Source organism: Gorilla gorilla, chromosome 5 (genome assembly GCF_029281585.2).
Source record: "Gorilla gorilla gorilla isolate KB3781 chromosome 5, NHGRI_mGorGor1-v2.1_pri, whole genome shotgun sequence".
NCBI lineage: Eukaryota > Metazoa > Chordata > Mammalia > Primates > Hominidae > Gorilla > Gorilla gorilla.
In genome coordinates, this window is record NC_073229.2 from 126,864,095 (window position 1) to 126,936,183 (window position 72,089).

Genomic DNA, 72,089 nt, shown 5'->3' on the forward strand with positions numbered 1-72,089 from the left:
GCATGTATTCGAGATATACTAAAATCATTTGCCTTTGAAATTAAAATTTAGCTGGGCATGCTGTGTGTTCGTTTTTGTTTTCTAAATCTGGCAATCTTAATTGCATTTTATTGACAACTGCAGAAATATTGTTGGTAGGGAGCCTTTTGCCTACACTTGGAAGGACAAAGCAACTTCTTATTTCCTTTATCACTAAAGTGTCCTGGAGTTAAATTGAGAAAGCAATAAGAAATAAGGGTTGTCTCACCATATAAGACTTAATTAAACTATGTAATACATGTATTATAGTACATTTAATTAAAACAAAATAATATCTGTGAAGTATTTTAATATGGAAAGGGAGCCCATTAAGTATGTTTTGGAATAACTATTAAATTATTAACACAAAATCTGGTATGTCTTGTATTTGTCACTTGCAATTTAGATTTCTTTTTATTAAACATAATCCTATGTAAATAATACAATAAATGTTTGCAAATAAAAAGATTATTCAGTGATCCTTTGAATCTTTCCCATTTGCCTCCTGGAGGCAAAAATAATTAAAATGCATAATGATAGACAAACATGAAGATGAAATGATTTTAAAGAATATAGTCACCTATTTTAAATTTGTTACTGAATTTCTGTATCACAAAAGTAATAACTAGTAAGGCAATGCATATGTATGTAGCTAGATATAGTCAATCTACAATGTATATATACTTCAATATATATTGTCTATGTTAATAATATGCAATTTTATGTATCAATTTATAAGATAAGCTAATAAAAAATAAATGAAACCAAACAATAAGAAGGTAGGCAGGCGCCTTCTAGTTTTGGAACTTTCCACAGATGTCAAGAGAACATCCTTTCTTCTGTTTAAGAGAGGAAGAGAAAATGACTACAGAGAAACTTGCAAAATAGTAAACTTCAAATACTAAAAAAAGCCATAGGTGGATTATTTAAATACTATTAAAAATATGCTTATTTCTCTTACTCAAACATTGTAGATTGTTTAACATGGACTCATGTTATCTGTTATCATCAAGAGAAATATACTCAGAAATAAATCTGCTGATTTTGTAAATCAAACACAGAGATAATTAAAGATTGATCATAAGATATATTTGTCTTTGTTACAGTTCTGTTTTCTTGTAGCATGGAAACAAAAATGAATAGAACTTTCCTTATATCCAGGTTTTGTTTGTTCATTCATACTTTTATTATAAAATCTACTTATTTATTTGTTATTTTAATTTAAATGAATATAACAAGTTGGATTATTTTCTACCCATTAAATGCTTAATTATTATAAATATATCTATATTATATACATAAAATGTTTATAATTTCTAGAATTTGTCCTTGGGAAACTACAGTAATATATAAAAGCTAAAAAAGAAAAGACAAAATTGTAATTTATGCCTCCATGTAGATTAAATAAAGTTTTATCTCTAAATGTAAATATTATTTAGTGTTACTTAAAAATACATGTATGTTACCTTTAATAGCTTTTTTCGTTAACAGAAATCACATAGACATCTATACATACAACGTATTAATTTTGTTACCTCATTTTTTCTTTATTTTAATGGCTTGTGTTTATGTGTGTGTGTGTGTGTGTGTGTGTGTGTATTTGGTGTCTGTGTATGCACATGTATGCATGTGTCATATTTTTTTTCCATACAAACTTCAGGAAATGCTTATTACAACGTCAAAGTCTTCCTGTCATCTAATAGAGTAGTCTGGACTTTGCCCATCTCAGATCTCCTGGTTTTGTATACTTCGACAATCTGATGAGTATATGATGAAGATATTTCTGAATGTCTTGCTTACTTTTGCTCCAGTATAATTTCTGGGAATGAAATATATATTGCTAAACTCTTTAACATTGTAGATATAGAAAATGCTATTAGGCATATTATAACTTTGAGTAAATTCATTGTATTTACTATAAAATCTGGTCTACTTTGTCTAATTTGTTTATTTATTTTACTGAAACCTGTATAAGATGTAGTATCTAGTATTATTATAAAAATATCAATATAGTTCTCTCCTATGATTTGCCTCCTCCAAAGCCAAGCACATACTGCATTAATATTCAAGTCTGGTATAAGTCTTAGTGAATCTCTCAATCCACATCATTATTTTGTTCATATCCACACTCTTGATATGGACTTGATAGATAAGGCTAAGAAATACAAAAGAATAGATTTGTTTATGTAGAGATTATTTTAAGCTTGCTGGAAGCAGGAGAAAAATCCCAGACGAGGAAATGAGAAGCAGACAGGCAATCTGTGTGCCTCTCATCTTCCAGCAGTTCCTAGAGGTTACGTATAAGAAGATTAGAAAGTAAAACTGAATTGCAATTTTAAAGCTTTCTAATGAAAACAAATTTACTGTGTTTGATTGCTTATATTTGTCATCGGTTTTTGAAAACAGCATACTATGGAATGATGATTCAATACAATGGAATTATTTACTATATAAATTTTTTGGGACTGTTTAGTTACTGAGCCATGGCTAACATTGTCATCATAGTTTTAAATTAGTGTGTTAGTGTTTATACTGAACTTCAAAAAAAAAAAGCAGAAAAGAAAGAAGTAGTCATTGGTTCTAATAAGTGGAGAATATTGTTATCTACTTATTTTTATGAATATTTGATGTGCAAATTTAAAATATGCATTGTCTAACATTATATATGCTTACACGTCAATCTTTTTTTGTTTACCTATATTACAGGCTGAACAATAATGGTTTCCAAAATATTGCTGATTTCCATTTTAATGATAGTACAAATAAATATGTGGATAGTCAATAAATGTATAACGAGGGAAGAAAGAACCAATGATGTCTATTATTCTTAAGTGCAGTGGAACTCTATTTAATTTATTGTAATTAATTATATTTTCAATTTAGTAAATCTGGGAATCCCCTATCCTGTATGGTATCAGCATAAAGGTTGCCAGTGAATAATTCACATGAAATTTGGGAGGTAGAAGTAAAACAGTGGTCATAAATCTCTGTTGTGATCAGAAGTACTGATGACAGATACAATGGTGGCTTTTAGCTTCTCCTCTCACTCTTCTGCTACATGTCCAGCCCACCTTCCTGACGATGGGTCACCTCTACTGCACAAGTGCATCTCTCGGCCTACCAACAGACACTAGGCAGTGGTCACTATACAGAGACAACAGTTTCCCATAAACCACTCCACAAGCTTCCCCTATGTAGTCTGACTTTGACAGCTGGATATACGTGGCTTCCAGCATGTGTCTGCCTTTTCACCCCTGTAGATGCTTCGGAAAGATTAGTTGATGACTTCTTTGATTCCCCAACTCTGCCCCCAAAGACTTCCAGGTCTCTATGTCCCAAGCTCTGCCTACATTGTCATAAGGCCATTTCTATAATAAATACTTTTCCTTATAACATCAGATAGTTTGTGCTTCTCTAACTGAAAAGATAATTTATTAATCAGCCTTTAGTGGCTTACATTCTGTTGTAGTGTTAAGACTGACACAATTAGTAATTTAAGACAGAACATGATTGAGAATAAAGTTCAATTATACTTTACTTTAAAAAATATTTGGAGGAGCCAGTGAGCTTCTAAGTAGTCATAGAAGGCTGAAAAAGAGAGAGTGCTATTTTAGTTGGGTATTTCATGATGGAGGGTGGAGGAATAGAGTGCAAAGATAACGTTATAGGAAGAGAAAACATGATGAAAACTATAAAATATTGAATATCCATAAAAAGGCAAAGAGAGAGAGAGATGATTAAACTTTTTGCTATATTTAGGAAGAATATGAAATGAGTTTAAGTAGGAACAATAGACAAGTTTAAGGAGGGCTCTGAAGCTAGAAAATTTGCTGAAGGGGAAGGTTTTTTTTTTTTTTGATAAATTCTTATATGTGGAGAAGAGCCATGGTGTTATTTAAGTATAGCTGTAAATTGTCAATTTCCAACTGCTGCAGGGACATACTTATTTCTGAATATTTGGATCATCTCTGTGAATACTCCTCTGCTTCTGTTAGATGAATCCACTCCATAAGCCTGCTCACCCAAGTTCCTGTTGCAGCAAATAAGAGATACAATATTTACACCTCAGGGCACAACTCCCTTTTAAAAAGATTTTGCTGCTGGCTTCTAAAAGGTCTGCTCTACCTGATCCCTTCTTGCTCTCAAATTTCACTTCATCATTCTCTCCACCTTAATCTTCATTCACTCTTCCTGATCTCAGTTGTTTATAATATTTTACACAAATTTTACAATTTATAGATTGTGCCTGTCTTGTAGTTTGACCAGGTATGAGGTATACTGGGAAATACATACATACATACATAGATGATAGATATACATAGGTAGATACAGATACACATTTATATTTAGTTGTCAAAACCTCTTTTACATTATTCTTATCAGAATAGACAATTGACTGGCATGGTGACTCACGCCTGTAAACTCAACACTTTGGGAGGTTGAGGTGGGAGAATTGCTTGATTTGAGCCCAGGAGTTTGAAACCAACGTGGGCAACATAGTGAGAGCCCATCTCTACAAAAAACAAACAAACAAACAAAAATTAGCCAGACATGGTGACACATTCCTATAGTCCCAGCTACTCAGGAGGCCGAGGTGGAAGGATTCCCTGAGCCCAGGATGTTGAGGCTTCAGTGAGCCCTGATCACACCACTGCATTCTAGACTGGGTAACAGAGCAAGACATTGCCAGAAGAAAAAAAAAACTACAACAAAATAACACAGATAATTACGGATATATTTAGCCACATTCAATTGGAAGTAACACATAATTTTTAATCACTTTATGTCTTAAAAGTTTAGCTTCCTAAAACCCACATATATTATTCAAATTTCACTGCTTCAGTGTTACATGGTACAGGCCAATATTAGATATTGACCACCTCTGGATGCATTATTGTGTCCTTCAGTGTGTCTTTTGAGTAGTTATAATGATTAGTGAAACTTCGAGTTTTATTTTTCTTTTAGAATCAGATAGATTAAGCCTATACCTTCGGTATTTCTCTCAGGACACTTAGCCAATACATTATCTTGCGATACACTATTAGAGCAGCTTTCTATCTCATCTGTATCTGTAACCACTAGTAATAGCTATTTGTGATATTTTCCAATCTTTCAGGAATACTTTCCTTTCCCACTTCCCATTCCCCACTAACAACAGAGTATACTATAAATCCACATTATGTAATCTAATATGTACTGGATATTTTTTAATAGAATACCAGTATATGTTAACATTCTTCCATCAATATTTAATTTAAAGACCAACCACTTCCTTTTATGTATTACAACCATTAATTTAGTTTTACCTGTTTCTAAAATTGCCACTACATTTTCTCTTCCCGAATTTGATTGAGGACATATTATTTTTATAATACTTTATTTTGGCAATTAATTATAATTATTATTCTCATTTTGATGCTCACATTTTCCCAATTTGGTCAGTAAAATATCTTTAAAATGGTTTAAATTTTATTTTGACACTACCTGGATAGTTTGAAAGTACCTTGTTTTCTAGCAATACTGAGAATTATTATGTTAATCAGGATTTGTCCGGTCCAGAGGTATGATTATGATATCAATTACTGACAAAGAACCTTTTGCTTATTAAAGTATTACAGAATTGGAAACCAAATATGGTTATAACATTAAAGTGTTCTACATGTATAGTGATGGTAGCAATGATCATAGCATCTGTGGACCCTTAGGAGACAGGACTAGAAAAGCTGAACCACATACAAATCATAAATATATATTTATACTTCTAATTTATCTTAGCATTATTTATTCTTGTTTCTTTTAGTATAAAATTTAATATGCATTTAAAAATATTTTACATGTTAATCACCTAATTGAAATATAATATTTCCTAGATGCTACAAATGTATTAATCTTTATAATATTAAAAATTCATGTATTAAAACATTTTATTGAACAGACAGTATTATTAAATACAAAGAATTGTAATAATTACAGATCATTTGTTCTTTTTTAGATATCCAAAAAAAGTGTAATATGGTGCATCAGATTTTCCAAGCATATCTAGTTATTCCCTGAGAATATATAAGCCATTATTAGAAGAGCTCAAAAGGTATCATAAATCTTCATTTGTAAATGTTCTCATTCTGCTGCAAAATTTTTTTGCATTAACTATTAAAAACCTAAAAAATGAATGTTTCAATACTTTGTTTTCCCGTAAATACACATGCAAATATATTGTTATATATTTGTGTATATATATATGTATATATGTAGGTATTCTATCTGTATGTATGTGTACATGTATTATATTAATGTTAATTACATGTCCATATAAAATATAATTTTCAATTAATATATTTTTATGTAAAATATACTAATATCTTCTGTTTTTTTATTCCAGCAGTAAAGTGAGCTTGTATTATTTATGTATAAGAAAGCTTTTAGTGGTTCTACTTCCACCAAAAGGAAACCTGGTGGAATTTGGGTGGAAAGCAGTGGCCCGTGTGCCAGGGCTGGTAGTAGGTCTGCCCCACTAGCCAGTTGCAGCCTGGCCCTGCTCTCCTGTACTATCCTGTAGGGTTTGGAAGCTACACAGAGGCACTGAGACATGAGAGAAGGGGGGTTTCTGAAGGCAGATACCTTCATAATACCTTTATCTCCTTTGACTTTGCCCTAGAGTTTCAGATTTTTATTTTATTCTTTTCTAAAAAGGAGGGTTTTATTTAGCAACGTTATCTGAAAAATTAAACCTTTATTAAGTAATTCTCTACATCTAATAAATATTCTTCAGTAACAGGATTTTTTGGGGTAAAACATCTAGATAATCATATTATGTTTTCCATTAACAAAAACACACATTTTAGCAATTTTATCTGTTTAGCAATAATTTCCAACATCATGTAACAAAAACAAAACAGCAAACAAAACACAAAGTTTCTTAGCTTTGTATTTTTTACTATATTAGTTTTCCTTAGTTAAAGACATTCTTAACACCTCATGTTTATTTGTGTATATGTATGTATGTATAATTATATAAAATATAAGTTTTTCCATATGTCTCTTATGAGTTAAATAAACTATTGTCAATTTTCTAATTACTTAAAGGACAAGTTTGTTACTGTTCTACCAATATTCTTCACTAATGCTCTGAACTTCTTTCACAAAAATATATATTATCTGAAAATAGAATTTCCATACATTTACAAAGCCATGTGCTTTAGGCTTCTTTTTACATCATCAGCTTACATTGCTATAAATATAAAAACATACTTTGATAAGTAGTAACTGGAACTGAAGTCATTATACCATTGAGCTATTCTAGAATATGGTCATATCTCTAGTCTTGTAATACACTTAGCTACTTTTAAAAGGTAAGGACATTCACTATTTACTTGGGGACAAGCGTTATTGCAGCTGCCAGCATCAGACCTGTGCTTGATATTGGTACTTCATGTTCCTCATTAGGTTTCATGTAGCATGGTTTTAATTAATAGTGCCTCAAGTGGTCCAATATTATACATTTATTTGACATGTTCTAGCACCTTGTGGTGTATTATATTGTTTTGTAACATTTAAATGGTATATAACATTGCAATGATCCTAAGCTCAATTCTTTTGTGTCTATTTTATCTTAAGTCATCCTTAACTCCAAGAGGATTCTTTCAGAAGACTAGAATTATTAAAACTTTGCCATATTGGAAGCCTACCTTTCATAATTCAGTTTTATGTTTCATTGATTATATTAAAATTTCAATAATATAAAATATTTTATAGCATAAGTGAGTCTATTTTATCTAGATGTAATGAGGTCTAATTAGTTAAAAACTTTTTAGCATTTAATTATAATTTAATCTCACATTTATTATTTAGACAGTCTAGGCAATTTCTAGTATCTTTATATTAAATTACCAGACTGTACAAAATAAGAAAACTTAAATTGATTTTTCCAAACCCAGTAATAAGGCAAATAACATATTTATTCCTTTAAGTTGAATTCTACTTCTGTGTCATAATCCGTGATAGTTGCTAAGGACAAAATTTTATCAAATCATGGAATTTTCTTCATAGAATATGCAAGATTTGGGGGAAGACAGACATCAAACAGAATATCACACAAATTAACATATGGATTTACAAGTGGATTGATTGCTATGAAAGTGAATTATATAATTGTATTAAAGATTTCATCTTGATAGTTATTAATATAAAGTAAGCAAAGACCAGAAAACTTCCTGAGGACTTAAGAGAAGTTACATGACCGTATCTCTCTGAAACAGCTTAGAGTAAGTAAATATGAGCTTATTTTAAGATTACAAGAAATGATTCAAGTACCATGACATAATTTCCAGCAATACAAATATGACATCTTATGATTTTTAATCATAGGGGATAAATCCAGCATTTGCTACATTTATGTAGACACCAAACCATTATTGAGAATTCCCAGTGTTGCAGGCAGCATGGAAATACTAGGAATACCAGCAAAACATGTTGGCTCTGTACATCCATGATCTTACCACCTATACGACAGGCTGATATATATTGAATGAATGTAAGGCTATATGATAGGAACAGGACAGCAGTGAAAGAAAAGCATCACCATCTTACTCAGGAGAGAACATCTAGTTTAATTTTCCTGATTTGTTTATTTTCTGGAACAATAAGAGAAAATATTTTCTGCTGAGCCTCTTAGCAGGAATGAGGGTGAACCTTAAAATAATACCTGGAAGTGTATGTCAGGAAGGAGAAACAGCACTAACAAGGTATGCATGTATGAGAGTGTGTGACAGAGTTAGGGAATTAGAATGACTTGATGTATTGAGCTCAGGACACCTGGGGATAGGAGGGAGCTGGAGCCTGGTTAAACAGAGTATCTTTCTTTAAGTAATATTGCAAGGTGGTTGACAGTGTGATCCCTGGATTTAGAAATAAAGCAAGTCTCAGCACTTCTTATGACATTGTAACCTCAGGAAAATTACTTAAATTATCAAACAATAGTTATCTTTCTGTAAATTGGGATAATCATAACAATTTATTTATATGACTGTTGGAAAATTAAATGAGGTAATAGATTCAATACGTTTAGCACAGCACCTGGCAGTACCCGTGCTGTGACTAGGGGTTGTTATTAATATTATTGTTTTCATACACTATGCATTCTGTTTACCTTAGGGCCTAATTTGAGAAAATAAGAAATTATTAACTTTTGCATTTACTATTTTGAACTGGGTTCACACATTCAAACTGATTTTAAAAGTTCTCAATCCCTAATTAAACACAAATTACAGCCCCAAATAATAAAAAGTTTTCTGAATTAAGTTCCTTTTAAATAGAATATATGAAACCTATACTTTAACAAAACCACTGGTTTAAAGTGAAGCAAATTTACAAACTTTTTAATCTGTATATAATTCGTATTTTTTGAATATTTGACAGGCCTATGTGAAACATAAAAAAAATAGAGCCACATACCAGGTTGCCTATATTTTTGACTTTTTTCCCTCTCTTTTTGACATCAACTTCTCAGCAAGATGGTTACAGTAGCTGTGCTGCCTGTATAAACTCAATGCAGTGCAACAATCTCCATACACAAATTCATATTCATAGGCAGAAATTCAAAGGTAACTACTGTGTCACAGCATGGTAAACATTCTTTTACAACACATTGATACACATCAATCTCTTTATAATAGCCAACAATAACCACTAAAACCAGCATGCACTCATTCTCCGAAATTCTCTTTGGACACAAAAGGGCCTTGGTTTCCACTAAATTGTACCTCCTCAACAGATTCTAATACTGTATGTTATGCATCAACACACTTAATGTCTTTTTTGATTTTTGAATCAGGTAACGAAAGTCTAATTTACTAATGATTCCTGAATGCTTTTTTTATTTATGGTTTGGGGCTATTTGCATGGCAGTCATTTAGCAAATTAATGTAGATGAAAAGCAATAATTTTACAGATGTTTGCTGCAATCATGCTGTCATCCCATATTTAAAATGCTAATCTATTGACATCTATTCATTAGAGATGAGCTCCACTTACTTTCTAACATTAGAGTTTTATAACCTGGGGTGTTTTTAAGTAGGCTGAGAGTCAGAATTTTAACCATCCCACTCAGAATGTATTTTTAAAGGGTGAAAGCATTTTATTCTTTATTACTTTAAGACTATTCTTCCTCATGCTGATATTACCCAATCTTTGATTGAATCTTTGCATTAATATAAACAACAGTACTGACTAGGTGCTTATATTAATTTTGTATTTTAAGTAGCAGAAGTCTAGCTATCTTGCTTCAGAAAAAAAGCGGCCCCCATTGCCTGGCAAAATCCTCAGAGGTTTCAATACTCTAATCAAGTGAAAGGCAGATATGTAGAAGGACACAAAAAAGGACTAGGACTAAGACTGAACGGCACCGGGATTCTCTGTCCCTGGTTGGAACTACTCGGTGTAAATCAGCTCTATTCTCCCTGCAGCTTTGTTGTTGCTGGTGCTGTTATTTTCAAGGGACTCATGCTCTTAGGAAGTGACTTGTCAGCCTATGCTAAAGCAAATGCAAACTCCTGAACTAATCAACTGGAACAAGAGGTCGGGATAACATAAAAACACTGCAGCTCACTCTGGAGCCCAGAAAACGGGATGAGGGTGGGGGTGGCCACTCATTTCCCAGAAAGGCTGTGCTGCCAGAAAATCCACAGAACTCAATAAATGTGAGGATTAAATGTATAGAGATGATCTTCGTTTTTTTATGATGTTTGAGATATAAATATCTCGGAATGATGCAGTCTTTTTATTTTCAAAATTAATTTTCTGGTTTTAAAATGATCACATTATTAAAATGTATCATCTCTGTATTTTCCCTCAAGCCTCATCATATGCAAGTACGTAGGTATTTATACATATGATTTGTACATACATGTATACATATATACATATACACAATTTAGAATATATGTATAAAATATACAACAAAATTAAATATGTATAAATTTAACTGTACAAAGATAATAAGTATATTCAGACCAGCACTCTTTCAGTGCCTTGAAAAAGTTACTTAAACATATGTATTTGATTTAAATTCAGTAATCATTTATATTATATTTCATTAATTGGTTGTGTCTCTGTGTTCTAGTCTAGCCATAGCAAGTTTGGCTAATCAGAGACTGGGTAAATCATTATGAGAGAATATGTTGAAGGTGATGAACATAGCAGTTAGATAAATTGGTGTGAATATAACTTTAATTTTTAAGTTAGGCAAAATAAAAATCCCTACAGTAATCTTTTACCATTTGAACTTCATCTTATAACCAACATTTGTTTATTCATTTCTTTTCATACAGGTATTATGGACAAAATCCTATACTAACACAAAATAATTAAAATTGATTTCTACACTTTCTGTTTTTTTCTTAACTAAATTTCCTGAAGTTGTTTATACATGTTACCATATCTCAACCCTGAAGACTTCAATAATTCTAAAACTTTGAAGTTAAAACCCAGCGCCCATTAGCTTGATTTTATTTACCTTATTCAAACTTGTTTCTTATCTATGCTTTCAATCGTATAAACCATTATTCCTGAAATCACAATTTCAGGCCAAAGAGAACTGTTTTTCTCCAAATACACCATGCACATAACTGATTTTATAGAAAGCAATATTATGCCTAGTGGTTAAAATTCAGGCTCTTGTGTTAGACGGTACAGGGTTCAGGTCAGCTTGGGCACGTATTAACCGTGAGAGTTTTGACAATTCATTTGACCCCTTTATGCCCCATTTACCCTTATCTGTAACAAAAATGGAAATAATAAAAGCACTTACTTAATGAGGTTAAAAGGATTAGAGGGGACAATCAGGCAAAATCCTGAGCACACTGCCGGCCCCTCCTTGTCTGCTTCTCCTCCTTCCCCTCTTTCTCCTTCTTTTACTATTTAGCTCACTATTACACACCTGTTGACCTCTGCTGGGGAAAACTATACAATGAGTTAGCACCTCTCCAAATTAATCATAAGAAATCTTGCTTTGGTGCTCAACACTCCACTCCTTTTCTTGCTTATTTTTGGCGCACTCACTGCACCTCTTCTGCAGTTGCAACTGCACACTTTCTCCTGCATACTTTCTCCTTTACTCCTCAAAATATCTGCATCCCTTCAGACTCCTAGTGAATGCCTTTTTTTGATGAACAACCTGAGAAAATAGAATCTTCTGTGTATCTGATGACCAAATGTAGACAATCAAGCAAACAAACAAAAGCCATATCTACATATATACTCTTTATTTGTTTAAATGGAGAAAATTTCCCTCTCCTTGCCAATCCCTCACCTGTTGTCAGTATCCCACTCCACCATCCAAATGTTCACCAGAATCATAAGATGCTGAATGCCCCATTTTTTTTTTTTTTTGCCTGTTCTTACAAACTCTCTTGATGTACTGTCTTCTTATCAGCAAACAAGCTTCCTCCACTTTCTCTTTCTTAACAAGAATTAAAAAACAGAAAAGCCTCATAAACAAATCTTATAGTATTCTAAGCCCCCTACCCTAGGGAGATCACTTTAATTTTTCCTTATAGGACAATACTCAAAACATTTTTCAACACTTTCTGAATATGTTGATACTTTTTCAGTTTCTCCTACTCAAACCATTCTGATCTGGTTTCTGCCTACACTGTTCTACTACAATGCCTCTAGGTTGATTAATAATCACTTATTTTATTTTACACTGTGTAGATAGCTTTTGTCCTCATCTTAAATGCCAACAGTAATTAATGAAGATGGGCATTTCCTTCCTGAAATAGCTGATTTCTATGATACCGCACTATCCAAAGTTCAAATATATTTAATCTCTTCTTTGATGTCTTGTCTGTTTACAAGATAAAAGTACCTGAGACAGAATCATACACATGTTTGTGTTGAATCTTCCTCCCCTTTTTAATAACCAATATTGCATATGAATTATTGTGTATAATTTTAGAGTTTTAAGTTGTGTTATATGCATTGCTGACAAAAATTAGTGGCAGAGATAAAAACAGAATGAGTCAAAATTTAAACCAACCGATCTGCTTACATGAGAAAATCCCATGTACTAATTAATACAAATTACAAAACTATAAAGTATGAAATGCAATGTGTTTACATTTAATTGCATTTTAAATTGATACTGCATTTTAAATTGATACAACTTTTGTCACCATAGCTAAAGGCATTTATGAATAATAATGAGCTCATCAGTGTGATTCTCTTTCAATCCTTAATGAATAGGAATGAGTTACTTTATTTTAACTGATTTGCTCTTTGTTTCAATTAATCATAAAAACACATGAAAGATAATGCCCCTTTATTATGTCTGAGTTCTTTCGTTTTCTTTTTCCTGATTTCAAAATAATTAGAATATGACTATGAGTAAAGCAAACAGGTAAATGTGAGCTAGAAAATTAACTTAAAAAATATAGAATTTGAAAATGACAGCTCTTTTATATCTAAAAATAAAATATTAAATGACACTCAATTTTTAAAAGTATTAATTATTGTCGTAATTCTCCAGTAGTTGAGGCAACCAGAATTGATAACCAAAACAAATTGGAATAACTCTATCATGATAAATAGGTACAAACTTATATGAATACTAATTACTAGCTTATAAAACATGTTCTCCAACTACTACCCCATTTAATTCTTACAATGGTCTGAAAATAAAACAGTTATAATTACATAGTTCATTTTGCAATGAAGGAAATTGACCTAGTTTAAATAATTGAGTGAGGATTTTAAGTCTACATATTCTGACTCTGAAATCCTTTTGCATTTTATTCTCAGGAATTCAATAAAGTCAGTATTTAAAAGTGTGTACTCTGGAGTCAGAATGCTTTTTAAAATTCTAGCTCTAGCCTTCTCTATTTGTTATTTGAGGCAAGTTTCTTTACCTACAAAAGGAGGATTAAACACAGTGCTGAGGTTAGGGAATTTTGTAAGACTTGAGTTAAAAATGTGAAGAAACTTGATTCCTACCTACCACATAATAAGTGGTTACTACATGTTACTTATAAATAGGTCTTTCTCCCTCCTCATCATTTTCTTCACTATTACATATCTGATACATAATATTTAAGGGTAAGTGCAGAAGAAATAAAAGGTTAAAGGCTAAAAATGTTTAGAAATATATAAATAAATTCAAAATATTTTAAGGACACATAATTAATAGAAAGGTTGAAAGGTGATCATATTCATTAAAAAGTTATTTATTTATTTGTAAAAATTAGCCCTGACTTCATATTGTAAAGAGATTTTCGAAGGTAGAATTAAATGTTTCATAGTTGGAGTTGATATAAGTCACTATCTTTTTTTTTAATATTGTGCTTTAATAATAAAGAACAAAAAATCCCATACCAGGGAGGAGCCAAGATGGCCGAATAGGAACAGCTCCGGTCTACAGCTCCCAGCGTGAGCGACGCAGAAGACGGGTGATTTCTGCATTTCCATCTGAGGTACCGGGTTCATCTCACTAGGGAGTGCCAGACAGTGGGCGCAGGTCAGTGGGTGCGCGCACCGTGCGCGAGCCGAAGCAGGGCGAGGCATTGCCTCACTTGGGAAGTGCAAGGGGTCAGGGAGTTCCCTTTCTGAGTCAAAGAAAGGGGTGACGGACAGCACCTGGAAAATCGGGTCACTCCCACCCAAATACTGCGCTTTTCCAACCGGCTTAAAAAACCACTCACCACAAGATTATATCCCTCACCTGGCTTGGAGGGTCCTACGCCCACGGAGTCTCGCTGATTGCTAGCACAGCAGTCTGAGATCAAACTGCAAGGCAGCAGCCAGGCTGGGGGAGGGGCGCCCGCCATTGCCCAGGCTTGATTACGTAAACAAAGCAGCCTGGAAGCTCGAACTGGGTGGAGCCCACCACAGCTCAAGGAGGCCTGCCTGCCTCTGTAGGCTCCACCTCTGGGGGCAGGGCACAGACAAACAAAAAGACAGCAGTAACCTCTGCAGACTTAAATGTCCCTGTCTGACAGCTTTGAAGAGAGCAGTGGTTCTCCCAGCATGCAGCTGGAGATCTGAGAACGGGCAGACTGCCTCCTCAAGTTGGTCCCTGACCCCTGACCCCCGAGCAGCCTAACTGGGAGGCACCTCCCAGCAGGGGCACACTGACACCTCACACTGCAGAGTACTCCAACAGACCTGCAGCTGAGGGTCCTCTCTGTTAGAAGGAAAACTAACAAACAGAAAGGACATCCACACCAAAAACCCATCTGTACATCACCATCATCAAAGACCAAAAGTAGATAAAACCACAAAGATGGGGAAAAAACAGAACAGAAAAACTGGAAACTCTAAAAAGTAGAGCGCCTCTCCTCCTCCAAAGGAACGCAGCTCCTCACCAGCAACGGAACAAAGCTGGATGGAGAATGACTTTGATGAGCTGAGAGAAGAAGGCTTCAGACTATCAAATTACTCTGTGCTACGGGAGGACATTCAAACCAAAGGCAAAGAAGTTGAAAACTTTGAAAAAAATTTAGAAGAATGTATAACTAGAATAACCAATACAGAGAAGTGCTTAAAGGAGCTGATGGAGCTGAAAACCAAGGCTCGAGAACTACGTGAAGAATGCAGAAGCCTCAGGAGCCGATGCGATCAACTGGAAGAAGGGGTATCAGCGATGGAAGATGAAATGAATGAAATGAAGCGAGAAGGGAAGTTTAGAGAAAAAAGAATAAAAAGAAATGAGCAAAGCCTCCAAGAAATATGGGACTATGTGAAAAAACCAAATCTACGTCTGATTGGTGTACCTGAAAGTGATGGGGAGAATGGAACCAAGTTGGAAAACACTCTGCAGGATATTATCCAGGAGAACTTCCCCAATCTAGCAAGGCAGGCCAACGTTCAGATTCAGGAAATACAGAGAACACCACAAAGATACTCCTCAAGAAGAGCAACTCCAAGACACATAATTGTCAGATTCACCAAAGTTGAAATGAAGGAAAAAATGTTAAGGGCAGCTAGAGAGAAAGGTCGGGTTACCCTCAAAGGGAAGCCCACCAGACTAACAGCGGATCTCTCGGCAGAAACCCTACAAGCCAGAAGAGAGTGGGGGCCAATATTCAACATTCTTAAAGAAAAGAATTTTCAACCCAGAATTTCATATCCAGCCAAACTAAGCTTCATAAGTGAAGGAGAAATAAAATATTTTACAGACAAGCAAATGCTGAGAGATTTTGTCACCACCAGGCCTGCCTTACAAGAGCTCCTGAAGGAAGCACTAAACATGGAAAGGTAAAATCGGTACTAGCCGCTTCAAAATCATGCCAAAATGTAAAGACCATCGAGACTAGGAAGAAACTGCATGAACTAACGAGCAAAATAACCAGCTAACATCATAATGACAGGATCAAATTCACACATAACAATATTAACTTTAAATGTAAATGGACTAAATGCTCCAATTAAAAGACACAGACTGGCAAATTGGATAAAGAGTCAAGACCCATCAGTGTGCTGTATTCTGGAAACCCATCTCACGTGCAGAGACACACATAGGCTCAAAATAAAAGGATGGAGGAAGATATACCAAGCAAATGGAAAACAAAAAAAGGCAGGGGTTGCAATCCTAGTCTCTGATAAAACAAACTTTAAACCAACAAAGATCAAAAGAGACAAAGAAGGCCATTACATAATGGTAAAGGGACCAATTCAACAAGAAGAGCTAACTATCCTAAATATATATGCATCCAATACAGGAGCACCAAGATTCATAAAGCAAGTCCTGAGTGACCTACAAAGAGACTTAGACTCCCACACATTAATAATGGGAGACTTTAACACCCCACTGTCAACATTAGACAGATCAACGAGACAGAAAGTCAACAAGGATACCCAGGAATTGAACTCAGCTCTGCACCAAGCAGACCTAATAGACATCTACAGAACTCTCCACCCCAAATCAACAGAATATACATTTTTTTGAGCACCACACCACACCTATTCCAAAATTGACCACATACTGGGAAGTAAAGCTCTCCTCAGCAAATGTAAAAGAACAGAAATTATAACAAACTATCTCTCAGACCACAGTGCAATCAAACTAGAACTCAGGATTAAGAATCTCACTCAAAACCACTCAACTACATGGAAACTGAACAACCTGCTCCTGAATGACTACTGGGTACATAACAAAATGAAGACAGAAATAAAGATGTTCTTTGAAACCAATGAGAACAAAGACACAACATACCAGAATCTCTGGGACACATTCAAAGCAGTGTGTAGAGGGAAATTTATAGCACTAAATGCCCACAAGAGAAAGCAGGAAAGATCCAAAATTGACACCCTAACATCACAATTAAAAGAACTAGAAAAGCAAGAGCAAACACATTCAAAAGCTAGCAGAAGGCAAGAAATAACTAAAATCAGAGCAGAACTGAAGGAAATAGAGACACAAAAAACCCTTCAAAAAATCAATGAATCCAGGAGCTGGTTTTTTGAAAGGATCAACAAAATTGATAGACCGCTCACAAGACTAATAAAGAAAAAAAGAGAGAAGAATCAAATAGACGCAATAAAAAATGATAAAGGGGATATTACCACCGATCCCACAGAAATACAAACTACCATCAGGGAATACTACAAACACCTCTACACAAATAAACTAGAAAATCTAGAAGAAATGGATAAATTCCTGGACACATACACTCTCCCAAGACTAAACCAGGAAGAACTTGAATCTCTGAATAGACCAATAGCAGGAGCTGAAATTGTGGCAATAATCAATATCTTACCAATCAAAAAGAGTCCAGGACCAGATGGATTCACAGCCGAATTCTACCAGAGGTACAAGGAGGAACTGGTACCATTCCTTCTGAAACTATTCCAATCAATAGAAAAAGAGGGAATCCTCCCTAACTCATTTTATCAGGCCAGCATCATTCTGATACCAAAGCCAGGCAGAGACACAACAAAAAAAGAGAATTTTAGACCAATATCCTTGATGAACATTGATGCAAAAATCCTCAATAAAATACTGGCAAAACGAATCCAGCAGCACATCAAAAAGCTAATCCACCATGATCAAGTGGGCTTCATCCCTGGGATGCAAGGCTGGTTCAATATATGCAAATCAATAAATGTAATCCAGCATATAAACAGAGCCAAAGACAAAAACCACATGATTATCTCAATAGATGCAGAAAAAGCCTTTGACAAAATTCAACAACCCTTCATGCTAAAAACTCTCAATAAATTAGGTATTGATGGGATGTATTTCAAAATAATAACAGCTACCTATGACAACCCACAGACAATATCATACTGAATGGGCAAAAACTGGAAGCATTCCCTTTGAAAACTGGCACAAGACAGGGATGCCCTCTCTCACCACTCCTATTCAACATAGTGTTGGAAGTTCTGGCCAGGGCAATTAGGCAGGAGAAGGAAATAAAGGGTATTCAATTAGGAAAAGAGGAAGTCAAATTGTCCCTGTTTGCAGACGACATGATTGTATATCTAGAAAACCCCATTGTCTCAGCCCAAAATCTCCTTAAGCTGATAAGCAACTTCAGCAAAGTCTCAGGATACAAAATCAATGTACAAAAATCACAAGCATTCTTATACACGAACAACAGACAAACAGAGAGCCAAATCATGAGTGAACTCCCATTCACAATTGCTTCAAAGAGAATAAAATACCTAGGAATCCAACTTACAAGGGATGTGAAGGACCTCTTCAAGGAGAACTACAAACCACTGCTCAAGGAAATAAAAGAGGATACAAACAAATGGAAGAACATTCCATGCTCATGGGTAGGAAGAATCAATATCGTGAAAATGGCCACACTGCCCAAGGTAATTTACAGATTCAATGCCATCCCCATCAAGCTAGCAATGACTTTCTTCACAGAATTGGAAAAAACTACTTCAAACTTCATATGGAACCAGAAAAGAGCCCGCATCGCCAAGTCAATCCTAAGCCAAAAGAACAAAGCTGGAGGCATCACACTACCTGACTTCAAACTATACTACAAGGCTACAGTAACCAAAACAGCATGGTACTGGTACCAAAACAGAGATATAGATCAATGGAACAGAACAGAGCCCTCAGAAATAATGCCACATATCTACAACTATCTGATCTTTGACAAACCTGAGAAAAACAAGCAATGGGGAAAGGATTCCCTATTTAATAAATGGTGCTGGGAAAACTGGCTAGCCATATGTAGAAAGCTAAAACTGGATCCCTTCCTTACACCTTATACAAAAATTAATTCAAGATGGATTAAAGACTTAAACGTTAGACCTAAAACCATAAAAACCCTAGAACAAAACCTAGGCATTACCAATCAGGACATAAGTATGGGCAAGGACTTCATTTCTAAAACACCAAAAGCAATGGCAACAAAAGCCAAAATTGACAAATGGGATCTAATTAAACTACAGAGCTTCTGCACAGCAAAAGAAACTACCATCAGAGTGAGCAGGCAACCTACAAAATGGGAGAAAACTTTTGCAACCTACTCATCTGACAAAGGGCTAATATCCAGAATCTACAATGAACCCAAACAAATTTACAAGAAAAAAACAAACAAGCCCATCAAAAAGTGGGCAAAGGAAATGAACAGACACTTCTCAAAAGAAGACATTTATGCAGCCAAAAAACACATGATAAAATGCTCATCATCACTGGCCATCAGAGAAATGCAAATCAAAACCACATTGAGATACCATCTCACACCAGTTAGAATGGCAATCATTAAAAAGTCAGGAAACAACAGGTGCTGGAGAGGATGTGGAGAAATAGGAACACTTTTACACTGTTGGTGGGACTGTAAACTAGTTCAACCATTGTGGAAGTCAGTGTGGCGATTCCTCAAGGATCTAGAACTGGAAATACCATTTGACCCAGCCATCCCATTACTGGGTATATACCCAAAGGACTATAAATCATGCTGCTATAAAGACACATGCACACGTATGTTTATTGCGGCATTATTCACAATAGCAAAGACTTGGAACCAACCCAAATGTCCAACAATGATAGACTGGATTAAGAAAATGTGGCACATATACACCAGGGAATACTATGCAGCCATAAAAAATGATGAGTTCATGTCCTTTGTAGGGACATGGATGAAACTGGAAATCATCATTCTCAGTAAACTATCGCAAGAACAAAAAACCAAACACCGCATATTCTCACTCATAGGTGAGAACTAAACAATGAGATCACAGGGACACAGGAAGGGGAATATCACACTCTGGGGACTGTTGTGGGGTGGGGGGAGTGGGGAGGGATAGCATTGGGAGATATACCTAATGCTAGATGACGAGTTAGTGGATGCAGCGCACCAGCATGGCACATGTATACATATGTAACTAACCTGCACAATGTGCACATGTACCCTAAAACTTAAAGTATAATAAAAAAAAAATAAAATAAAAACTAAATAAAATAAATAAATAAAAATAAATAAAATAAAATAAAATAAAATAAAATGAAAATACCAAATTGCATTTTAAAATGCATTTGACCTCCAAAGATTATTTGATTTAAATAAATATGTTCATTAATGCTGGCATTAAAAAAAAAAATCCCATACCACTAAAGTATTTTAAAACAACCTATTAAAAAATCGTAAAATCAAATTTTGTTGCTATGTTTTAAATTTTAATTATTCATTTGTTATTAAGATTATATTGCATTTAATCATTCAGAGAAGACTATTTCAATGTATACTCAATTATTTATATTTAATACATATTAAATATAAAGAATTTGGTGCTGTTCTGATGGCTTCCATTACATACTATAACATTTCATTATTAAATATTATATATATATGTTAGTAATCATAACCTTTTTTTAATTAAAGTTCTAGGGTACATGTGCACAATGTGCACGTTTGTTACATAGGTATACATGTGCCATGTTAGTCTGCTGCACCCATCAACTCGTCATTTACATTAGGTATTTCTCCTAATGCTATCCCTCCCCCAGCCCCCACCCCAAAACAGGCCCTGGTGTGTGATGTTCCCAGCCCTGTGTTCATGTGTTCTCATTGTTCAACTCCCACCTATGAGTGAGAACATGTGGTGTTTGTTTTCTGTCCTTGTGATAGTTTCCTTAGAATGCTGGTTTCCAGCTTCATTCATGTCCCTGCAAAGGACATGAACTCATTCTTTTTTATGTCTGCATAGTATTTTACAGTGTATATGTGCCACATTTTCTTAATCCATGTATCATTCATGGACATTTGTGTTGTTTCCAAATCTTTGCTATTGTGAACAGTTCTCCAATAAACATACATGTGCATGTGTCTTTATAGTAGCATGATTTATAATCCTTTGGGTATATACCCAGTAATGGGATTGCTGGGTCAAATGGTATTTCTAGTTCTAGATCCTTGAGGAATCGCCACACTGTCTTCCACAATGGTTGAACTAGTTTACAGTCCGACCAACAGTGTAAAAGCATTCCTATTTCTCCACATCCTCTCCAGCATCTGTTGTTTCCTGACTTTTTAATGATCGGCATTCTAACTGGTGTGAGATGGTATCTGATTGTGATTTTGATTTGTGTTTCTCTGATGACCAGTGATGATCATTTTTTCATATGTCTGTTGGCTACAAAAATGTCTTCTTTGAGAAGTGTCTGTTCGTATCCTTTGCCCACTTTTTGATGGTTTTTTTTTTCCTTGTAAATTTGTTTAAGTTCTTTGTAGATTCTGGATATTAGCCCTTTATAAGATGGGTAGATTGGAAAATTTTTCTCCTATTCTGTAGGTTGCCTGTTCACTCTGATGGTAGTTTCTTTTGCTATGCAGAAGCTCTTTAGTTTAATTAGATCCTATTTGTCTATTTTGGCTTTTGTTGCCATTGCTTTTGGTGTTTTAGTCATGAAGTCTTTGCCCATGCCTATGTCCTGAATGGTATTGCCTAGGTTTTCTTCTAGGATTTTTATGGTGTTAGGTCTTACATTTAAGTCTTTAATCTATCTTGAGTTAATGTCTGTATATGGTGTAAGGAAGGGATCCAGTTTCATCTTTCTACGTATGGCTAGCCAGTTTTCCCAGCACCATTTATTAAATAGGAATCCTTTCCCCATTGCTTGTTTTGTCAGGTTTGTCAAAGATCGGATGGTTGCAGATATGTGGTATTATTTCTGAGGCCTCTGTTCTGTTCCGTTGTTCTATGTAACTGTTTTGGTGCCAGTACCATGCTATTTTGATTACTGTAGCCTTGTAGTATAGTTTGAAGTCAGGTAGTGTGATGCCTCCAGCTTTGTTCTTTTTGCTTAGGATTGTCTTGGCTATGTGGGCTTTTTTTTGGTTCCATATGAACTTTAAGGTATTTTTTTCCATTTCTGTGAAGAAAGTCCTTGGCAGCTTGATGAGGATGGCATTGAATCTATAAATTATCTTGGGCAGTATGGCCATTTTCATGGTATTGATTCTTTCTATCCATGAGTGAGGATTGTTCTTCCATTTGTTTGAGCCCTCTTTTATTTTGTTGAGCAGTGGTTTGTAGTTCTCCTTGAAGAGGTCCTTCACCTCCCTTGTAAACTGGATTCCTAGGTATCTTATTCTCTTTGTAGTAACTGTGAATGGGAGTTCACTCATGATTTGTCTCTCTGTTTGTCTATTATTTGTGTATAGGAATGCTTGTGATTTTTGCACATTGATTTTGCATTCTGAGACTTTGCTGAAGTTGCTTATCAGCTTAAGGAGATTTTGGGCTGAGACATTGGGATTTTCTAAATATACAGTCATGTCATCCTCAAACAGAGACAATTTGCCTTCTTCTTTTCCTAATTGAATACCCTTTATTTCTTTCTCTTGCCTGATTGCCCTAGCCACAACTTCCAATCGTAACTTATTATTTTCCTAGATTCCAGAATAACTCAAACTAAATAAATGAGAAATATATTTCAAGAAAACTATTTTGTTTATGAAACTGAGAATAGTAATGACTTGAATTAGAGACTCAAATATGATCAGACTATTCACTCTACCTCTCGTTTATGCTCCTTTCTGTGCATCTATTTCTCTCCTTTTTCTTTCTCTGAACAGCAGAATTCTCCAATTTTCATGATATTTGCAGATAAAATGTAGCTTCTCTTAGAATCCAAAGTTTAAGCCTCACAGCTTCATCCACCAGCAATAGAGAGCTTGTCTTCTGTATACCAAATTCAAAAGTTTCAGGGAAATAACTCATTAGCTCATCTTGGGTTTTATGCCCAATTCTGAATGAATCAATTTATCCAGGAAATAGATGTATTGTGGGAACATGATAGTTTCCATTGGACTGCTTGCAATAAAAAGCAATATTATACAATCCAATGTTTTGTAATATTTTAATTTTAAATCCTCAGATATCCACCTGACTTACTGATAACCATTAATGACTAAATTAGTTCTAAATTAACATTATTTTTTAATTTTTAAATAATTTCTTGCTTCAATATAAAAACTTTGATAAGCTTCAAAAAAGGATGATTTGCCATTAGTTTTCCTTTTCTTCTGTTTATAAGAGGAAAAAGGAACTAAAAACCATATGAATGACATAATTTTATTTAATTAACATAAAGAAATGAGAACAATTGTTTTATATATCTTAATAAATTGGATTGAAAAAATATTCCCTTCCATGAGCACAAATAGCTTCTACAGTGGGAGAAAAGATATAGAAATTGAGTAAAGCTACATATGCTGGTACCCTGTATTAAATGTCTGATATACAATGGCAATAAAAGTCTCACATTGTGTTACTGAAAAAGGAAAGGTAATTTTGGAGAGTAGATATTCTATACTTTTAAGCCCACTGATAGCCATCTATGAATACCACAGATAGCAATCTATGAATTTGCCTGGGTTTTAAAGCCAGCTTTTGGTCAATTCATGAACATTTGGGAAGAAGTTGTGGAGCTGGAGGTTGGTCATAGAAATTATCTGGAGATAACCAGTGACATTAGTAATTGTATTTTAAGGAACTAGAAAAAATAAATGAGTGAAAGACATCTTGATCTTTAAAGATTCTCAACTTCTAAAGTCCCAATACTCTAATAATGCTTAATTGAGCAGTGTCTTGGTCCGTGAGCAAGTGGAGAATAATATACTTTGGAATAGATAGATTATGTATCAATGCATGTCATTATTTTTATTCATCTGTAGATATTAAATTGTGATTAGGCACAAATGAATTATACATTAGAAGAATTAGTATGCAAACATTGATTTTGTGCTTAGGGACATTCTATACACTGAGCATGTTAGAAAACTTTATGCTACGTGGACTATTTTATAAAAGAAATTACCCTCAGGAATTGACTAAAAATCTGGTTATGATTATAAGCCATTATATGTCAATACAATGTAAAATAAAAGTAACATGCTATAATTTTCAAATTATGGCCTAAAGATGGCCAAATATAGCATACATTTCAAAAATCAATATGGTGTATATTTCAATCAACTGGCTTCAATATTAAGTAATATAGTTATCCAAGGAAGGACAATCACAATATGCAGATTAGTTTAAAGAGGGTGAATTGAATAGCGAAGGTTTGATATGACAGAGAGCTGAAGAAGCCTTGGGACCTAGCTGGAGAGAATAGTTTAAAGATGGAGCATCAAAATCATTTTTTTACAAACCAATTTCTCTACTGTTAATAACATTCCTACTTAATAAAAACATATTTATTATGCATGATAGGGACTTGTTTCTCTATTTCACTTATTTAAATTGTAAATTTTATCCACTATTTTTACAGTTTTGTAAAACAGGATGATTTCCCACTGAAACTAGAAAATTATTCCTCAGCTCTCAATCCCCTCAAAAGCCTGATAATTAATTCATCTAAATATGAAGAATTTTTAAGTAGTCACAAAAATATCTGAGGTCTAACCTTTGATATAATTGATGACACAAATTGATATAATTGATAATGCAAATTGCATTATCAAAAATATTCTTGTAATATAAGTAAAAGAAAACAACAGCTCTCTGCCAATAACTTTTTTGTATTATTAATAACTGTGTTTGCCATCAGCAGATGATAATAAAAATACACTTTGGAACTGATAAATTTACTATACTCTGTCTCATACTGTGTGTTATGTAGAATTAATATGATCTAGTCACCTAAAAATCACTAAAGTACAATGTATTAAGTACTAGAAAAAAGGTAAAAATAACAAAATGTATTTTATCAGGAGGATTATGACAGAGATTCCAGTAACTGGAAGCAGCATGAACATAGATAGGGAACTATGAGAAATTAAAGCATTTTCAGGAAGGAAAGATTATTCAGGATAACAGATAGAATATGTATAAATTCAGGTGACCAGAAATACACCTAAATTAGGGGGAAAGAAACTGTGTGTGAACATGTTTGTACAACACAATTGTCTAAGAAGTTTGTAATTACTTTGCCAGGCAACAGACAAATGTTGAAAAGTTTTATCAAAAATATTATTTTTGACTTGTTGCTGTACAGAATACATAGTTAGAGTACATAGAGTATACTGATGTCAATTTTAGGTTGAATTTGAAGAAGGTGAGAATCCAGATATGCTAACTGGTTAAAAGGATTAATTTTATAGTTTAGACAAGAGGTGATGAACCTTAGAGGGAAGGGAAGGTTTAGGTTTACTAAGGGAAGTGTATAGAGCGGTTAAGAATGTTTACTTCTAGCTTTCAGTGTTAGAAAGTTGTGTTGTATATTTTTAAAATTAATACAAGTTTATTAAACAAATTTTGAGAAAGAGATATTTAATAGTACATTATGCATGTTGAAATCTGTTTTAGGCATGTAGAAAAAAGTTTTGGCAGGATATCCTGCAGCAATACATCAGAAATGTATTTCTGCAGACCAAGCAGATATCAGGTCTAAAGATGTAGAGTTAGTATTCATTAGCGTATTGGTAAGAGCTCAAAAATGAAGCATGGATATGAATAAAAAATGAATTTATGAAAATCTTGAAGTGAAGAAGGATGAATATATAACCTTTGAGCAAGAGCATTTAAGTAGAAAATGGAGAAAAATACCAAAAAGATAGAAGATAATAAAAGAAGAGATGAAGAAAAATGGTTATTCAACATTTTGATCTATTTTGCCATAATCTTCCCTGACTCTGAGCAGTAAAGTTTTCTTCATCTTCATTTTATTCAGGGAGCTAGGATATTTTTTATGTTTCTGCTTATGTCTAGTATTCTGTGTTAAATGTGGAGCATATGTTTTAATAAGTCCAATTCTGATGAACAAGCTAGAAATTAATTAGTGCAAAAACGATCCAAAGTATTAGATTTCCATTTAAATTTCTTGTTGAATGGTTTCAACATATGTGTTCTATCTGAATCTGGATTCTATTTGTTGTTTTGGCTCTTGGCATTGTATTGCTTTTTCACAATTTGTTGTTGAATTAGTCATCATGTATAGACTGCTAGAGACAGGTATTACGCATGCCTGGAAATGAGTAAATCTTTTCTGCCACTAGGCCCGTATTGGCTGATAACAGTCTCTTCTGAAGTTGCAGTGACTTTGGCTTTGCTGTTGGCTGTGTTCCGTTTAGTACACCACAGGTTTCAGATTCCTGTTGTCAAATCTTGTGTTAGGGGTGGAGGCTGGTTGACCAGAGGATTTTTCTCAATTTCTGCTCCAACATATGATGATGGTCTCCCTCTGTTTACTTATTTGTGTAGCTCTTTAACACTTCATAGAGTATTTACACATTAATTATTGTTCCCTGCTTGTTAGCCTGGTGTGGGTAGGAGTGCAGGAAAGGGCCGTTGTTCTGGATAAGCCTCAGTCAGGCAGGCACTGTATGCTGGGTCTTGGAGGTGAGTAGTTTTCCTTGTTACTGTTCTACCACAGCTATAGTTCTGGGTTCAGCACATATTCCTGGCTTTTTAATTTTATGTTCATTTCCCACAGCTGCATTTATTGTTCATTACTGCCATAGGGTGAAAGCATATGCAGGTCTATATTTCTCCTTCACATTTTGTGATAAATCTACCATAGGCACACAATCCTAAAGTCAAAATCAGTAATTATTTTCATAGCTAGTCAATTAAAGTAAAATAAAATATTTGGAAAATTTTTCTATAGGAGTTATTTTAATTATCTGAAGTACAATAAATATGTAGATAAATACATAGATAACTTGGAATTATGTAGGTTCATCAGTTTATATGTATATGTTACATGTGTAAATAATGGAAACAACATTTTTTTTTAGTTCATTGCTTCCACATGCAAATCCAGGTTTTCCATCTTCCTTTAATGACCATGAGTAGCATTTCTGAGACTCTCAGGAGTCACCTGTGCTTACAAACAAGTCTGCTTCCATCTACCCCTCTATATTCTCCAGGGCATATTCCTAGTACAAGATTCTATTGAAAACGTGCAGACTTATCTCAAGTTGTGTGATCTCTTCAGTGTCTGGATACTGCTTTTCTGGCGCCCTCAGAGAAGAAAGCTGTTTCCCTGCTGAGGGAGAGTTGAGAGTTACCTAACATGCAAAACCTTGGAAGTGCTAAGCCCCACTGATTTCCATTCAGTTTCTACTTCAACTGGGCCATGCTATAATCTAAACCAAAACAGAAAAAAAAAAAAAAAAACTCAAATACGTGCCTCACACTTAGACCAAAAAAGCGCCATTGTTTATACCTTATCTGCCAAATATGCCCTACAGATTTTCTAGGATAAAACAGAGCTATTTTCTTAGGCTTAACTAGTCTGAGCTCATTAATTAAGGGGCTAGATTTAGTTAGGCATCGCATTTCATGCTGTTCTATTTTTATTTCTCTCATATTCTTGCTTTCATGTCTTTCTTCACAAAACTTAACGTGTTTTCATAAAACCTAAAAGTTCCTGGTCCTGAGCCTTCTAGATCTTAGGAGAGATTCAAATAAGACTCTACTGCATGTGAAAAAACTAGCCCTAGTAATTAATTTTATTACAAGACAGGTAAGAAAATATTAAGTAATGAGTATTTGCTTAGAAAATTTGTTTACCTAAATAATGTGTCATTCTTTGTTCAGAATTCCTATCTTCACAAGAAATAATTACTAAGGGATTTTACTATGATATTGTATCAATTTCGAAGTGTACATTTTCTACAATATAACAAGTCTCAATCAATAGGTATCATAAATTGATGGTCCACTATAATTTATTCCAATGCGTTTTTTCCTTAGTGATGTATAAAACAATAGTCCATCTTACAATCAGTGGCAATTTAGATTTGAAAAATTATAAAATTGCTTCATCAAGTGGTTTTTATGACTGTCAAGTACAGTTGTTATGAAGAAAATATAGGAAAACAAAAATAGACTTTGATATGTGATGAAAAATCTGTTATTATCATTAGAAACACAAAGATTATTTTAAAACTCTTAAATATTGCTAAGTCTTGGGAACAAAGATGTTAAAAGCATAACGGTTATACAAGAATTACAGCAGGCAAGATTTAAATATACTTTCGCCTAGATCAGTACATTAATAAGTTACTTTGGATAAGGGAAAAATACAAATGTTTTCTAGAACAAAAGATATTAATGATGTAGTTTTCTTTTTCTTTATTACCTTTGATGCTACCATGTTATAACTATGATTTTTTATGACACATTACAGAGGCTAGGAAAGTCAGCAGGTTATTGCAAATATTACAGAAACAGGAATCTTTATCAATTATCCTACAATTCTTCTGTAACTATAAAAATAATGTATTTAACAATTAAATATTTTTTTAGGCTGGGTACGGTGGCTCACGTCTGTAATCCCAGCACTTTGGGAGGCTGAGATGGGTGGATCACGAGTTCAAGACCAGCCTGGCCAAGATGGCGAAACCCTGTCTCTACTAAAAATACAAAAATTAGCGGGGCGTGGTGGTGGATGCCTGTAATCCCAGCTACTCAGGAGGCTGAGGCAAAGAATTGCTTAAACCTGGGAAGCAGAGGTTGCAGTGAGCCGAGATTGCGCCACTGCACTCCATCCTGGGAGACAGAGCAAGACTCCATCTCAAAGAAAATAATAATAATAATAATAATTTTTATTGGATGTCTACTATGTGCAATCTTAATTTGTGTCAGCAGCAACAGATGGTGAAAAGGATAATATAAATTTAATTATTGAATTGTACTATATGAAGAAAAACTATTCAAGGTACAGGAAAAGATAGTGATGGAAGTGTGCCATTTTAGATAGTATGATTAGAAAATATTTCACTGAAGAAACGTCTTTGGAGTATAGAATTATTGAGTAGAGTGAGTTAGATATGTAGATATATGAAAGAAGAGCATTCTAGAAAGAAGAAATAATATGTGTAAAGTCCTGTGGTGGTATAAGTTATAGGATCAGCAAAGAGTTTTGTGTGATTAGAGAGTTGTGAGCCAGGAAGAAATTAACCAGAGGTCAGTTGATGTGGAGCATATGTATGTCAAATTAAATACCTTGGATTATATCTTACTTGTAATAAAAATTAATGGAGGTTTTGTGCAAGCAAAGTGGACATATATATATATATACACACACACACACACACACACATATATATATACTTAAATTCATCTAAGCTGCTATATGGACTATTTACTGTAGGGGTTCAAGGGTGCAAACAACAGGGTCATTTAGAAAGCCACTAGGGTAGACCAGAAGGCATATAATCATGGATTGTGCTAGAATGATTAAGATATTGGTGACAATGATTAAATTTGAGATGTTTGTGCTATATTGGGTAGAATAACTTGCAGATGTATTAGGTTTAGGGTGTGAGAATAAAAAAATGGGCTAAGTCTAAGAATATGTCCTAAACAACTGTGAAAATGGCATTGTTGCTTACTGAGTTGGAAAACTTGAGGGAGGAGTAGCACTGATGTAGGTAAGAAGGAACGAAATTGGGGTTTTACATATTGTAAAGGTTAACATTAGATGCCAACTTGACTGGACGGAGGGATGCCTTAAAGGCTGGTAAAGTATTGTTTCTGGGTGTGCCTGTAAGGGTGTTGCCAGAGGAGACTGACATCTGAGTCAATGATTAGGGAAAGAAAGACCCACCCTCAATGTGGGTGGGCACCATCCAATCTGCTGCCAGCATGGATAGAAGGAAGCAGTTGGGAGAAGGGGGATAAGGAGCTTGGTGAGTCCTCTTGATCTCTCTCTTCCTGTTTTGGACACTTGCTTCCCCTCCTCCTGACCTTGGACATCAAACTCCAGGTTCTTCAGCCTTTGGACTCTGGGACATTAACCAGCAGCCTCCCAGGGGCTCTGAGGCCTTAGGACTCAGACTGAGGGCTACACTGTCGGCTTCTCTGGTTTCGAGGCTTTCAGACTTGGACTGAGCCATGCTACTGGCTTCTCTCTTTCACAAGCTTGCAGATGGCCTATTGCGGGCCTTTGCATTGTAATCATGTGAGCCAGCTCTCTCTAATAAACTCCCTTTTACATATACATATATCCTGTTGGTTCTGTCCCTCTGGAGAACCCTGACTAATACACATATTAAGTTTGAGTCATCTAATAAATATTCAAGTGGCAATGTCGAGGAGATAGTTGGATAACTAAAACTAGATCTCAAAGCCAAAGTTGAGGTTAGAAATTAAATTTGGGAATAGTAAATACACAGATGCTATTTAAAGTCATTGGGCTAGATGATATCATTCAGAAATTATTCAGATGCCTACTACAGCTCCAGTAGTGAAGTTTGAGCAGCATGGAAAAGGACTAGAAAGCTAATCTGAGAAGGAGCTCTTAGACCAGATCCAAAAAAGCCAGTGTAGAATAGATAATTGGTGATAATGATGACTCAGATTTGTTTTATTGTTGATTTCACTTCAATTTATTTCTACACCAATGAACAATAGGACAGAGGAAATACAAAATAAGATGTAAATAAATGGATGCAGAAGCTCACCAATGTCTCTAAAATTTTTTGTAATGGAACAAGTGTATTCCAACAGGCAGGACACACTCTCCAGGAAATGAGAAACTTCCCGGGATGAAGGAGTAAGGGAGCCAGGAATGCTGCATTTTATAACATTAGAAAGGGGGCAGAGTCATGTTAGTGCTCAAGGATGTAACTAATTACAAGAAAGGGAGTTACTCAGAGCTGTACATTTATCAATTTTTATATTTCTGCCTTTTTTTTTTTTCTGAGACGGTGTCTCACTGTCTTGCTCTCTCGCCATCTTGCTCTCTAGCCCAGGCTGGAGTGCAATGGCAAGGTCTCTGCTCACTGGAACCTCCACCTCCTTGAATTCAAGCAATTCTCTTGCCTAAGCCTCCCGAGTAGCTGGACTACAGGTGCGTGCCACCACGCCAGGCTAATTTTCGTATTTACTTTTAGTAGAGAGGCAGTTTCACCATGTTGGCCAGGCTGGTCTCAAACTCCTGACCTAAAGTGATCCGCCCCCCTCTGGCTCCCAAACTGTTGGGATTACAAGCGTGAGCCACGGCGCGCAGACCTCTGTCACTTTTTAGCACTAAGCTATTGGATTTTTTTTGTCAAGGCATGCCATTAGAGGCTGCCACAAAAAAATAAAAGATAAAATTCAAAAATAAATGTTGTCCCAGAAGCCTAGTAAGAATAATGCATTTATTTTTTAAACGTTAAGGTTCAATTTCTCAAGGAAAATGAGGTCATACAACTAACATCTGAGTTGGCAAAATGGAGAGAAAAACCGAGGATCTTCTGAACTCACAATACTTTTATCACTTAATGGAAAACTCTTCAATATTAAGACGCTAACATTAAGCCCAAATCACGCATGTTGCATGAATGCAAAAGTGTTTTCACACATACACACACACACACAAACACAATTTTAAACTCTGGTATAATGTTAATTCACTTCCAAAAAAAACAAACAAACAAACAAAAAAAAATCCCTGGTAGAAAATGTCACAGATAAAGTAATTTAGATACAGTTAAAATGTCCACAATTACTGAAAATATGTAATTATGTATTTAAATGATCATTTTGAGGTAAATTTTAGCCATTCATTGTGAAACATAAAATTAATAATCAATCATAAAGAATGATTTTAAAGAAAAGGTAAGATTATTGAGAACAAAGTTGTAAGTCTAAATAACTTTCACTTGGAGGATGAGAAACACATTTTAAGTGTTAAGGTATAAATAGTAAATAGAATATTATATAATTAGTTTGAACTAATATAAAAATAACATAAATTTCTCTGTAAAACTGGTCCTAACAATAGATTGATCAACCTATAACTGAGCCATTAATTATGATACATTTCTGGTATAATAAAACAGCCATTTTAATTGCCCATTTCTAACCTGCTTTAACAAGTCAAACAAATATTTTAAACAATCTTAAGTAACATGATGAAACTGAACTCAACAAAAGTTAATTACAAAAATAATGTGGTAAAATTAATGTGATAAAATTGTGCCTGCATTACACTAGAAAATGTTCAAAGGAGATATATAGTTTTCTGGTAACAAAGCATTGTGGCCTTTTCAAATTCCAGTGGGCTTTGAAGACATACAAATGAAGTCTTATAAGAGCCAAATATGTTATAAATATCTAAGATGTCCTTTAAATTATAGTAAGCAGTTACACAGAATCTCTTACGCTTGTGTACAAATTTGATCTCAAATTTGTAAGATCTCTTAAAAACGCCAAAAAAAAAAATTGGGTAGGCATTTTTTTTTGTTTTTTCCCTGATGTGTCTTAATTGCTAGACCAGTTCCTGGCACTTAATAGTAGTGCTTGACAAATGAATGTGGAATAAGAAAATCAATGTCACCAACAACCAATAAATACAACTAAATTTGAATTTTATACACTCTAATAATGCTTAATGATTTATTTGAGTATCTTTTAAATACTTTGTTGGTTTGACTGTTTAAAGCATTAGGTTAATTGATAATAAATGTATTTCAAGGAATATTGATCCAAAAGCTTAAATATGCTCATTTTATTGCCTCAAAGTTTTTGAAGGTTTATTACTTGATAAAGAAGGTCCAACAATCAAATAAACTGTCCCAAAAATGAAGTAATGAAACCTTGGAAAAAACAAACTTTAGTAAAACACTTTAAAATTAGTCACAGATATATATGAAGTGACATATCACTGTAAAAATATGACATATATTTTGCTTTGAGTTTATGTTGAAGAAAGAGTCAATATTAGTTGATACTGAAGAAACCAGTCAATCTATGAAAAGAAAGAAACTGGGGAAAATATTCATTTGTGTCTTGTTTATATATTTACTACAGTTTAAAATGTTTGCTGTGTGAGTCAGATAGAACTTCTATAACATTAGTTTATAGAGCATTCTCCAGTGACACTCAGTTTAACATTAATTTCTAAAGAAATAATTGCAACTTATATTGGAAATAAAATTAAGAACTGTGTTATTAAGATTCTATCCTATGTCATACAAAATACATTTGAGATTGATTTCATTTTGAAAACGTTTTAATATATTAAATATGTATTTGAAATATGTCAATGTAAACAATTATATTTATATTATTAATTATATATTATGTTTATATTACATATTGATATTTTAAAATGTATTTGCTATTTTATCCTTAGTAATTATTTTGTGCTTTTATTTAACTTTATTTTTAAATATATAGCATTGCATAATAAACACAAAATTAGTGTCATAGATACCTCAAAGAATCTCTTCCCAAAATCCACAATCCTAACACAATTTGAGAACTCAGAAAAAAAAAAAAGTATTGGTGATCTTCATTGTTCCTCAATGCATTTCTATTACCTTCTTCACCTGACTAATTCTCATTACAAATGAAAATCCCGACAGAAAACTAAATGTTATGGCTGTGCTGGGAACTTCTACTTTATGGTCCAATGTTTTTTACAGGTTATAGTTCTTTATTCATATAATTTTTACATTCAAATTTTGTTGGAAGCAATACAAAACTTTTGTTTTCTAGCTCAAGTTAAATTAAAATTTAGGCACACTGGCTATTTACCTCACACATGAATATACTTAGGAAATAAAAAACTGTTATTAGAAATATTAATTATATTAATATGATACAGCAATAACTATATTAATTATATCAATACACATATTATACCAAAATATATAAAATATATTCTAATAAGAAATAAAAATGCTAACTCTAAAAATTTTCACTTTGATATTACAATAGAAGCATTTAATATATTAAATGTTTTCCCCTGATGAATCTACCTGGCTCCAGTATTGATGACCCTCCCTCTTTTTTACTTATTCATCCTCTACGTAGTTGTCAGGTAGATTTGCGGATTTAAGAGATTTGTAGATTTATTTTTCAGATAGTCTTTAGTGTCACTGTTTGCGTCCCTTTCAAATTCATTAGCATGAGATTTACGGTCCATTATTTATTCTAATCTCTCAAGTTATTTTCTGCTTTAATCCTATGTACAGTCTTCTCCAATACCATTTTAACATACTTAGAGTTTTCCATAACTTACCACCTTGAATCTCCATCATTTTAACAATGTCATTGCTCTACATAAATATAACATTTTCTTCATTTAGATAGAAGTTAATGGCTTTTTAACCTTCGATTGAGGTCTAGTATCACCTTTTCCAGAAAACATGATTTCATTTCTCAAGATGGCATAATGTACTGATTTTTCTATTTGCCTATACATTCCTATTTTATACATATTATTACCTTTATTTTATTAATAGTATGAGAATTTTTTTCTGCTTCCCTTATACCTAGTATATTGCTCTACCAATAGTTCTTGAAATATTTGCTGCTGTTAAACAGAAGAACCCATCAAAGAAAAATATCTCTAGGGCGAGTAAGATCTGCAACAAAAAAAAATAAATGGGACTTGGATAAAAACAGACTTTGGATGAAAATAAACATAAATCTAAATTTTTTAAAAATTAACAATAACACCAACAATTATCTAATTATTGCCCAATGTAAAATTCAGAAAATTGACACATTTTTCCAAATGAATCCTGAAATGCAGTTGTGAACACTGGGTCACTGTAATGAAATAATATGTGCATCTTTTCTATGATTAATTTCTCTCCTTTCAGAGATGCTCTAATGTATTTTCTGCTGAAGTAAATAAAACACTTTACTTTTAATTATGCCCCATGAGAGAGAACATCTCTTCTAATTAAGTTTACAAAACTAGGTAATCTTATTTATCTAGGAGGTATAGCAACTATGCATATAGCTTAACTGTAGAAGCATAATCAAAGCTTTTAATTTTATCAAGTGATGTTAAATTTGGAATATAAATGTATGTGTTAACTAGAAGGTGGATGAAGACAAAATTTTAATATTAACATAATACTAAGAAATACCTATATGTATTTTAAATATCTTTTCAAAAGTTAAGTGTTTGCAGTTGTGATCATTTAATTATGAGTGTGTTGGCTTCCTTACACAAATCATGAATACTCTTCCAGAAAACAAGCCAATTCCAGGGACATGTGAATTCCCACAAGTCCTAGAGTGCAATTAACTCTACGTCTAACCACGCTGTAACACCTGCAGACAATGAAGAAATCTGTTACAAGAACTATTTTCATAGCATGAATATGCAAGCACCAGAATTAACGTAATTCATTCAGCTGCAGGTTATCTAGGCTCCAGCCACAATACATTTTATTGCCATGTGTCAGTTCACTGACAGCTTCATAAATCCTGCTCAATAAACATTAAGTGTTTACATTCATTGTCTAGCAAATAGAGAAGCCTAGAGAAAGTTTTCTAGGATAGGACAATGTAGTTTTGCATTCATACAATTGGAACTATTCTTATCTAAAGCTCTAGGCACTATGTTGGTATATATTTTCAACATTTGACGGGTATTATCTGGAACAACAAACTTCTGGCTGGATATAAACTGATCTTGCAGACAGAAAAGAAGGGTTATTTATTTTTATGTCATATGTATTTTTATTTTTGCTTTTCTCCTTAAATATTAGTTTGACCTCTGGATTGCAATGCAATGCACATGTTGTAATAAATAAAAGGGGTTTGGATAAAAATGAAAATAGGGAAAATGAGATGAAGCGTTAAAGTATTTGACTTAAAGATTAGCTATCCATGGTTCAATTTTTAGCTCAGGTTGTTAAAATTATGTTTCCCTTCCTGTGATTTGATTGAGTGGCTATTTTAAACAGACATATTGAAAATAGGTGAGAATGATTTTTTTCACGAATACTTCAAAATTAAATATATCTAATTTTCCTGCATTTATTCTTTGCAAGATGAGACATGAATCTAGACACTACCGGTTTTGTGAGGCAACCGCACAAACCCTGGCTGTCTCGTAAATTTATAGTTCTTGGTTTCTTGCAGGGCTCAGTCTGCATGTATGGGAACGATTATTGAGGCTTTTTCTCCTTTTTCTTCCAGACTTCAGTTTGCATATTACACAATATTTCTAGCATTTTGTTCACCCAGCAGGCAACCCTCTTTGTGAGTATATGGAGGATAATTTAAATTTTATGTGTCTATTTGACTCTCAGGGAAAGTCTGTAAGTTGCAAAACTGAAGGTGGATGGGAAAATAAACTTCTCAGCTGGTACCCTGCCCCCCGCATCAACTACACTGTCTCTCTTCAGACATATTTTTCAAAATAAAGCAGCACTCTCCTGAGTCATGGGTTCTCTTACTTTTAGAGGAGGTACAATCAGAATCTCTCTAACTTAGGAGAAACTACTGTGAAAAGTGATTGCATTAGCGGGAAGAGGAATATGTCTCCCTTTCTGTAATGGTGCTTACTGCTTTATGCTCAGAGATGATTCTTCTTCCTTCCTTTTGTGTGCAATCTGGGGCAACCAGGGTGGAAGAAAAGAGCTTTCAAAAGTGGATGTGAAATGTTTAATGCTAGTTCTGCTGAAATGGCCCTTATTTGAATTTGCATAATTGATAATGTCAGGCAATTATCACAATTAACTTAAATTGTTAACCTAATAGACTCTAGTGGTCTCCTCTTAACAACAAACTTTGAAAGCTCCCACTCTACTCAGTAACTCATATTAATACAAGTCTGCTAATAAATGATTTGGTTTCAAATTAACAGTTTTAAAATTTACATGGTACTTATTTAAGACCACACACAAAATAAAAAGATAATAGTATTAGAGCAATATGATACCAAAACATTATGGAATGCTATATTATACTTACTCTTTCCATTTTTAAATAGGCAAATTTAAAAATGGCAATTCTTAGAAATAAAATAAATTTTAATATTTATTGTAAAAATAACTCAAAAACACGTTTATGGATAGAGAGTTCATAAAAGGAAGAGAAATAAGCAATAAGTCCATGAAAAGTTATTTACCCTTACTAAAAATTAAGCACATGAAATCTAAAGCAAAAACGTGATGAATTGTTTTGCTTATCAGATCAAAAAGGGGAAAATAATTTATTATAAGACATGAGAGTATAAGTAATGACATTGTAAATTGACACATACATTTTAGAGGGCAATTTAAAAATGTCTGTGAAAATATAAAATGCATATATGTCTTGACTCACCATTTCTGTTCCTAAAAGTATATCGTAAAACATTTGCAAACTATATATAGTTACAAAAGATTTTTTATTGTTAATTTGACTATGAAGGGAAAACAATAGAAACAAAAGACTAACCATATAAGACTAGTTATATAATAATGCATCCATACATATGTTTTTGTACATACCAAACATTTAGAAATATTATACAAGTGTGTCGTGTTTATTTTTGAAAATCGTATTTGAAGGAAAGGGCTTTTTATTCTTTTCTAGAAATATTTGCTTCAAAAATATTAATTTTAACTTTTAAAATTATAATTAAAGAATCTTTCATATTCTCCATAGATTTTAAAATACATATATGTATGTTTACATGACAATACAGTGAAGAGATAAATGGCTGAAATAAAGAGCCATGTGGCTGAAAAGCATACAGAAATAAAAGTAAAAGGTTTAAGGTTTTCCCTATAAAAGAAGAGCTAAAAGTAATAATATAGCTATCAAGTTTGGGAAAGGGAAATAGCAAGAAGATTAAGATAAGTGCACTAAATTCTCATTTTTTTTTATTATAGAGTCAATAGATATTGTCCAGAGACATTAGACTTTAGAGTTCTAGGGATTAGAGTTTTAGAGTTTAAACATCAGAAGAAATAAAACTAGAAATATATGAAGGTGATTGCCTTGGGAGAATAACCTTGGAGGTGAGGAGGTGTGCAGCAGAAACCTGTTTCTTTGGATCACAAGCTTTTGAGTACGTATTACTTCGATACTATTTTTCATAAAAATAAAAAATTGCCCGATGGTACTGAGATGCCTGTCTTGAGTCCTTCCTTTCTAAAATTTAGTTATTTCCTCTTCTACTTCTATGTATTTTCCATATTTATTAGAGTACCAGTTATCGTCTTAGAATCATTTGCTTGTATTTCTCAATGCAAAACAAAGAATAGGTTTCATATCTGCATATATATGTAGATTATTAGATAAGTATTGAGGTGAAATTTCAAGAAAAATAAAAATAGAAACTTCAGTTTTCCACTGAAAGACAGAATAAAAAAATACATTTTATTTACAAGCCACTTTTTAAACGTTTAAATTTATTGCCTTTTAAATTTGCCCATTTAAAATTTAATTAAAAGGACAAATACAATATAGCCTTATCTAATGTTTGGTATCATATTGTTCTTATATTATTCTTTATCTTTTTATTTCATATATGTTCTTCAAATAAGTACCATGTAAATTTTAAAACTGTCAATTTTAAACCAAATTATTTTTCTGAAAGCACATAATAGCTTTATAAAGGGAAAGGATAAATATATGGTTTTCCAGTCTAGTTTGTTCTTTAATCACACAACATAACCTCAAGCATAAACCATAAACGATAATATTTCAAATCTGCATTTGAGAATAAAATAACAGGGAAGTGGATATGGATATCATGGAAATGGGGATATGTAGCAATTTTTCCTTTACTTCAAGCTTTGAGTTTGTTAGCAGAGAGAAAATCCATTAGCACAGTATAAAGCATGATCCTGTCTTCTTCATTTGACAGATGAAAAAAATGCTTATCAAGAATACACAGACATTCAGTACTTCAATCCTGGTGCTTTTACATGCAGTATCTATCCTTAATTAAACCAAGTATCTTTCTTAGTAAATCTCATTCTGAACTTCATAGGATTTCAAAACATCAATCATTAAAACACATTATTTACATTTGCCTCTAAGTCTTTGAAAAGGCCTGCAAAACCAAGGGAGTTTCACAGAATGCTATGAGCCATGGAGGTGAGAATTCATGTAACATTACCTGTGAAATTATAAGTGACACAAAAAATGGCATTCAATCATGAATTGAAGTTCTCATCCATTATCGTATTTCTAAAATATACTGTGGCCTTACACATTTTCTATTCTATTAAAGTATACATCTTCACATTGTTTCATATTTCATGCACCTAATTTTCAGAATGTGGATCTATAGTTATATATGTAATGTCTTCTAATTGGTTCGATTTCTGGTTCTAATGTGTGCCTTGCTCATATAATAGGGAACAGTGCACATTTCCTTTTGTGAACACTGATTTTCTCTGACCCATATGATGTTGATGTGAATTCCTAAGATGTATTCTTTTTTAAAAATGTGGAGATAATTGAAACATACAAGGAATGTAGGCACAATGAAACAAAGCTATTTAAAAATTAACCTAGAACCTACAATCAAAAAGCAAAACAAAGCAAAACCAAACCAAAAAAGCCATTGCTCTAGTGGTTGCTGTTGTGTCCTGTCAGGAATCTCCCTTCAGGACTCAGGCACTTTTTACCGCAACTGAAGGCTCACAGGTAGCGGTCTCCTCAGCGATGCCCAGGGGAATGTCTAGTTGATTTGGAAGCACAGAGGACAAGTCCCCTTTTCTTATTTTGGGATAACCCTGACTATGATCGATGGAACTGATTTTCTGATATTCACAATAAGTGGAATAATGCCTATGTACTCTTGTACTCTTGTTTGCTTGACTTATTTAACTTTGCATAATGATTTTTAGATTGATCCATATTGTTGAGTGTTTCAGTAGTCTGCTTTTTTATTGCTGAGAAGTATTCCATTATATAGTTACACCATAGGTCATTATCCTATTCAGTTGTTAATGATCATTTGAGCTGTTTCCAGTTTTTGTCAATTACCCGTAATCAGCTTCATTTTCTGTGGTGTGTGTGTGTGTGTATGTGTGTGTGTGTCTGGGTGTGTTTCCATATAAAGTTTAGGGTGACAGATGTTTTCCCCCCAGTACTTTTAGATGCCATGCCAGTCAATACCTTTTGGCCTGCGTATTTTCATGATGAGACATTAGCCATCATTCTTATTTTGTTCTTCTGAATTTAATGAAGCTCCAACGGCTTAGTAGCTGTATAGGCAGCTTAGAACTTAGTCAGAGACTTATGGGAACTCCTATGTAGATTTTTGAAGCTCTTTCTTCTAAGCTGATCTGTGAGACTATTGTGCCCTACATGGATGACCCCTCCCCTCTCCAGCGCTGGTAAACACCGCTGGATAGAAAACTGGACAGGCATGGGATTCTTTGTTTGGCTTCTCTGAGGGATTACAGTCCTGAATACCTGTTGTTCAACCTCTGAAAACATTGTTTCATACATTTTATTTATATTTTTTAGTTGTTTCTGGAGGAAGGACTAGTCCAATCTTGTGTAGCATGATGGAAATCCATCTCAATCAATTTTAAATATGCATTCTGGTGTTTACAAATGAAGTTGAATGTATTTTTATATAAAAATCTTTTCATATGTTTTCTCTTGTGTAATAATTATTATTTTTTCTTGATTACATTTTGTCACTTTAAATTTATTTAGGGCTCTATACATTTAGAAAAAATTCTTTGCTTTATATGTGGTACAATACTTCTCAAATTTTGAGTATCTTTTTACTCTATTTTGAAAAACAGAATGTCTTATTTCTAATCCTCTTCACTCTATCTTGAAAATATGCTTGATATCTGACTACTTTGCATCTATATCATTGCTACTACCCTGTTGCAAATCATACGCATGATTTCAATAATACTATAACTGCTTTTTAAAAAAATTTTAATGAATTTTATTTTTATTTATTTATTTATTATTTATTTTAAATGGAGTTTCACTTTTTTTGCCCAGGCTGGAGTGCAATGGGCGATCTCGGCTCACCGCAACCTCCACCTCCCGGGTTCAAGCGATTCTCCTGCCTCAGCCTCCCGAGTAGCTGGAATTATCGGCATGTGCCACCATGCCCGGCTAATTTTGTATCTTTAGTTGAGAAGAGATTTCTCCAAGTTGGAGAAATCTCCAGGCTGGTCTCGAACTCCCAGCCTCATGTGATCTGCCCGCCTTGGACTCCCAAATTGCTGGGATTACAGCTGTGAGCTACCATGCCTGGCCTGTAACTGCTTTTTTTACATGTTGACTTTAGTTAAGGATTCCATCTCTCTTGACTTGCTGGAGTCCATTATTGATTAATAAGTACTTCTGTTTTTGCTCTTACAATTGCTTCCATTTGAATAAGTTACATGGTCACCCTACATATGGATGATTCTCTAGAATTCTAGCAGCCAGAATAATTTACTAATTGTAGCTAGTATATACAAATATAACTAATATTTGGATATCAACTTTATGTTTTGTAAATTTGCTGTGCTATCTTAATTAACTTTAATCATTTGTCAGTAGGTCCTTTGGGTTCTCCATGTAGGCAACTGTAGCACTTCTGAACAATGATAATTAAATTCTTGTAATTCCTATCACTTTTTTTACAGTTTTCATACTGCACAGATTAAAACTTTTGTAGAGCATTGAATATAATTGGTTATAGCAAGCCTCACAATGTATTGATTTTTATGAGATTTCTTTTATATACAGACATGAAAAATGATGGTTCTTGCAATATTTTGGAAGCTATCATTTGTTAGTTTAAAGATGTTGCAATTTGTTCTGTTTCCTGCTTTTTGAAAAAAATCATGATTTAATAGTGAATTCTAGCAAATGCATCAATTGAGATAATTTTATTGTTTTAATTTTCACCATTCATGTGATAAATTATTTTCAGATATTTCAAGTGCTAACATTCTGTGACAGTTTGTAGAATAATGAAAACATATTAATGCTATATTATGTTTTTCTGCTACACTTTTAAAATTGATTTACTTTATGTGTTTAGGATATTTGTATATACAAACATAAGTGAAATTAGTTTTCATTTATCATGGTATTTATACTGGGTTTCATATTAAATTCACATTAATCTCAGAATAATTTGGGGAGTCTTCCCTCTTTTTACTGTTATCTGAAAGAGGTTTTTTTTTGGTGAATCTTGATTATATGACAGACTTCAACTGTAAAATTCCTCATTCTATTGTTTTCTGTATGGAATATTTTAAATCCTTATTCAAATGTGTAAAAGTGCTATCATGATTCAGGATTCTATTTGTCCCTAGTTCCTTGTTGAGCTGGTAAATTTTTAATAGGAACTCTCCAGGGAAAACAAACAAACGAAACAACTACCAAAAAAAAAAAAAAAACCATAATTTGTAGTGTTGGCCGGTTTCCATGGTGTGAATATTCACAACATGGCCAAGTTTAATCTACCAATGCAATGTAAGTGAATCCAGAGTTAGGAAGAATTGTACCTAACCAGCTCTTCCAAGTCAGCGCAAATTGGCTCCAGAACAGTTAACTACTGTGAAGATCTGAGATTTCACCCTGTTTGCAAGCTGAAAAGCCATGGTAAGTCACAGTTTTTTAAATGGTGAGAGAAAACATGAGACTCCTGATTCAATAAAAAAAAAAAAAAATACCCATATGCTACTGCTTGAATGTGTCTCACCAAATTTTATGTGTTTGAAACTTGCCTAAGTGTTGAGAAATGGGACTTTGGGGAGGAGACTGGATCATCATAGCTCTGCCCTCATAAATAGAGTAATCCATTCATGAATTATTGAATAATTAAATTAATGAGTTATCCAGGGAGTGCATTAGTTACCCTGAGAGTAAGTCTGCTACATGTCACTTGATCTGTATACTTCTGTAAATTTTAATTCTGAAATCTCTGTAATATCATTCTAGTTGTGTTTGTTTTCTATTGCTGTTATAACAAATTACCACAGACTTAGTGGCTTAAAAAAACATCAATTTGTTATCCTACACTTCTGTAGGTTAGAAGTCTACCATGGGTATCTGGACTAAATCAAACTGTCAGCTTAGCTGTGTTCCCTTCTGGGAGCTGTAGGGGAAATCTATTTCAATGCCTTTTCCAGCTTCTACCACCATCCACATTGCTTGGCGAGTAGCTCCCATCCTTCATCTTCAAAGCTAGAAGCATAATATATCTCTCACCCTGCTTGCGTCTTCACAAATCTTTCTGTAATTTTCTTTTGCTTCCATTTTAAAATTGCATGATTACATTGGTCCACCCAAATAATACAGGATGATCTCCCTCTTTTATGGTCATCTGATTAGCAATTTTAATTTTATCTGCAACCTAAATTCACCTTTGATGTGCAATATAACATGTTCATTGGATATAAGAATTATAATGTGGACATCTTTGGAGTGGGCAATATTCTGCTTACCACATTGGCCTTTTAATATTACGTATTGTATATTTTCAACTTTAATGGTGGTTTTTGAATGAGTGTCTGTTTTGAATGATATTAATAATTTTTGGGTAAGAGATGAGCAGGACTTGTATTCTACACACCATTCACTACCCTACTGATCAAAACAGGATCTGGTCAAAACAGGATGCAGTTAAGAAACCTACTAAAACCAGCTAAAACCAAGATGGTGGTGAAAGCAACCTCTAGTTGCCCTCATTGCTCATTATATGCTAAGTATGATGAATTAGCTTGCTAAAGACACTCCTACCAGGCCCATGACAGATTACAAATGCCAAGGCAATGCCCAGAAGTTACCTTATGTGGTTTAAATGGGAAGGAAATCTTGGTTCTGAGAATTAGCCCCTCTTTTCTAGAATATCAATGAATAACTCATCCCTTATTTACCATGAAGGAAGGAGTTAGTATAAATATAGCCAGCCAGCAATCCATGAGTGCTACTCTACCTATGGGGTAACCCTGCTCTGTCTATGGAGCAGCCATATTCTTCTGCTCTGTTGCTCTAATAAATTTGCTTTGCTTTCACTTTACTTTGTTGGCTGTCTATCCTCCTGGGCCTAGCCCCAGTTTTGGGATTCACTTGCATCAGTTTTACCAATTTTCTTCTAGGTAGTACTTGCTTGGCATATCTTTCTACTAATGTTTCTTTATCCAGGTGAGTTTCAGGTGTTTCTCTTGTAAGCAGATAACTGGATTTGACAAGAGACAAAACTAAAGTATCTAGACAAAGAAATATTACTAGATATTTAGTAAATATTACAGAACAATGTCAACCTATGTCTGTCTAATTGCTGTTATTCTTGTTTTAAAACATCACTGTTTATTTAGACTAACTAAGTCAATAAGTCCTTTTATTCACTCTACCCTTCGTGTCCCAGACTGTTCCTCTTGGACCGTCTTTTTCTTTTATTTATTTATACATTGATTTTCTCAGTTAGTTAGTTTACTTGTTCTTGAATTGCATTCAACTCCAAAGCCTGAATGGTTCAAATATTTTTGTTCTGAACCCACTGATGCTCTAGGCATAAATGTCTCATGTCTTCAAACACTTCTCCCTTGTTTTAGAATATTCTTAAAACTGTCTTTCAGGCTGCGAAAGAAAAATGATGTTTTAAATATAACTTCAAGAACTTTTAGAGATTATTTGTTAGGAAGTTTACAGCATTCACTATTTTCATATTAATAGAAACAGAAGTCCTAAAATAAGCTCTCACAAATTCTAGTCCATACTTCTTCACTTTAAAACACTTTTAATTATTTTACCTTTAGTGTACCCTCATTGAGGATCTTGCCCATATATTTGATATAATTAATATAATATAATATATATATATATAAATTACTCCTTGCCAGGCATAGTGGCTTATGCCTGTAGTCCCAGCTACTTGGGGGGCTGAGATGGGTGAATCACTTGAGCCCAAGAGTTGGAGGCTGCAGTGAGACATTATCTTACCACTGCATTCCAGCATAAGTGACAGAGCAAAAACGAACCTCAAAATAATAATAATAATAGCAATAATAATAATTACTCTTAATGTGAAAGAATATTAATACAAATAAATAATAATGTCAAAACATACATAGTGCCATTCTTGATTTACTTCATTGAAGTGTTTATCACAGTTATGTGCTTTTATAAATGTGTATTAAAAATGGCATTGGTGGGCCTGGTGCAGTGGCTCATGCCCGTAATTTCAGCACTTTGGGAGGCTGAGGTGGGCAGATCACCTGAGGTCAGGCCAACATGGCGAAACCCCGTCTCTACTAAAAATACAAAAATTAGCTGGGCATGGTGGTTGGCGCCTGTAATCCCAGCCACTCAGGAGTCTGAGGTGGGAGAATCGCTTGAACGGGGAGGTGAAGGTTGCAGTGGGCCGGGATGGTGCCACTGCACTCCAGCCTGGGAGACAGAGTGAGACTCCATCTCAAAAAAAAAAAAAAGAAAAGAAAAAAATGGCACTGGCGGCATATGTTTTACTGCTGATCATTTGTGAAATCAGACCATGAATTAAATACACAGATATCATAGCAAATATAACAAATATGTACAACAAACATATAACACATATCACAAAAGAACTGAATTTAAAAAACCATGTTTCAGACTAAGTTATGCCTATGTATCCATAAGTAAGGCATTTACATTCTCATAAAAATAAGATTGTAAATCTTATATCACATGGTCACTTCAAAGCATAAATGAGATGAAGAATTTAAAAGTATTATGAAAATTTTACTTATTCATTGAGGTTTAGTTAGTTCATGGATAAAATCAAGACTGTAAACTGGACAAAAAAATAAAAGAAAATCTACATTGTCCTGATGTAAAGTGATAAACAGTTTCTCAGTGTTAGAGTTTACCTCTTCCCTAGTGTAGGTAATATTACCTAAACATAAATGTTTTAGAAAAAAATTATATTGAAATTTTAGAATTTCCTTTGTAGGGAAAATTATTTCTAAAAGTCTTTTTATACCATTTGCTTATCAAATATTGGTGATCTTCGTAATTTTTTCTTCTTATGCCTTTTCTAACACAACAACTATCTCACTATCTAGGGAGCATTTAAATTTCAACTTGGTAATTTATCTAAGATCTGAAACTGAGAATGTCCAAATTGAGTAATTATTATTGTCCACAAGACTCATTGTCTTCCTTCTTAACTTAGGCTTTCAGTTAGCACCAGCAAACTTTAACCAGATGAAAATGCCCAAGCTTGGCACTCACCCCTGATTTTCCTCAACATACATAACTAGCCAGCTGTTCTACATTTCATCTCCTTCATAAACCCCATCCATCTTCTATCTCCTCGTACTCACTTGTTTTGATCCTGGATTTGTGCTATTTTCAAATTTTTTCTTATTTTTATTTTTTAACATTGATTTTACTTAGAGATTGTATTAGTCAGGGTTCTCTTGGGGGACAGAACTAACAGGATAGATACATATATATATAAAGGGGAGTTTGTTAAGTATTAACTTACATGATCACAAAGCCCCACAATAGGCTGCCTGCAAGCTGAGGAGCTTGGAGAACCAGTCTGAGTCCCAGAACTGAGGAACTTGGAGTCTGATGTTTGAGGGCAGGAAGCATCCAGCACAGGAGAAAGATGTAGGCTGGGAGGCTAGGCCAGTCTTGTCTTTTCACATTTTTCTGCCTGCTTTATATTCTAGCTGGGCTGGCAGGTGATTACATGGTGCCCACCCAGATTAAGGGAGGGCCTGCCTTTCCCAGCCAACTGACTCAAATGTTAATCTCCTTTGGCATCACCCTCACAGACACACCCAGGATCAATTCTTTGCATCCTTCAATCTAATCAAGCTGACTTAGTATTAACCATCACTGAGAGGCTAAAGAAAAAAAAGAGCTGCTAATTCTTTATTAGGAATGCAATGCCAGGGAAGCAGGAGTGAGAGAATAAAGGGAGTAAAGCAGAAAAGGAATTACAGTGCATATAAGGGAATACATAACTGAACTACAAGTTTTCAACACATACAGCTGGTTCCTTGATCCTTTCAAAGAGATTGTATACTGCATCTCCAAGGAATTTATTGAGGAAGAACCGGGAAAGATTAATTAGTTATTTTTATTGTTCAATTTTTGTATTAGGAGACATGAGCCTCCCAGGCCTTTTGGTTCTGCAAGAAAATCTAGAGCCCATTACAGAAGTAGTAGCATCTAAATAGTAAGCCACAGTGCACTGGTCAAGTTAATACACACGTGTAACCACCAGCGTGGCTCATTGGAACCTCATGCTTTGGTAGCACCAAGGAAGTCCTGGGGTACACAGGGACAGATGTATAGCACGGCATGAGGTAAGGTTATATCTGGTAACTTCTATGAGCAATATGAAGGACCTGGAACAGCAGTAGCTATCTGCATTTTCAACTTGGCTCCATGACCTCGGTGAAAAGGCAAAAACATTGCCTGGTCTGTTCAGCCAAAACACATGTAAGAGAGTGAGAGTAATACACCTTTACTCCCTAAATCTCTACCCACATCTTTGAAGTTTCTCCAAATTATGTTAAACTTATATAATATTATAGTACTACAACGCTTTATGTTCTGATTTTCAGTGAACCCATTAGTTTGCTTATTACACATAGCCCTCCTCAATCATCTCGCTGACTTACTCACATCCTGTGCACACAGATGGATTAAGGTGTGTGCTGGGCAACCAGTTTCATAGAACACCAAATGCTAAGTGGTAGCAAACAATTCATGGGTGAGAGTTCGTGTACCAAAACTTTGGTGAAATTCTAGCATGGTAGAAGGTGTCTTGAAAGTCTTCCTGGATAAAAATAGTATATGTTGGAAGGAAATTTTTGGCAAGTGTGTGCCTGTTTGTTTCTCCAGTAGCAAATAGATTGCATTAGCTTTTAAGGTCAATAGGTCCAGTTTCTTCTAGGATTATGTTGCTGAGTCAGGTTTACAAGTTTGTAACCAGAGCCAAATTTTCTCTGACAACTGAGTTATCAACAGGGTTTTCCTTCTTCATTCTGTTCTCACGAACTCTTCTAACACTATGCGGAGCCATCATATTATCAGCGTGCTTTGTTTCTTAGCTGCCTTGGTAAGATTCTTTCTAGAATACCTACCCTAGGCACTTCTTCTTTAATATTTTGGTACTATTCTTGTTTCTATGTCAAGTCAAATGTTTCCATTTGTGTGTCTTTCACTTGGTAACTATACCTGTCTGAACTCTTCCTGCTAATGTTTTATGTTTTTCCTTTAGCCCAAATCTGTTCCCTGATACTACATTACTTCGTAATCTTGTCTGAATTCAGTTTGCAAACCCACTCGAGAGTCTCTTGAAATGCAGTAATGCCATTTTTAACTTAATTTTGACAATTCAGAACTTATGCAGAATATCCTACATTGCCTCAATTGCCAGTTTAGCACACGCAAGGAAAATTTAAAACTAGCAATGGATTGATGTAATATGTAAATTCTTAAATCTGGATTATGTCAACTTGGAAAATCCACTTTTATTCCATTATCAGAATAAGTTGATTAAAGGTAATATACCTCTTAGTAGATAATAAGAATACTGGCAAAATATGTAACTTTCAATATGCTTAAACACAAAGCTTCAAATGTTAGACAGCAATATTAGTCACATACTCTACTTGGTTTTATTCTATTTTTCTAAGTACTGTACCTTTCTGTCTACTCTTTTATGATACAAATGACAGAAATCTAGTGATACAGAGGAATTTGCGAATAGTCCTCTGGCGTGGCTGTGGAGAAGAGAGCCAATCAGGGCACTAGGGCACTTTTGGTCTCTCTCTCTTTCTCTCTCTCTCTCTTCCTGTCTGTCTGTCTCTCTCTCTCCACACCCTCTACTCTTTTTGTTTGCTTCTCCTCACAATTACAGCTTATTTCTGCTTAGCTTCATTCTCAGCTACCAAATGTAGATTTTCTTCATATTGCAAGCAACAATTTAATAGATTGTGTTTATATTTTCTCCTTTGACTCATCTCTCCACCAATATATTGTCTTTAAGTACAGCAAAGTAAATGTCCTTTTTTAATAGCAATTTTTTCATTATATGAAACTTACATGTTCATACTGTAATTCCTCATTGCCATTTGAGCATTATAAGAAAGCTATAAGTCATAGTTGTATGAAAGGAATATAGTACTTGCAAAAGTATATGTATTACATTCTATAAAAATATATTATTATCTACATTTATTACTCTAATGTTATACTTTGCTTTTACTTTTCCATTCCAATTGCAAGTGTTGTTGATACAAAAGAAAATAACAGATATGAAATTAAATAGGTTTGACTATAGTTCACTTTGAACATCAGGCAGAAATTGTTTACTTCATGAATCACCTCTGTAGCTTGCTTTAGTTATTCTACAAAACAGGCATATATTCTTAACATAAAAAGCAGAACAAGAAACATGAAGTTTACTTGTTTCCAAGTTAGGGAGACTTTTTAAAATTTTTCTTCTAATTATGCTAAGCATAATAAGCTCTATTGATGAAAAGCTGTTTTTCATTGGCATAAAATACATAAGATATTGTGGCATACCAGTATACTATTTAAAGCTGTGGAAATGCTGTGTGTGTGTGTGTGTGTGTGTGTGTGTGTGTGTGTGTGTGTGTGTGTATTTTATTTCTTGCCTTGTTCATTTGGCTTGTGCACTGTTGATTTCTACCCCTCCCATCCCCATTGATACTGAGCTATAAGCCTCCTCGATACTTACTGTCATTTTATTTTTCAAACATGTAGGTTCTAGGTTGGGAAATATTGCCGGATTTGGGAAGAAATAAAGAATGAAATTTATTTTTGCTATTGTGAATAATGCCGCAATAAACATACGTGTGCATGTGTCTTTATAGCAGCATGAGTATAATTAAAAAAAAAAAAAAAAAAAAATTCAAAAAAAAAAAAAAAAAAAAAAAAAAAAAAAAAAAAAAAAAAAAGAAATTTATTTTTAAACTCAGAATAATGATTTGCATTGATGATGTTTGTATGTTTGTTTATTTATTTGTTTATTTATTTATTTTTTTATTTATTTTGAGATGGAGTCTCGCTTTGTCGCCCAGGCTGGAGTGCTGTGGCGTGATCTCGGCTCACTGTAAGCTCCACCTCCCGGGTTCACACCATTCTCCTGCCTCAGCCTCCCGAGTAGCTGGGACTACAGGCGCCCGCCACCACACCCAGCTAATTTTTTGTATTTTTAGTAGAGATGGGGTTTCACCGTGTTAGCCAGGATGGTCTCGATCTCCTGACCTCATGATCTGCCCACCTTGGCCTCCCAAAGTGCTGGGATTACAGGCGTGAGTCACCACGCCCAGCCGATGTATATTTATTTTTTTTAAATTAATCTTATTCAAACTAGTAGAGAGTTTATTTGGATGACCTAAAACAAAATATAATGTTATGGTCCAATTCATGTAACCGAAAACAACAAATCTATTTAGCCACCATTTAGTGCACATAGCACAAATATATGTAAAAGTTCATTGTTTATAATCATCTAAATGAATCAAACTGCCTTTAGAAAAAAATGCTGCAGCATTTGCCAAAATTTGACCACAATGAGGAGTATAGCACAATTGCTAATTAACTAATTAATCCTAATTAATTAAATACTTAATCCCAATGGGCATTTCTTGTGAGCCAGGACACTCTCAGCTTCCTTCTCAGAAAGATACACTTACTGGAGCCATATACAATCAATTAAATATAATATATGAGGTTAAAACTTTCTTGTCATTCCCAGTAAACAATACTTGCTCTTAATCACAATCCATGTACGTGAGTCTTTAAATTTTATTTATTCCAGAAAATATTAACACTATAAACATTGTATAAGGAATAAACACTCTTGGCTTTTCTAAATTTACTATCTATTTAAATGCTAATGCTTGCATATATACAATGATATTATTCAGAAGTAAAAAATAGAAATCTTGCCATTTTCAACAACACAGATGGACCTAGAAAACATTATACTAAGTGAAATAAGTAAGACACAGAAACACAAATACTGTATGACCTCACTTGTATGTGAAGTCTAAAAAAGCCGAACTCATAGAAGCAGAGAGTAGAACAGTAGTTGGCAGAGCCAGGGAGTGTGGGAAATCAAAAGATGTTGGTCAAAGTGTAAAAACTTTCACATTAAAATGAATAAATTCTGGGTATCTAATATACAGCACGCTGACTACAGTTAGTAATACAGTGTTGTTTACTTGAAATTTGATGAGAGTAGATTTCAAGTGTCCTTACCACACACATAAAATGGCAACCATGTGTGGTATAGATATGTTAATTTTATTATAGTAATCATTACACAATATATACACATATAAAATTATCACATTGTACACCTTGAATATATACAATTTTATTTGTTCATTATACTTCAATAAAGCTATAAAAATAGATTGTAATTATGTACTTCCCTGTTCAACACTAAAAATTTGAGCAGAACAAGCTGGTGAGAATACATACAATTGCACTAAGAAAATCCTTGGGAAAAAAGAAGCAACTAGAAACCAACAGATCTGGACAGGGGTTTAAAATAAAGTACTGTTACCTGTCAAAATAGACAAGCCAGTTATTATCAATAGGAAACAAACATTTATGAGAAACCTGTATGAATATCTAATCTATGTCTCTTTTGTTTTTTCAATTTTTTTTTACTTTAAGTTCTGGGATACAAGTGCTGAACATGCAAGTTTGTTACATAGGTATACATGTGCCATGTGGTTTTCTGCACCTATCCACCTGTCATCTAGGGTTTAAGCCCCACATGCATTAGGTATTTGTCCTAATGTTCTCCCTCCCCTTTTCCTCCACCCCGCAACAGGACCAGTTGTGTGTTGTTCCCCTCCCTGTGTCCACTTGTTCTCATTGTTCAACTCCCACTTAAGAGTGAGAACATGTGATGTTTGGTTTTCTGTTCCTGTGTTAGTTTGCTGAGGAGGATGGTTTCCAGCTTCATCCATATCCCTGCAAAGGACATGAACTGTGGGAAAAGTGTAGTATCTGGGCCAGATAGCACGGTCCATGAAGGCTTCCCTTGGCTGGGAAAGGGAGGCTCTCTGCTTCTTGCACTTCCCAGGTGAGGCAATGCCCCACCCTGCTTCTGCTCGCCCTCCATGGGCTGCACCCCTGCCTAACCAGTCTCAATGAGATGAACAGAGTACCTCAGTTGGAAATGCAGAAATCATCCACCTTCCACTTTGGTCTTGCTGGGAGCTGCAGACCGGAGCTGTTCTTATTCGGTCATTTTGCCAGCCGGACTCTAATCTATCTCTTACAACAATTATATGAATCATTATCATTGTCTCACAGAAGACAGAACTCATGGGTAGAATGGTTTTAAAACTTTTCATGCTTACATAGATAATTGTAAAAGGCAGGAAAAAGTAAACTAATTTGGCTTTCAAGTCTATATTAATTTGCCTCTGTTATGCCAAATCCTTCAAATATGTAAGTTAAGGAAATCAGAAATATTAGAATGTAGTCGAGAACTTACTCTAAAGAGTTTTTGTAATTTGAGAAATTCTAAAAGAAAAAAAAAAAATCCTATACAGCTCTACTTGTGATGTGAGGTGGATCAAAAAAAATATACTAAAAAGCAGAATTAATTTAACTTACAACATTAGGAAATAAAAGATGTCTTGAGATTTCACTGTTTTGTTATCTAATCAAGCTTATATCACCACGAGAGAGAGAACTTTCACTTCATTTAATTTTAACACTTGGTTTGTGCACTGTTTCCTTCCAGGTACAAATGAGTATAAGTACAAAAGTGGGAACTGAAAGAGATGTTTAGGAAAATGCTGAGAAACATTTGGTTATTTCTCATTATCTTTCATTTCCTCAAAATGTATGGCACATTGTCAACTGGCAATGATTTCACAATATTAGAGTTAAATATTCAGTCTTTCATCATTTAGTGGAATATTTCTTCTCAACAATTAAAAAAAAGTTTCTGATACAGACAACAGCATGTATGACTCTCAAGAGCATTGTGCCAAATTTAAAAACCCAGAGAAATTGACTATTTTTGTTTCTATGGAAAACAATTTTGCAAAGACATTTACTTCAAAGTTCATATTTTTAAATTCCAGAAAATCATGTATACAGTTTCAATTATAAGACCCAAATTGTGTATTAATTTATTTATTTGTTGCTTTGTAAATATTTGTTAAGGCACTACATTATGTGTTAAGAACACAGTTTGAATATGGCAAGTTTCCTGACCTCCAGGCACTCTTAGTCTACGGAGAGACACAAAGTTACAAATTACAGTAGAATAAAAATACAAGATGACTGACAACCTCAAATAACATACATTACAGAGTAGGACTACACTTAGACTACTATGATTCACTATGAAGGAATAACTAATAAGGATATGAGTGAAGTATTCTCAGTAAGAACTTCTAAGTGCAAATGAAAATAATTAAACTCTAAGATTTTGTAGGTTGTTAATCATAAATACTGGCATGAGATATAGAACAGTTTAATGATTTTAAAAAGTAGAAAGTTTTATCATTTTTAACAAGTCTAGACAAAAAGATAAGGATAGAAAAGATCCTTTTCTATCCTCTAAATATATAGTTTACTGTATATTTAATATAAAGTGAAGAATTCAGTTTTGGGAATTCATGTAGAAAAGTAATATTATGGTAGACACTGTCCATTTTGAATCACTTCCTGGAGTTGTTGATGTTGTGATAGAGTTATGTCACTGCTTCTGTGCATTTCCATTTGGCCCTGCTTATGCCAGCCATCTCAGCCAGTGCTTTCAATCTCAAGCAACCAGCATGATCAGCAGAAAATGCCAAAGTGAATCAGTGGGAACCCTATTTTGTGTCTAAACAAAACACTTTGGCTACTGATTTGGAAGATTCATCTTATTTACTGGAATATCGCTTGACCCGTTCTTCACTTTACATCTTTTTAGGCATTTGCATACTTTTATTTTGCATTTGCCTTTTTATGAGCAAATATTGTGAAATCAAAACTATACATATACATTATAGGAGCACCAACATATAATGAAATCACACTAATTCCCTTTTAATTATCTCAGATACTACTAAGAACAAATTGTCCTAATGAAGTGTAACTGCCTTTTCCTAATTCCTCTATCAAAAATCCTGCCTATTGAATCCCACATTCTGTCAGAAAATCTTGTTGGCTCCATCTTCAAAATATATTACAAATACGACTGCTTCTTACCATCTACACCTCTGCTATGCTCATTCAAACCACTGTTATCTCCCACCTGAACTGTTTAATGAGACTTTCACTTGGCTTCTTATTTTCCAGCTTGCCTCCTACAGTCTATTCTACAAAAAGCAGCCAGTGTGATTCTTTTAAATGGGAAGTTAAAGAATCATATTCCTCTGCTTAAAAAGATCTAATAGCTCCTCATCTTTCTCAGAAAATCCAAAGATCCTAAATGGCCTACTTTCCCATCCCCACTACCTCTCTGACCTTATTTCTTATCACTGTCCCATTCAGTTCCAACTGCTCCAGCCACCATGGCCGATTTTTGCTCCTTGAACACGTCATGCTTGCTCCTCCTTCCCTGAGTGTCCTCTGCACAGAAAGCTTACCCCTGCAGGCAGCACACAGTGCACTCCCTTGTTTTGCTCCAATCTTGGCTCTCATCTCATTTTCCAGATTATTCCCCTGCTTTATTTTACTTCATAACAGTTAACACCACCTAAAATGTAATATACTGATTTTCTACTATCTTCCTTTTCCCCACCTTCAATCATTAAGAGTAAGCTCCATGAAAATTAAGACTTTTGTTTTTGTTCCATTTACAGCTGTATCTCCAACACCCAGCACAGTGCTTGCATATATTAGGCATTCAATGAATGAAAGAATAAATAAAATAAAGAAATTACGTATGGATATATTTGTTCAGAAACAAAACTATTTTAAGAATGGGTGTTATGTATTAATACATATTAAGTTTAGGAAATAATAAGTGCTCATAACTTTTATTAACTGATCTGTAAGTGATGGGAGTTTGCCTCCTATTAGGAAAGGGTCCACTTGTTCAAAGGATTGATGACAAGAGAAAAAAGAATTTGACCATCTCTAGATTGCATGTTTTTGTGAAGGTTCAAAGAGACCCAGTCCAAGTAGAAAAATTTTACTCCATTTTGAAGGAAAACTTAAAATAAAACTGGAAATTTTAAGTTAAATAAAAAAGTCATTTTAAATTAATCAGTTGTCTATAAAAATGAGATAATTATTTTCTGGATTTTTGTGAATTGAAGGTAAAGTGCTTAATGCAAAATGTACACAAAAGAATCATTTGAGATGAAATAGTATATCACAGATACAGAGTTCAAGTTTCAAATTCTCCCTTATGTAAGTGTATCTTGGTCAAGTTAATTACATACTCTGAATCTCAATAGAGTCAATGAAAAATATGGATTCCATTAATATAATTTCTTAGTTTCTTATAAGAAATAAGATATATAATTCTGTTTATATACTTCTGTTATATAAATTTTAGTAAATTGTTCTACTTTTTATTTTTGAACAACGGTGTCACTTGCCAATTAAATATTGTTAATGACAAAAATTATCTTGATAAATGCCCTGTAGGACTCATTTACATTTTAATATAAGTCAAAGAACCCAGTGTATACTCTAATAATAATGCAGAATTTTATGTTATTTATTATTACCTAATACTAGAGATTCTTATATTGACATGTGTGTATCGAGGTACTTTTTAAAGAGGATCCTATAAAACTCTTTGAAATTCAGCCATAGACACAAATGACTAATTTTATATTTTTCAGAAGGTGCCAGATTTATGAAACTGCTAAATATTTTCTTTGCTTCTGGGAAAGCACTTAATAAGAGTAGTGAATTACTTATTATAGATATTTATTTACTTTGTCAGAATTGTCTAAAATTCACCACACTTACATACATCGGTCTGTTTCTAAGGTTAATACACTCCGGTGGTTTGTTACCATCCATAGAGCTAAAAGTAGTACTAAGCAAATTAACAAATCAAATTTTAAGTGATAGTAGGCTTTATAGCATTTTAGTTCCAGCAGTGGTTCTAGAGGAACAGAATTTTAAGGATAAATTTCTTTAGTTGGCTTTGGAGTTTCTGGAGTTGGCTGCTTAATCTGATTAGAGCCAAAAATGCTAAGGACTCTACTTCTAATAGTATGAAGAACACTAAGAGTCTTCGATGTGAACTGTTTAGAGAGTTATGCAAAATAAATGCATTTGACACTCCCGATTCACCGCTCTTGAGAGGTGAGTTTAGTGACTGTATACATAATTCCTTCAACCATATGTGGAGAACCAAGGAATATAATGAAGTTGGTTGGTTGCCCCTATGTTCACTGGACAAAGTGATGAAAGAAAAAGATGAGCTTAGGGATTCTAACTCCCGGCTTCACAAGGAGATACTGAGCCTTGAATCTTCTAAGATTGCCCTGAATGAGAGTCTTATCTCCTGCAGACAACGGGCTGAAATTCTGGAAAATCAGACACAGGCTCTTATCATGTGAGTGGCTGACCTGCAACAAAAGGTGCATGCACAGCCTCACCAGGTGTCTACTGTTAAAGTGAAGACATTGATTGGAAAAGAATGGGACCCTGCAACTTGGAACAGGGATGTATGGGAGGACCCTGATGTGGCTGGGGGCACTGAGCGTCTAAATTCTGATGAGACTTTTTGTGAGGAAACAACCTGCTCACCCATGTTTCCTCAGTGGTGGCAACATCCCCTCCTACACCCACACTGCCATCAGCCTTTCCACCTTGGTCTGAGGAGATTAGCCATGCACTGCCTGAGGATATAGTTGCCCTCCTTTGAGGCAATTCCAAGGCAAGGCAATGCTGATTCTCCTCAGGACCCACCCCTAACACCCAGTGTGCAGGGACTCAAGTCCCTGCAGGCCCCTAGAGGTAAGGTTTAGAGTGTGACCATGAGGAAGTGTGCTACACTCCAAAAGAACTGCTTGAGTTTTCTAATTTATATAAGCAGAAATCTGAAGAACAGGCATGGGAATGAATATTAAGGGTGTGGGATAATGGTGGAAGGAACATAAATTTGGATCAGATTGAATTTATTGATATGGGTCCATTAAGCAGGAGTTCTGCATTTAATGATGCAGCCTAGGGAGTTAAAAGGGGTACTAATAGTTTACTTGCTTGATTAGGTGAAATATGGATCAAAAGATGGTCCACTGAGAAAGAGCAAGCATAAAGTAATGTCACAGACTCTACTCTGCTTGCCTAGAGGTCTTAGTTCCAGAAAGAGGAATGCTGCCACCAGGAGACATAACAATGATTCCATTAAAATGGAAGTTAAAATTACCACCTGGCCACATTGGACTCCTCCTATCTCTAAGTCAACAGGCTAAGAAGGAAGCTACAGTGTTGGCTGGGGTGATTGACCTGCACTTTCAAGATGAAATCAATCTACTACTCCACAACGGAGGTAAGGAAGAGTATGCATGGAATACAGGAAATCCCTTAGGACATCTCTTAGTATTACCATGCCCTGTGATTAAGGTCAGTGGGAAACTACAACAACCCATTTCAGACAGGACTACAAATGGCCCAGAGCCTTCATGAATGAAGGTTTGGGTCACTCCACCATGTAAAAAACCATGACCTGCTGAGGTGCTTGCTAAAGGCAAAGTGAAGACAGAATGGGTAGTAGAAGAAGGTAGTCATCAATACCAGCTACAAATGCGTGACCAGTTGCAGAAATGAGGACTGTAATTGTCAGGAATATTTCCTCCTTCTTTTGTTAAGAACATGTTTGTACACGTATACACTGTTACTAAGAAATTGTCTTCGTTTTATTTCCCTTCTTTTTGCTTTATCATGTGACATAAGGTTTATTGACTTTGTATCAGCATTTAAGTGTTGTTAACTATATGTAATAGAATTTAGGTTAAGGATTAGTGTGCTTCTTGTTGAAGGAAGGATAGCTGTATTATGTTAGGCATAATTATGACCTTAGTGTTATCTGTATTTAAAGATTAAGTATAATTTCATGAGATGTGTATTGGTTCAAGTTGACAAAGGGTAGACTTGCGGTGGTTAATATTGAGTGCCAACTTGATTAGATTGAAGGATGCAAAGCATTGTTCCTGGGTATGTCTGTGAGTGTGTTGCCAAAGGAGATTAACATTTAAGTCAGTAGACAGGGAGAGGCAGACCCATGCTCAATCTAGGTGGGCACCATCTAATCAGCTGCCAGTGCAGCTAGAATAAAGCAGGCAGAAGAAAGTAGAAGGGATTGACTTGCTGAGTATTCTGCCCTACATCTTTCTCTTGTGTTGGTTGCTTTCTGCTCTCCAAGTTCTTCAGCTTTTTACTATTATTATTATTATACTTTAAGTTTTAGGGTACATGTGCACATTGTGCTGGTTAGTTACATATGTATACATGTGCCATGCTGGAGCGCTGCACCCACTAACTCGTCATCTAGCATTAGGTATATCTCCCAGTGCTATCCCTCCCCACTCCCCCGACCCCACAACAGTCCCCAGAGTGTGATATTCCCCTTCCTGTGTCCATGTGATCTCATTGTTCAATTCCCACCTATGAGTGAGAATATGCGGTGTTTGGTTTTTTGTTTTCGCGATAGTTTACTGAGAATGATGATTTCCAATTTCGTCCATGTCCCTACAAAGGACATGAACTCATCATTTTTTATGGCTGCATAGTATTCCATGGTGTATATGTGCCACATTTTCTTAATCCAGTCTATCATTGTTGGACATTTGGGTTGGTTCCAAGTCTTTGCTATCGTGAATAATGCCGCAATAAACATACGTGTGCATGTGTCTTTATAGCAGCATGATTCATAGTCCTTTGGGTATATACCCAGTAATGGGATGGCTGGGTCAAATGGTATTTCCAGTTCTAGATCCGTGAGGAATCGCCACACTGACTTCCACAATCGTTGAACTAGTTTACAGTCCCACCAACAGTGTAAAAGTGTTCCTGTTTCTCCACATCCTCTCCAGCACCAGTGGTTTCCTGACTTTTTAATGATTGCCATTCTAACTGGTGTGAAATGGTATCTCATTGTGGTTTTGATTTGCATTTCTCTGATGGCCAGTGATAATGAGCATTTTTTCATGTGTTTTTTGGCTGCATAAATGTCTTCTTTTGAGAAGTGTCTGTTCATGTCCTTCGCCCACTTTTTGATGGGCTTGTTTGTTTTTTTCTTGTAAATTTGTTTGAGTTCATTGTAGATTCTGGATATTAGCCCTTTGTCAGATGAGTAGGTTGCGAAAATTTTCTCCCATTTTGTAGGTTGCCTGTTCACTCTGATGGTAGTTTCTTTTGCTGTGCAGAAGCTCTGTAGTTTAATTAGATCCCATTTGTCAATTTTGGCTTTTGTTGCCATTGCTTTTGGTGTTTTAGACATGAAGTCCTTGCCCATGCCTATCTCCTGATTGGTAATGCCTAGGTTTTCTTCTAGGGTTTTTATGGTTTTAGGTCTAACGTTTAAGTCTTTAATCCATCTTGAATTGATTTTTGTATAAGGTGTAAGGAAGGGATCCAGTTTCAGCTTTCTACATATGGCTAGCCAGTTTTCCCAGCACCATTTATTAAATAGGGAATCCTTTCCCCATTGCTTGTTTTTCTCAGGTTTGTCAAAGATCAGATAGTTGTAGATATGTGGCATTATTTATGAGGGTTCTGCTCTGTTCCATTGATCTATATCTCTGTTTTGGTACCAGTACCATGCTGTTTTGGTTACTGTAGCCTTGTAGTATAGTTTGAAGTCAGGTAGTGTGATGCCTCCAGCTTTGTTCTTTTGGCTTAGGATTGACTTGGCGATGCGGGCTCTTTTCTGGTTCCATATGAAGTTTGAAGTAGTTTTTTCCAATTCTGTGAAGAAAGTCATGGGTAGCTTGATGGGGATGGCATTGAATCTGTAAATTACCTTGGGCAGTATGGCCATTTTCATGATATTGATTCTTCCTACCCATGAGCATGGAATGTTCTTCCATTTGTTTGTATCCTCTTTTATTTCCTTGAGCAGTGGTTTGTAGTTCTCCTTGAAGAGGTCCTTCACATCCCTTGTAAGTTGGATTCCTAGGTATTTTATTCTCTTTGAAGCAATTGTGAATGGGAGTTCACTCATGATTTGGCTCTCTGTTTGTCTGTTGTTGGTGTGTAAGAATGCTTGTGATTTTTGTACATTGATTTTGCATCCTGAGACTTTGCTGAAGTTGCTTATCAGCTTAAGGAGATTTTGGGCTGAGACAATGGGGTTTTCTAGATATACAATCATGTCGTCTGCAAACAGGGACAATTTGACTTCCTCTTTTCCTAATTGAATACCCTTTATTTCCTTCTCCTGCCTAATTGCCCTGGCCAGAACTTCCAACACTATGTTGAATAGGAGTGGTGAGAGAGGGCATCCCTGTCTTGTGCCAGTTTTCAAAGGGAATGCTTCCAGTTTTTGCCCATTCAGTATGATATTGGCTGTGGATTTGTCATAGATAGCTCTTAGTATTTTGAAATACGTCCCATCAATACCTAATTTATTGAGAGTTTTTAGCATGAAGGGTTGTTGAATTTTGTCAAAGGCTTTTTCTGCATCTATTGAGATAATCATGTGGTTTTTGTCTTTGGCTCTGTTTATATGCTGGATTACATTTATCGATTTGCGTATATTGAACCAGCCTTGCATCCCAGGGATGAAGCCCACTTGATCATGGTGGATAAGCTTTTTGATGTGCTGCTGGATTCTGTTTGCCAGTATTTTATTGAGGATTTTTGCATCAATGTTCATCAAGGATATTGGCCTAAAATTCTCTTTTTTTGTTGTGTCTCTGCCTGGCTTTGGTATCAGAATGATGCTGGCCTGATAAAATGAGTTAGGGAGGATTTCCTCTTTTTCTATTGATTGGAATAGTTTCAGAAGGAATGGTACCCCTTCCTCCTTGTACCTCTGGTAGAATTCGGCTGTGAATCCATCTGGTCCTGGACTCTTTTTGGTTGGTAAGCTATTGATTATTGCCACAATTTCAGCTCCTGTTATTGGTCTATCCAGAGATTCAACTTCTTCCTGGTTTAGTCTTGGGAGAGTGTATGTCTTGAGGAATTTATCCATTTCTTCTAGATTTTCTAGTTTATTTGCATAGAGGTGTTTGTAGTATTCTCTGATGGTAGTTTGTATTTCTGTGGGATCGGTGGTGATATCCCCTTTATCATTTTTTATTGCGTCTATTTGATTCTTCTCTTTTTTCTTTATTAGTCTTGCTAGCGGTCTATCAATTTTGTTGATCCTTTCAAAAAACCATCTCCTGGATTCATTAATTTTTTGAAGGTTTTTTTTGTGTCTCTATTTCCCTCAGTTCTGCTCTGATTTTAGTTATTTCTTGCCTTCTGCTAGCTTTTGAATGTGTTTGCTCTTGCTTTTCTAGTTCTTTTAATTGTGATGTTAGGGTGTCAATTTTGGATCTTTCCTGCTTTCTCTTGTGGGCATTTAGTGCTATAAATTTCCCTCTACACACTGCTTTGAATGCGTCCCAGAGATTCTGTTATGTTGTGTCTTTGTTCTCGTTGGTTTGAAAGAATATCTTCATTTCTGCCTCCATTTCGTTATGTACCCAGTAGTCATTCAGGAGCAGCTTGTTCAGTTTCCATGTAGTTGAGTGGTTTTGAGTGAGATTCTTAATCCTGAGTTCTAGTTTGATTGCACTGTGGTCTGAGAGACAGTTTGTTATAATTTCTGTTCTTTTACATTTGCTGAGGAGAACTTTACTTCCCAGTATGTGGTCAATTTTGGAACAGGTGTGGTGTGGTGCTGAAAAAAATGTATATTCTGTTGATTTGGGGTGGAGAGTTCTGTAGATGTCTATTAGGTCCGCTTGGTGCAGAGCTGAGTTCAATTCCTGGGTATCCTTGTTGACTTTCTGTCTCGTTGATCTATCTAATGTTGACAGTGGGGTGTTAAAGTCTCCCATTATTAATGTGTGGGAGTCTAAGTCTCTTTGTAGGTCACTCAGGACTTGCTTTATGAATCTGGGTGCTCCTGTATTGGATGCATATATATTTAGGATAGTTAGCTCTTCTTGTTGAATTGGTCCCTTTACCATTATGTAATGGCCTTCTTTGTCTCTTTTGATCTTTGTTGGTTTAAAGTCTGTTTTATCAGAGACTGGGATTGCAACCCCTGCCTTTTTTTGTTTTCCATTGGCTTGGTAGATCTTCCTCCATCCTTTTATTTTGAGCCTATGTGTGTCTCTGCAAGTGAGTTGGGTTTCCTGAATACAGCACACTGATGAGTCTTGACTCTTTATCCAATTTGCCAGTCTGTGTCTTTTAATTGAAGCATTTAGTCCATTTACATTTAAAGTTAATATTGTTATGTGTGAATTTGATCCTGTCATTATGATGTTAGCTGGTTATTTTGCTCATTAGTTCATGCAGTTTCTTCCTAGTCCCGATGGTCTTTACAATTTGGCATGATTTTGCAGCGGCTGGTACGGGTTGTTCCTTTTCATATTTAGCACTTCCTTCAGGAGCTCTTTCAGGGCAGGTCTGGTGGTGACAAAATCTCTCAGCATTTGCTTGTCTGTAAAGTATTTTATTTCTCCTTTGCTTATGAAGTTTAGTTTGGCTGGATATGAAATTCTGGGTTGAAAATTATTTTCTTTAAGAATGTTGAATATTGGCCCCCACTCTCTTCTGGCTTGTAGGGTTTCTGCCGAGAGATCCGCTGTTAGTCTGATGGGCTTCCCTTTGAGGGTAACCCGACCTTTCTCTCTGGCTGCCCTTAACATTTTTTCCTTCGTTTCAACTTTGGCGAATCTGACAATTATGTGTCTTGGAGTTGCTCTTCTCGAGGAGTATCTTTGTGGTGTTCTCTGTATTTCCTGAATCTGAACGTTGACCTGCCTTGCTAGATTGGGGAAGTTCTCCTGGATAATATCCTGCAGAGTGTTTTCCAACTTGGTTCCATTCTCCCCATCACTTTCAGGTACACCAATCAGACATAGATTTGGTCTTTTCACATAGTCCCATATTTCTTGGAGGCTTTGCTCATTTCTTTTTATTCTTTTTTCTCTAAACTTCCCTTCTCGCTTCATTTCATTCATTTCATCTTCCATCGCTGATATCCTTTCTTCCAGTTGATCGCATCACCTCCTGAGGCTTCTGCATTCTTCACGTAGTTCTCGAGCCTTGGTTTTCAGCTCCATCAGCTCCTTTAAGCACTTCTCTGTATTGGTTATTCTAGTTATACATTCTTCTAAATTGTTTTCAAAGTTTTCAACTTCTTTGCCTTTGGTTTGAATGTTCTCCCGTAGCTCAGAGTAATTTGATAGTCTGAAGCCTTCTTCTCTCAGCTCGTCAAAGTCATTCTCCATCCAGCTTTGTTCCGTTGCTGGTGAGGAACTGCGTTCCTTTGGAGGAGGAGAGGCGCTCTGCTTTTTAGAGTTTCCAGTTTTTCTGTTCTGTTTTTTCCCCATCTTTGTGGTTTTATCTACTTTTGGTCTTTGATGATGGTGATGTACAGATGGGTTTTTGGTGTGGATGTCCTTTCTGTTTGTTAGTTTTCCTTCTAACAGACAGGACTCTCAGCTGCAGGTCTGTTGGAATACCCTGCCGTGTGAGGTGTCAGTGTGCCCCTGCTGGGAGGTGCCTCCCAGTTAGGCTGCTCGGGGGTCAGGGGTCAGGGACCCACTTGAGGAGGCAGTCTGCCCGTTCTCAGATCTCCAGCTGTGTGCTGGGAGAACCACTGCTCTCTTCAAAGCTGTCACACAGAGACATTTAAGTCTGCAGAGGTTACTGCTGTCTTTTTGTTTGTCTGTGCCCTGCCCCCAGAGGTGGAGCCTACAGAGGCAGGCAGGCCTCCTTGAGCTGTGGTGGGCTCCACCCAGTTCAAGCTTCCCAGCTGCTTTGTTTACCTAATCAAGCCTGGGCAATGGCAGGCGCCCCTCCCCCAGCCTGGCTGCCGCCTTGCAGTTTGATCTCAGACTGCTGTGCTAGCAATCAGCCAGACTCCGTGGGCGTAGGACCCTCCAAGCCAGGTGAGGGATATAATCTTGTGGCGCGCCGTTTTTTAAGCCCCTCGGAAAAGCGCAGTATCCTGGTGGGAGTGACCTGATTTTCCAGGTGCTGTCCATCACCCCTTTCTTTGACCCGGAAAGGGAACTCCCTGATCCCTTGCGCTTCCCGAGTGAGGCAATGCCTCCCACTGCTTCGGCTTGCGCACGGTGCGCGCACCCACTGACCTGTGCCCACTGTCTGGCACTCCCTAGTGAAATGAACCCGGTACCTCAGATGGAAATGCAGAAATCACCCGTCTTCTGCGTCGCTCACGCTGGGAGCTGTAGACCAGAGCTGTTCCTATTCGGCCATATTGGCTCCTCCCCTCCGGCTTTTTGACTCTTTGACTTATACCAGTGGTTTGCCAGGGGCTCTCAGGCCTTTGGCCCCAGACTGAAGGCTGCATTATTGGCTTCCCTACTTTTGAGGTTTTGGAACTTGGACTGGCCTCCTTGCTCCTCAGCTTGCAGACGGCCTATTGTGGGACTTCACCTTGTGATCATGTGAGTCAATACTCCTTAATGAACTCCTCTTCATATATACATCTATTCTATTAGTTCCTCTAGAGAACCCTGACTAATACACACTCCAGTGGTTTGTCGCCTCCTAAAGAGTTAAAAGTACCTCTAATCAAATTAACAAATCAAATTTTAAGTGATAGTAGGCATTATAGCATTTGTAGGTGCTTACTCCTAAAGGAGAGGGAAGAGTAAGTATTTGGTTATCTCACTTAACATATTTTAAACAATTATGAGGCTAAGACTGACAAATCTCATATTTGCCAGGACAAAATTATTATAGCCAATGTACTTCCCTTTATATTTTATGTTTAGTACAATAAAGTTCTATCTGCTTTAAATGTGCTATATAATACTTTTCCTCTACATGAACACCATGAATAGCTTATTTCCAATTTTATGTAAGTATTTACTTATTTTTTTTTTTAATTTTGAGACAAAGTGTTGCTCTGCTTCCCAGGCTGGAGTGCAACGGCATGACTCACTGCAACCTATGCCTCCTGAGTTCCAACAAGTTTCCTGCCTCAGCCTCCTGAGTAGCTGGGATTACAGGCACCGGCCACCTTGCCTGGCTAGTTTTGGTATTTTTTAATAGAGATGGGGTTTCACCATGTTGGCCAGGCTGGTCTCAAATTCAGTATTTGCTTTTTTAAGACTGTATTTTTAGTACTTTTGAAAATTGCTGCCACAAATAATTATTTAGATAATAATGCTTATATTTATAATAATTAATAAGCTTTTATGATAAATGGTTTATTGCCATTTTATTCGAAGTTTATTATTAGATTACTTCTAATTTCCTATGGATATATAAAAATATAGATTGCAAAAAACATTGCTACTCGATAAAAGTTTACTTAAAGTTGTGGATTGTGGTCATATTTCTACAATATGTTTACGTGGCTTTTATTTTAAATAGATACGTAAAAAATAATATAAGACGGTGATACTAACGTAAGGTAATATAATCTTCATGAAAAAGGAGACAGCATAATCTCAGGATATATTGAGTGTTCAGTCTATTAATATAATCAAAACAAAATCAAAACCAAAACCAGTCAAAATAAACAAAAAAAACCTTAATTGAACATCAGAAAGTTTCCAAAATAATACATGCTTAAATGTTTTATTATGTTTATTTAACTGTTTGGAAACATTTTCTGATATTCTTCTGCTTTCATGTGCATTTTTTCTACTATGGCAGTAATGTCTTTGAGGAATTTTGAAACAAGCATATATCTATTTTTGCTTTTTTAAGCCATATTGTATAAACTATATTTATTTTTTAATGTTTACAAATTTATTTTGTTGAAGTAGGTCTACTACTTGCTCTATAACTGGAGAATCTAATGCATCCATAAATCTCTGTCCTCTCCTAAGGCCTTTGTTAAGAATAGTAATAGTATTATGTTGGCCATTTGTTAGTGGTTATGGTGAGGCCTTGAAGGGCAGAGAAGAAAGATGTTTGTTGTGTTTATTAAATTTCATTCCTTTCCTAAAATACTCAGATTCATTGCTGCTAGTTCTCCTATTTTAATGTTTCTAAAAAATGTTTCCAATAGGGATTTTTAGTTATTTAACTTTTTAGAAATTGGCATATTGAGTTTCCATATTTGAATGAAATATGTTTATGTAAATAAATACCTCTACAAATAGTATAAAAAGTAAATGAATACATTTGATATATGAGGCATTGTTTTCACACATTTAATAAAGCATATAATAGATAATCTTGCATTTTGATGATTTCTATAATCATTAAATAATATATATTTGTGTTTTTAATTGTTGACATATAGCCCAATTCAACAATCATATGTATTTATGGGTAACATGAATTATTTGGTTCAGTGTGACATGAGTTAATAATTCGACTGATGTCTATATCAAAATCAAATGATGATTAAAATAAAGTTAAGCAGAAGCATTTATAAAAATATTTTAAATATTAGTTTTTTTAGTTAAATAATACAGATATAAAACAATCCTACTAACATGTATTACATAATTAACATAAATTATATTTCAGTTAATAATTTATATGACAATTTATTCACAACTATGAAACATTTCATTATTATTGTAATTCTAAAAAAAAAGGTATGAGATTATATTAGAAAGGAAGCTACATACCTGTGCTTTGGCCTACCATTAATGATTGCCCTAGATTGATGACATCTTTATTTTGTATTTGTATTAAATAATATGAGTAATTCCTAATTTTAAAAGTAATTCCTAATTTAAAAGTTCATATTGACATGTTACCAAGAATTACAAAATAATTATTTGCATATAAGAGTTTATAAAATCACTAAGATAGCCTATTTAGCAACTAACATTTATTTATATAGTAGTGAAGTTAGTTCATATTTAATTTAAAATGTAATTTAAACCTACTTAAATAGCCAAAAAATGCATATGTTCTACACATTCCAGGAAATTCAGTTTGCAGCTATTTGATGTATTTGAATATAATATTTTTAATTGTAATTGCCCTTTTTAGGGTAAAAAATTATTTTAAAAGTTGTGCATAGAGATTCAATTGCAATAATTTATTGGGCTAAAATTTAAAGATAATAAGAAAATAAAAAACTAGTATGATTTTCCAAATGTAAAAAGGGAACAATTGAATGACTTTTTAGCAGAGAAAAAATATATGTAAAAAGAAAGCAATTTTTTTAACAGAATAAAGGCAAAATAAGATGCGCTTTCAGAGCTTCTTAATGCTGGGCTCAGAAGTTCCAGTATGATAATTTTTCCACCATCTCTTTATCATAGTAGTCCCATACCTCAAGCCAGGTTCAATAGGAGGGCAAGTAAGTTTCATCTCTTAAGTGAGCATCAAGTACAAAAATAGGTGCCGATGTTTTTTTGGTCGTCTCTGGAAACTAGCCATCACATTCTACTCCCTGAAAAAAACTATTCCTATTTTTCCCCTGTGCAAAATAAATCGTGTCTCCATCCCAAGACTCAAATTCATCTTCAATTATGGCATCAACTCAAAATCCATTATCTTGTCATGTAAATCAAATCCAGATGAAAATTAAGCTTTTCAGGAATTGTTCCATAGAAGCAGCTCTTTCGGGTATGTTTCATTTTATTAAGAGTAATTTCTAAAATATTAGAAAATATAACTCATAAAATTATACAATAAGTACATTCAATGGACTTGATTTTATTTATTAGCTAATGATGTAATCAATAAGATGTTAAAAATGGTTCTTATAAGACTTCAGCTAATTATTCATAGATAATTTAATGAAAATATGTTAGAATAAGATTATTGGGTTACCATCCAAGAGGAGAGTAGCCTGTGTGTACCCTTTAGGCTTATCTTTTCCTAAAGAAAGAAGACATTGGGATCTTTACTAATCAAAAATTTCTAAGTTAATATTTACCCCTCCCAAGTTGTAAAATCATTCAATTAAAAATCCAATCAAAGTTTCAAACCCAACACTGCACTGGGAGAAAAATCTAGTAATCTTTTCCTATTTTCATGTTTTGGATAATTCTCAAAAACAGTAAATTTGATTACCTGTGGAGGGAAAAAACAGAGAAACAAGTTATCTGCCCCTACCTTTATGAGAAAAATGGCCCATGAGGAACAATAAACCTGCAGGAGATACTCTATTATAAAGAAGGAACATGGGAGACACAGAGTAGTCACAGACAATTCTGACACTTTGGAGTCCTTAATTAAGGACCAGTTCTGATCTCTAGCAGTGGTTCCTCATGACTTTTGGCTGAGATCTCTGGGCACTTAATTCTACATTGTGAATCATTCTTCACATCCACAATAAGTGGCCCATGTTTTCACAGAATGTCTTTTGCAGCCCATTTGCTGGCTGTAGAGATTTGAGAGACAAGAGACTTCTCTGGTTAGTTTACATAAATCTGGCACTTTAAAAACTTTTTGAGATTTTTTATTAGGAAATTATAATCACCTCAGTTAGACAAAATGCACTCCCAGTTTTTTTTCCAAGACAAGATATTCTCTACCATGTATTACACATAAAGTTTAAATAGGTTAATTATCTATTAGAAGTGAATACTTTAGAAGTGAATCACTTCTACAGTATTAGGAATACAACTACTTATTTGAGCAGGTCCAGGTTTCACACCCCTAGGATTCTTAGAAGTGTTTTGGCCAAAATAATAGAGACAATGAGATAACATCTTAAATCTTCCTGAGATCATGACAGTAAGTCTGAATTTTACCATGAGAACATATCTTCCTAGCAGTCTGTTAGATTTGAGCTCTACCCTAAGGCCTTTTTTTTTTTTTTTTTTTTTTTTTTTTTTTGCAATGGTAATATTTTGCTACCTAGAAAGCTCAGGAGGAAGAAGATAATTTTATGTTTATTTATATTTCACCTAGATTCTGCCTAAAAACATTTTACTACATACAAATAAAAGAAGCTCATTGATATTTTAAATTTTAGGCTTGGAAATTTATTTAGCACAATCCATAATTTTTTTAGGTACTCTTTCTATCTTCCATGTTACCTCTGGTAAGAATTTTGCTAACTGTCCTGCTAGTATATAACAGTCTGGCTTAAATACAATTTCTTCTTCATTTTTCAAATACTCACTAATAGTATCTTTCAGACCCTTCCTGGTTCTATCTGATGCTTACACTTTGACCCAGTGAAACAAAGTTTTCAGTATTTCTTTGACATCACCTTATTCTAGATACAAAATTCTGTTTTATGGTCTATGGCCCCATAAAAAATCACCACAAAATGTAATGGCCCAAACCCATTATTGCTTATATCTCACAATTCCATAGATTGGCTGAGCTGAGCTGGATAGTTTCCCTAATGGTCTCACTTTAAATTTCTTATGTGATTGCATTCAGATGGCGGCAGGAGCTCTGCCTGAGGTTAGATATCTGAAACTTCAGAAGTCCCCTGTAGTCCTCTCTCTCCACATGGTATTTCATTCTCCAGGACCTCTCCATGTAGCCTCTGTCACTAACAGGGTAGCCTGGGGTTATTACTTGTCTACTCAGAGCTTCAAATAGCAGAATGCGGGAGCTTTGAAGTTTTCTTAATGCCTGGACTTGAAATGTTACTTCCCTCACATTTAATTGGCCAAAATATTCAAAGGTTCAGCAGCTGTGGGGAAGTGTCATAGGTCTCTTTCTTAAAATGAGAGGGAGAATGTGTCTATACAGAAAGTAATACTTGTCAGAGGTCATATATTGAACCTAGCCAGAGAAGTTAGAATCGAATCTAAACTTGTATGCAGAAGTCTCTGCTGATTATAATAGCAGCAGCTGATTGTTAATTTGAGGTCAAATGCGTGAAAAACTGAGAAGCTCAGAAGAACGTTTAACTCACTTAAAGATTAATATGCGGGCAGGTGCGGTGGCACATACCTGTAAGCCTAATCCCAATTACTCAGGAGGCTGAGACAGGAGAATCCTTTGAATCTCGGAGGCGGAGATTGCAGTAAGCTGAGATCATGCCACTGCACTGCACTGCACTGCAGCGTGGTGACAGCGAGACTCTGTCTAAAAAAAAAAAAAAAAAGACATGTTCAGAATTTTTACTCAAAGAGCAATGGGTAAGAGGCATGTTAAACATCTCAGGTTTTGCTTTTTGGTCATAGAAATAATTGTGAACTAAAGACTGATCTTAAAGGGCCTGAAGCTCGATTTAGAGCGAATCTCACCTTTTGAATTAAGATAATACTACTGAGTCTATTTGCTTTATGGAAATGCACATAAGAAAAAGTATTACCAAGAGTTCCAACTTACCTGCACAATTTTTCATATTCAGTATGTGACATCCAATTAAATAACAACCAAACGTACAAGGAGGCATGAATAGATGAATGAAACTTAGGGATAACAACAGACAATATGGATAGAAACACTGATACAGAAAATGGAGTATCATATGAGAAATATAAAGTAGCCATGCTTGAAGTTTAAATAAATGAAAAACAAGTTTAATAATTTAGGCAAATAGTAAACCAGAAAAAAAATGAAAAATGCAGAATAGAATTAATAACTCAATGGATGGGTTTGACAAGAGAACAGACAAACATTATAAGCTAAATCATGCATTGGAAGATATTTAAAAGAAAGTATTCAACAGATGCAAGGAGAAGAAAAAAATTGAAGTGTATAGTACACAGAGAATATAGGAAAAAGCCTTGAGATACCTCTACACAGAGTCTTAAAAATAGAAAAAAAAAGTTTAAAGAAAATAGCTGAGAATAGTTGTAATTGTTAACACACACATATCAAAGAATATGTTACAAAAGAGAACAATACCAAACCAGGATAAACAAAAGGAGCATTACATTCAGGCATATACCAAAGCTGTTGAAGAACAAAAACAAATAAATTTTTAAAATAACTAGGGGGAAATGTATGCTACCATTGAAAGCAAAAATAAGTCTAAAACCTTATTTTTAACTTAGCAAATAATAAGTAAAAGCCAGAGGCATAGAATAATTTCATAAATATATGGTGAAAAAAATGTGCTTACCGAAAATGCTACATTCAGAAAAAAACAAACTTCAGGAATAAAAATGAGATGAATATTTTCAGACCAAACCCCACAAACACACACAAAATTAAAAAACAAACAAACAAACAAACAGAAAACAGTCAATCAATTCAGTACATGAACAGGGGATCCACATTCAAGAATAAATGAATTTTCTTTTTGGTGGGGGCATGAGAAGGGCAGCGCAGAAACCCATGATTTCAGGTGGAAACTCAGGCATAGAGCAAAAATAAACAATAAAAGGTAAAAATTTGTGTAAATATAAATATTGGCCATGTAAACAATGGTAATAATGTCATTTTGAGTTTACAATTTAAAGATGAGTATACAATCTCATAATGCCATTCAGGAAGAAGGGAAATAGAATGGAAATGTTCTAAGTTAATTACATTCTCCTTGAAGGGGCAAAAGTAATAATTTATATTCCACTTCGAATATTTAAAGATGCATGTTTTCATCTCCAGGGCGATTACTATAATAAAAAATGTAAAATTGTTATAATATACAAAGAAATGTAATATTAAAATATATTCTAAGATGAGAAAAAATAACATGAAGAAAATTTACAAACCAGTTTATGACAGTAGTTTGTTCATTTAAAAGAAGTGGATGAATCGCTATAAAAATAATACTTCTCATCCTTAAAAAAAAGACTATAGGGTGCAAATTACTAGATTTATACTATTTAAAAATTCTATATGTAAATAAAATATTTTCCACAATTAAGCATACACATAAGATAGGTGCAAGCAGTTGCAATCTTGGGCATTTACCCCAGATAAATGAGTACTGTTTTTTAATGAAAAAGTCCATACATGAATATTTACAGTAGATTCATTTCTAATTTTAAAAACTGAAAACA